The following is a 72,089-nucleotide window of genomic DNA, read 5'->3' as shown; positions in this document are numbered from 1 at the left end:
GCATTCCCACGTTCGTGCTTTAAATTCATCCCGTGGTATAAAAAGGATGCCATCTGAAAAACAAAACAAAACAACAACCATCCCCCCATTATAGTGTTAATAAGTTCCACAATGTCAATGGCCGTAGTCACACAGACAGGAAACAAAGCTGCGAATATGATGGAATTTATGGCAGGTCAAAGTGAGGTGAACGTGAAGCCGGCGTCCCCCTCGGGAGGGCCCATGTTTAGGTGGTACTTAATTGTAATGGAAAACCAAAAAGGCGAGCGGAGCCGAGGAGGCACTCATGGAAAAGCGTCAACAGTGTCGCAGTTTGTACGTTTAATAACCTGGAAAGCGAAGGCAGCGCTACAGCCACTTGTAATGTGTTGTAAAGTTCCCCATTTCACGTGGTGGTTCAACGCTCCGCATTGCATACTTGAATTTGATAAAAAATTAATTTCTCCATGTTTATACTTGACTATTTACTATAATTCTACACTAAAACAAAATAGGTCTTCATTTTCTGATGTGTGCCTGACTGTGACGCTCCCTCTCAAAAAAAAGTTTTATTTTTGCAGTGTTGAAATTGCATTTATTTCTTATTATTCAAAGAAAGAGGTTTATTTAAATTGAATTTGTTTACAATTTTTGTACTGGACCAAGGATAATCTTGAAAGAGATTGTATTGTTTTTTTGGTTGTTGTTGTTTTTTGTTTTTTTTTTAAACCAATGCACTAATAAAACCTAGAGAAAATAGTCACATGAATCTGCAGTTTAAATAAAAAAAAAACAACTTTAAGGACAACTTGGATGTGCTCCTTTTTTCTTCTTTTGTCTAATGATGTGCCAAAGTATCATGTCGGCACTCAGTATGGGCAGGTACTCAAAATCAAATGACTTGGTCTCGTGCTCGTGCCATCCCTAGTTTTAACAGCGGACTCGTGCATACACTGCAAACTGGCAGTTATCTTAATGGACCTTTCTTATCTGGAGATCACTTGGTTTTAGATTAACATCATTTAAAATACTGTCAAATCTTAAGCAAACCACGTCATGCTTCACCGTTTTATTGAAATGTTATACCGGTGGAAAACATATCCCCCCTCATAAGCGCCTTATCTATCCGTCATCCCCATCACGCAAACGCTTGCAGCAGCAACTCTTAAATGGACTGGCTTCATATTTTAATTTAGTGCATTTGAAAGTGGGATGGCGGGTTGAAGTGGTGGTGGTGGTGGTAGTGGGGGGGGTGGCGGGTACGAGGCAGAAGAAAAGAAAAAAAAAGAAACGGATGATTTGCAGAGGAAAGTTCAAGTGGATATCTGTCCGGGGTTAAAAGTGAAAGTAATTCATTACGTGCAGATAGTGCCTGGCAATATTCCTCATCCTGACGCTCTGCCGCGTGGCAGCTGAGAGGGGGGCGAGGTGAACGAGGGGTGAAATGGCCGGTGGCCGGTGGCCGGTGGCTGGCGGCGGCGAAAAAGGGGGGCTCATTGGCGGGGGGGGAGGGGGTTTGTGAAACATACCGGCCCAATTGAAGGAGGAGGGATGGCGATGAAGGGATAAGGGCCAAATTGATGGCCATATTTTACAGTGGGTCAGCGAGGAGCTCGCTGTCCAACACTGTAATTACAAGTTTGGTTAGAGCGGAGGGGAGGGAAGGAAAGAGCGAGGAGGGGGGGGGGCGGGGGAGGGGGAGGGGGGGAGGTTGGCGAGGCGAGGCGAGGGGAGGGAGAGGACAGACAGTATTCTTTGTCACTGCCCTAAATGAATCGCTGGGCTTAATTGAGTGGTAACCTCTGAAGCTGTTGTGCTAACACTGCAGAGAGATGAGATGGAGGAAGAAGGGTAAAAAAAAAAAAAAAAAAAAAGTGCTGATAAGGCCTTTTGTGCTCGTCATTTTACCGCCGTTTCCTTCCCTTAACCCCCCCTCCTCCCCCCGCCCCCAACCTGCCGCCCCCCCCCCGAACCACCGAGAGAGGGCGTCCCACATGCAGGCACTCCGCACAAAAATGACACTTTTTCCTCTCAAGTGTTATATAAGAAAGAGCTCCGTATTGTGTTATTGAGCTCGAGGCCGTTTGGCAAATTATTTTAGAAATGTAAGCTATTAGCTCAGGGTGGCAATTATGTTTAGTTAAGTGTATTGAGCGGCAACGAAGGGAGCTGCGGTGCAGCGCCTCGGCGAAAAAAGAGAAAAGATGCAGGTGAACAGGCAACAGTATCAACAAGAAAAAAAATAATAAAAGAGGTTGATTGCTGGGAATGTGAGCAAGAGGAACAAGAGAACACAGGAATTTACATACAGTACATAAGTGCATGACCTTATTGATGCAATCTTGTTGATTCACTTCGGAACATTCCGTCTGGATGCACCAATGTGCCACAATCCTAATTCACTTTGCAGCAGCGCAACGTGGAATTGCTCATTTGGCCATTTCAGTCCGGCCCTGATGCCAATTTTGAGATTTTGTCTTTTTTCAAGGCACATTTTGACCCACCAGCCCTCTCTGCCCTGACTGCACATCCCCCTCAGCTGCCGCGGCGGAAATTAAAATGAGGTGCAAATGGGAATGTTTTTGTTTTGAGGTGGAAGCTGCCAATCATACAGAGCCGGGCATAGACGGGCTGTTGTTAGGCAGTGAACGTACATCATGAGGACACGCAAGTACGACACTCAGAACAAAAACTGTCTGAAGTCGCACGTTTTGATAAACATCAGAAGATTTTCTAGTAGAATTGTGGATTTTTATATTAGAATGTGTAAAACGTGACTACGTGATCCTTTTTTTTTTTTTTTTAGAGGAAAGACATCACAATGACGCGTGTTAACAAGTTGCTCTTCAAATGAATCTAAAATTCGATGGGTTTTTCTTCTCAAACACAATGAGTGAAAGTGAAAAGAATACAGCATACGCTACTACAGGAAAATATGGATATTGTTTTATTGTGGAATGTTAAAAAGGTCACGCAGCATGGGTTACGATGAATGGCTTTTATGCAGAAGCAGGCAATGGTCATTTCTTAATGTCAAAGAAGAACTGGTTGAGCAACAGTGAGACAAACTGAAGCACAACATCGAGTGGCCGTCGTTCATGGATGTGACACTGGCGATGTGTGATTTCTGCGGTTAATCGCCTTGTTATGCATAATGAACCAAAACACTGAGCAGTTGGACATGGCCAAAGGGTCAAAGGTCAAATTAAGTTCACCTGTAAAAGCTTCTTTGCATTTTAGCCGCATTTCTGACAACTGACGCCACGTCACAAAATGATTATTGGCCAAATGAAAATCAGTCTATGATTTGAACCTTTCAAGGACATCCAAATTATGAAAAAAACAAACAAAAACAAAATAAAACACCAATACAATGGGGCAGGAATGCAAAGTACAGCATGGAGGTCTCCTCATAGGCAACATGCTTCAATATTTTGCAGGAGCAGAAATATATCAAATACAAAATATGCAGTAATCTGATGTATCAGCCCTCTCACATAGTGCATGTCAATGTCATTTGTTCATCCGCTATAAAACAACAAGCAAAGCTGCACTATTATCAATGAGGTTTAACTTTTGATGTAGCTGATCGCCTTCACGTTTAAAGACAGAAGAAATTATCCAATAGCACTCAGTCTGATATTATTGGATTTTTGGCCAACACTCACTGGAAAAAGTTTCATTCGGCGCCCCCCCCCCCCCCCCCCCCCCCAAAAAAGAGCTAAAACATCTCTTGATGCCTAAAAGAGCGTCTTTTGGTTCCACCACTAACCCTGAAAAGTTACACCCAGAAACTTTCAATACGTCACATTTTCCACTTTCCCTCCACCCGATTTCGCTCCCTTCCGTTCTCTGTAGCCCTCTTTTTCCTCTAATTTCCCCTCTCGTCATCCCAGGCTTGTGTGATTGTGGCGTCTCACTTCAATCTTGGCAGATAGTTCTTTTTTTTTCATCTTCCCTCCTCATCTCCTGTCTTATTTTTGGCCTTGCACATCTAAAACCCCTGCAACTTCCGTGCTGCACCCCCCCCCCCCCTCCACACACACCTCCTCCTCCCCCTTCCCCCCTTTCCTCCATCGCGTCGAGTCTTTTCCTGCAATCTTTCGGCTTGCCATTTAGGATTGGCTTGTTTTTTTTCAATGTTCCGAGAGGTAATGGCGGAATATCGCCGACCGGCCGCCACAGAGACACAGAAGGGAACAATTTGTTCCCCCTTTTTTTTTTTTGCGATAAACACGGGGGAGTTAAGGGGGGGGCGGCAGTCGTGATCAAGACTGGGATCTTGCAAACGCACACTCACATACACAAAGTGATGATGATGAGGCCATTTCCTCCCCCAATCTCCCGATGCTCATCTAACCGCTAATGAAAAACACAACAATTACCCACAACTCTTTTCACCTCGGTGGCGGCGGTGGCGGTGGTGGCGGTGGCTGTAATCTCGGGCCAGATATGAAGTCTGCTTGTTGTTTTGCCGTCCCGTCCCCTCTTTCCAATCCTGTTGTCTGCTGTCCAACGTGTGATGTGCCGGGCACAGTGATGGCTGCTGCTGCTGAAGGATACGTTACGGATGTAACGAGAAAAAAAAAAAAAGAAATCGTAGGAACGTACCACGGCTGACCTTAGGGAAGAGCATCAGGGCAGTAGCTAAAGGAAGGAGACTGGTTTCCAGTCCAAATTTTATTCATAAAGATGAAATTTCAACATTACAGTCGACTCTTTGAGATTAATGTCAAAATTTTGCGATTAATGACAAAAGGCTGCGTGCGCAAGTCTCGCGACGCACTTCCCCCCCAGCGACCACCTCAGCGACCACCTCAGCGACCAACACGATCATCCAGAGTCGACTGATGACTGGGGAACACTGGCGGCGCACTGAGTGCACAGTCTTTGGTCTTTGATCAGGAAATTTCAACTTTATTCCCAACATTTTGACTTCAATCTCAAAATATTGACTTTATTTTCATCATTTCGGCTGTAATCTTAAACATTTGACATTTCTACTTTAATCTCAAATTTCAACATTATTCTCCACATTTCAACTTTAATCTCAGTTTCAACTTCATTCTTGACCTTTCAACATCATTCTCGAAAATGGGGAAAAAAAAAAAAAAAAAATCACCTTCCACTAATTATTTTTTTCTCTTCTTGTGGCCCTAATCCTCTTCCGCACTGACCTGCAGGGTGAGCAGCATTGGCTAAATTGAGAGTAATGAACAATGGTTCAAAGGTAAATTAAGCAGCACAGAGGATTATCACACGGTTGCATTGGAGCATCAGTGCATTTTGCGAGTCAAGGCAGGTGTGTGTGTGTGTGTGTGTGTGTGTGTGTGTGTGTGTGTGTGTGTGTGCATGTGTGTTTAATCTGCGCAACTCTGTCATACAGCCCAGATTTAATTATAGTCATTTCTGCAGGACTATCCCTTTAAAACATAAAGCAGTTTAAGTGAAAATCAAGAGCCTCCTGACCTCTCCGGCTGTCAGTACACAACCAAACAGCACCAAAGATTCAGAAGCTAATGAATCGTGCAGGGTTTTTTTTTCCCCCCTCGTCTCTGCACCGCGCTCACGATTCCGTGCACGCATATTTGATGAGGCAGTTCGCCGGGCCCGTCGTCTCCTGACACTTTTCTACCTCCGCGCACCAGGTGACAGCGTGGTGTGAGTTATGATGGCACTTTAATTAATTTTGTTTGTCCTGTTCACTGATAGTCATGGACCGCCGGGTATCTGTGTTTTTGCTGCTGGGAACTGATGCGGAGCGCGGAGATAGTGGATAGCGTGTCGCGGCCTCGGATGTTCTGAGCGCAGACGTATTCATTTCAGAGAGTTTCTTGTATTTGCTCTTAAAGATGCATTGCAAATGCATATTTCCTTTAAAACAACAAGGTTGTTTTTTTTGTTTTTTTTTTGCACTGTGGAAAATCTATAGGGAAGTATTTTATTCCTGGGTGCAAGAATCTGTTCTTTACAGTGTGTTCTTCTAGTGACCCAAGATTAAACAGCATTGCAGGAAAGAGACTGGCTTTGTGTTTCTGCAAATGTACAGCATAGAAAGGTTCAATACCAAAGTCCAAGATTTCACAGTTTAACGTCAACGTGATGCGAACTCCGAGTTTGAAATGAATCCCCAAAGTCTATTTGTTCAAAGGATATTCAAATCATGCAATGAATCTGCCCAGTAACATTAGTTGATGTTCCAATGAGCGGACAAAAGCAACACCCTTTGAGATAATAGTGACGAGTTTGAGTTTCATTTTTAGAGTTGTAAAAAGGGGAAATTCTGTACTTTTATGGCTGCAAGAGTGTCTTTTTTCACAAATGAGCGTGCAATTCATTGTTTTGGTGAAAACAACAATGAAAAAAACATACACATAAAGTTCATTTTTTTGTCAGCTTAAAGAAAACTTAATTGCCAAGTCATTATCATATAATCTAAAACATAGGTTGGGTTGGTTATTTTTTTGCTCGACGTGACCAAAAGTAGTGTTTTATAAAGAAATGTTTCTAAAAAAGTGAAAGAACGAAAGAAAGAAAGAAAGACAGACAGACAGGAAGTAAGGAACAAAGAAAGGAAGAGAGAGACGGGCTTGTGCACACATGCAGCCATCACAGCCAATTCAGCCGCTGCTTTCCGCTGTGGACTGGAAGCGCTCTTACCCTTTGCACTCCCAACGTTGCAATTTTTTTCCATTTCACCTCGCGCTACATTTTCACCTGGCAGTGGCAAACGGGACGGAACAGACAGTCTTTCATCTTCATACGGCAATAAAAAAAAAAAAGAGAGAAAAATCACAGCTTAATGGGTAAACTGGCAGAAGTGCTGCCATTTTAGCTGTCATGGTTATTACCGAGGCTGCCGACGCGACTGTCAGGGAGCCCTCGTACCACTGAACCGGCGGTTGCTGTTGTGGTGTGATCCCCCCCCCCCCCCCCACCACCCTCCCCGAGGCAGTTTAGGTTCATATTCAAAAATGTGTTATGTCAAAACACAAAAAAAATAAACTTGTAGGGTGTGTGTGTGTGTGTGTGTGTGTGTGTGTGTTCTGTTAATAGCAGATGATTGCAGACTACTTTTCTGCCTCCGCCTTTAAATCATCGTGCAGAAGCTTCATAATAAGGCGTTAGCAAGAAGGTCTCCGTTCACCTCACTGCCGAGTCTCGTCCTTCACAGTGCGGTCGGAACCGCTCCGGAGAAACAGACGCAAGGAAGCGGATCCCCCACCACCACCACCACCACCACTCCCTCCCCCCCCAACACACACACGCTTTAGTGCCACTCTGATTATTCATAGAAAAATGCAGACTAGGGAGTGTGCGAGTGAAACGTGGGTGGTTAAAGGAACGGGGGAGGTGGGAGGGTGGTGGTGGTGGTGGTGGTTGGGGGGGGGCGTGTTGGGGGAGAAAGGAAGTGGGGGACGGGGGGGGTCGGTGTAAATAAATAAACAAATAAATAATAAACAATCACGGCACCCCTCGCTGCACACAGCGCCAGGCGGCGACCAATCGGCACCCTCGCCCGACGCCCTGGAAATTGTGTGTAATGAGTGGGAAAAGATTAGAGTGAGCTCTTGCAAGGCCGCAAATTGACATTAGCGAAAGAAAAACTCTTTGGCTAGGCGGGCCCAGCAGTCTCATGTAGACAATGGGGGTGCTGGTGGGAGGCTCGTGGGTGTGTGTGTGTGTGTGTGTGTGTGTGTGTGTGTGTGTGTGTGTGTGTGTGTGTGTGTGTGTGTTAGTGTGTGAGGGAGGGGGGGGGGCTCACCACTTTGGTCTCAAGCGCAACAATATGGCAAATATGGTCGCAACTCACCGCTCTACTTGTGTCTATACAACAAGTTTATTTTTTTACCTTGATGCAATTTCCATAAAATGCGGTCAGACTGACCGTTTATCGAGTCTTGTTCAGGCTCTCCTGTATTCAGGATGAGTGTGGAACTGCAACCGGCGCTCCTCTCCCTCGAGGCGACGTGAAAAGCGGCGATGGGTTTTGTCAGAGCAGAGAGTCAGGGAGCGAGACACCAGCTTCCGAATGTGTTCATCTTCTGTGAAAAAAAAAACAAATTTGCCGAATAACGCAAACACGCGTGATAAAATCAGCAGCATCTGGAAGCTAGAACAGCACAGAACCGGTGGCATCCATTCCAGCTTGGTGTTGGGTGCACGCAGCGGACACGTTAGCATCTTCCTGCTAATTTAGCCCCTTTGGCTTTTCCTCGTGGGGGAGAGAAAATGCTGCCTGGCAAAAAGCAGGAAGTTGCTTTCTTTGGTAAAAAAAAACAAAACAAAACAGCCGTAACAGGAAGCTCTGCATTTGCACTGAAAGTCATATTTGGCGCCTGGATACTAATTCATTGACTGAATATCACCGACTGTCCAGCGCTTATCTCTGAAACCTTGGCTCTAAGGAGTGCGTTTCGCTCCTCTCTTTTGGATAGCGGTGTGTTTGTTGTGCGCCCCCGCCGCCGCCCCCAAACAGGGCGATTCCCCGTAGCCGCGCAGTCGGAATAATAACAGCGGCGTGCGGGCAGGAGGGCGGCTAATGACGGTAAATGGGCGCGAGGCGATTAGCGCAGCTCAAGTGAGCAACGGCGCGGTGGGCTCGCGCGGGACTGCCGAGATACACGGCAGATGCGGCCCAGATGACAAAAAATGCATCGTTTCTTCTATCTTCTTTTCTATCTTCCTTTCTTTCTTCCTTTCTACCTTCCTTTCTTTCTTCCTTTCTTTCGTCCACTCTGTCCCTCCACTGCCACCTCCGCTCCAGCCCTCGTGCATCACCTCCTCCGTCTCCCTTCGACCCTGTCGCCCCGCAGCCTCGACACCTCCCCCCACCCCCTCCCCTCCAACCCCGGTCTCTCTTTCTGGCTAATTTAAAATTTGTCAGACGCTTGCGTCTTCTGGATGGCTGGCCTTTGATATTTTGCGAGCTCCATTTGGCACAAACAAGCCGGCGGCCCCCGTGCATCCTGCTGACTGCTGCACTAGTGGCGGGCCCCCGCCATTTATCTCAGCCCCGGCCACCCAACGCTTCCTCATTACAGGAGCCTCGGCACCAGCTTAACCCTCCGCCCCCCCGCCGACTGCGCGCATGCAAACACACTTAAAATACGGCCCGCTGCTGCCACGCGCGCGCGCGCGCGCGTGCGTGTGTGCGTGCGCACGCTCGCATAAACGGACGCAAATGAGCAGCGGCAGGACAGGACGCTGCCTCGTGGACTTGTGGGTAGCTGCAGAATCAAGCGCACACCCGCGCGCGCGCACACACACACACACACACACTGGGATCATCGCTCATATTCTCAGTGGTCCCCCACTCGCCCCCCCCCCCCGACCCCCCCGCTGAGGTAAATGCCTACATTTCCCCATACGGCGCGGGACCATCTCTGTATGTTTTATAGCCGAGGTTAAATGCTCCATCTTCTCACCTCCCTGCTGGCTCTCGGGTTGCCTCCCCCCCGCCCCCCCGCCCCGCCCCGACCTCCTCGTCCCCCATCGCTCCCTCCCCCCACCCCCAACACGCACGTTAAAGAGACTTCCGGCGCGCCACCGTTCAGGCTCTCGCTGTGCGTTTTGCCGGTCCAACCAAACCATTTGCGTATTTATGCTGATTATCTCCGCAGCCACCCCCCCGGACCTCTTTACACACTGTGCCCTGAGTGTGTGTGTGTGTGTTTGTGAGATTGGATTCCAGCCAGCAACTACATAGCATCATCAACATACAGCCTTAAATTCACAACCCCCAAAGCCCCCGCAAAAAAAAAAAATAAATAAATAAATAAATCATAGAGGAAGGACTGTGATCCAGTTTGCCAAAATGACTTTCAAAGGTGGTCAAGTTCATCTACATACTGCAAATTGTAAGTTCAAAAATTTGAAGTTCACCTTTGATTTTCAGTTCAGTGCGTTTCCATAAAGATTAATATCCAATTGTCATAGACGGCTGGCCATTCATTTCAATGGAATTTCTCGCCAAAAGTGCCATCTTGAATTTGCTGCTGTGATACTATGGGGCTTATGGCGCATGCGCAGTAGTGTTACTTCCCATCATGACACTGTAACTCACGTGATGCATCAGAATGTATCAACCAATCGGAACAACTCGAAAACAGCACTTCTGCGCAGTGACATCACACACAGAATACATTTTCTTTTTTGGGGGGGGGCAGGGGGGGGGGGGCGCAGATTCTGGCCTTTAGAAATATTTCAGAAAAATCAATATCTTAAAAACACACAATAAGAAAGATTTATTATGAACCATGTTTCAGGTTGGATGTCAACCCTTTTATAGCCGTTTATTTTTGCTGTCAGTGGGAAAATACTTTTCGGTCACAAGAATTCTTGCAATACCACAGGTGGCCACTGGAAAAATGTGCGTACCACTACCACTTCCTATGGTACATCCCTGTTAATGTTGCGTTAAAATGTGTATGGAAACAACATACATTCAAACAACTTCTTCTAATTCACAGGAAGCTTTGCAAACAGTATTAGTATATTAACTAAACTTTAAGTAGTGCTGGTAATTCCCCTAAAATTACTTGGGGGAAAAAAAAGGAAGATCCATAGGTCGCATTAAATCATTAACATGCAAGACTTCCCCGCGCTGCAGCAACAAAAGCAACAAACAACAAAAATGTTCAAGCTGTTGTCCGCAATCACGCTGTCCCAAAACATCCCATCACCATGTCTTCACTCTCTGGAGAAACATGGCAAAGCTTCTGCAAGCGTGATTTCCAATCACTTGACAGTTGCTTATTATTCAGATACTTTTCATCGCACCCAGACCAGTCAAAGATGTTTTGCAAGTGAAAAGACCTCGCTGCCTTGTGAAAATTTGAAAAGTCAGCCCCCTGAAAATGCCTGTCACCAACCGTCTCAAATAAGACAGACTTCACGTTTGCAAGGCATTTTATTTATTTATTTTTATTTTGTTTTTTGGATGTATTCCTTTCACAATATGCTATGTGCTACAGAGATCTATCTTTTATCATCAATAAGTGTGGTACGGCAATTCAGTGAAAATATATATTTTTTTTTATAAACATACGTTTGTGTTTATTTTTCAGTTTAAACTTGAAAAGTACAGTGAGAAGAATAAAAAATCTTTACAACTCTGATAAACCCAGCGTGGTTTTCAGAGATTTTTGTTCTGTGGCAACCATGTGAACACACTCGTGTGTTTTCCAGCAGTCTGTCCGTCCAACCCAACCATCGCACATCACAGCCCTCGGTCCAAATCACATCCATTGTTGGCAAATATTGATTTGCCTTGACTTGTTTCTCCCACATGTAGATGTCACCCACAGTGACACACACATACACACATGCACACCTGTCATCGTTTGTATTGTGCTTCCTTTCGGTAAGAGGCTGCATTTTTTTTTTTTTTTTTACAGCGCTGAGGCTTTAAGTGAAGCAGAAAATAGACATTGACCTATCTGTTAATATCAGCTTAATCGCAGGCCTCTCTGTCAGGAGCCAACACGTGTGAGGACAGCCAGAAGATCTCACTTCTGTACGGTTGGCTGCATGTGAATAAAAGAAAGAAAGAAGGAAAAAAAGAAAAAAAAGGTCTGGGAACACTGGGCTTAAAATGAGTTTGCTCACGAGGAGTCTTTAGTAACTTTTCTTTGTGTTTGGCTCAAATCTTTTCGTTTGCCTGCGTGATTTCAAGATCAGTTTGGGCTCATCTGTCAGTTGACACGTCGAACTTCGGTGACATTGACGTACAAGGAAGAAAATGGTTCTCTTTCTTTTTTTCTGATTTCACAAGTTTCAGATGTGTTACTGAAAGCGTGCTCCCGGGGATAAGACTGCCGACTGTGCGGCACGTTGAGCAGAAACGGCACAGAGATCCTGTCCGTCGCGATGGGGACCCTGGGACGTCCATCAAGACCTCAATAGCTCCACTTCAAACAACAACAAGGAATTACCTGTAACATCATTTTTTATCTTTTTCTTATCAGAAAAAGAAATACTTAAGTGAAGTACAGATAGCTGAAAATGCTGAGGGATCTTTCTACAAACAGGACACGCTGCTAAAGTCATAACAACACGGCACAATTACACGTGATTAATATATATATATCGACAGAACCATTTATTTACATATTATCAAATTATTGCAAGTGGTTTCTGCATACTTGCAAGATTAAAGAAAAATTACAGAAAAAATGACACAGGTTAATATTCCCTGATTAAGTATGATCACATAAATAAAATGTAAAATCACTGTATTGGTCACAGATGGGAACACCAGTGAAGTCAAACCACATACATACAAGACCCATGTAAAAAAAAAAAAAAATCAAAGATATCCCCTACACATTTTATATTAATCTATTTCATCATACTCTTCCCTGTACGAGTCTTAGTACTTCAAGTTTTATTTGCTCCCACAATGCCTTAACACAGGGATTTCAAATAAAGTAAATATCACTTCAGGGTGCCTGGAAGATTGAGTTAAAGCAACTGGACTGTTTTTTGGTAACTGGAAGACGTTCCAACTGTCACCAGAAAAGGCTTCTTTGCTTCTGAAAAAGCGGAAGCTACCAAACAGCAGTCCAGCTGGTCAAAACTGTGGGTCACCAGTTAAGGTCGCAAAATAATATGCATGAACTATGTCATATAAAAATACACAAGAAGTTTGCAGTGTGGGTTAATGAGGGTGTAAAATCAACAGTGGATTCTTATGTCCCCTCATTATGCTGTTGCTCTGAGAGGTGCAGCAGACGCCTGAGCTTAAGGCTGTGTTTACAACACGCGGCGCAGCTGAACGTGACCTGGACTTCCCCTTCAATATCAATTCAGAGATACCTTCTCAGAGTGGATCCACGGCCTATAAAAGTGATGTATGTCCCGCCATATCACAAAATGACCGCGATCCTCCTGCCCCCCTGACATTCAGAGAGGATTGCGTAGACACACGCGCACGCGGATAGAAAAAAAAGTTTAAAAACGCAAGCACGCACACACCTACAAATACACACACACACACACACAGACACGCACGCACCCTGCGACTCCCTCGGCCCCTCCCTTCGGAGAAGTGAAGCCTTTTAATTATCTGCTGATTACCTGTTAGATCACCTTAGCTAATGGAGAGCAGCTCCCCGGGGAGCCATCCAATCTAACTCTCATCACACACAATGGGCTCCTCTTCACTGGAGAGAGTATACTGTGTGTGTGTGTGTGTGTGTGTGTGTGTGTGTGTGTGTGTGTGTGTGGGATAAATGTGCGCGTGCGCCAGGGAAGAGGAGAAGAGATTCTTCCTTTGAGGCAGATGCTGAGATTAGGACTGAAAATAGACATCTATTTATTCTTTTATACAGTAAATTACCATCAGACTCACACCGTTGCACATACAAACAAACGCACACACACGTTGAAAAGAAACAAAACATACAGGGTTTACAATTTTTTTTCAAAATAAAATGCACTGAGTAGGCACAGCACCAGTGCAAAATTCTGATCTATGACGCTCCCTAAAATAATTGAACTAATATTTCATCCTATTACTGATTTCAGCATCTACGAAATTAAAGTTTGGATGTCACCAGTGACATTCCCATAGTATGCTGTGCATTGCTTTGTCCTGTATTGTTTTTCTGTTGTTTAATTATAGTCAGTTGTTGATCTCATACGTACGTTCTCTCACCCTCTGACTATCTAAGTGCTATCCAAGTGTGAATGTTCCTCCCACGTTCACACGAACTTCCACAGGTGGGTAAAAATGTTCATATTCCCTTCAGTCAAATGGTTCAGCATGAATGACAATTATAAAATTGCACATTCTCTACTAAATCTTAATAATAACTAAATAAATAACTGAAAATGGCAAATAAAGATTCTACCATGTTTTGGGACAAAAAAAAAAATAAAATAAAATAAACAAATGGATAAATAAGAAACACAAAACAAGAGTGACAGTATGGGTCAACCGACTGTGACAAACATGAGACATGGTGCACTGCGAGCAAAGAAACATATTTATCACCAAAAGCTGAAGAGTGCACCAAGAGATGCTTTGGCCAGTCGAGTCAGTGAGCGAAACGCACTGTAGTGTGATTGTTGAAAAGACTTCATTTGAAAGGATCACTGAGTTTTTTTTTCTTGTTTGTTTGTTTTTTACCCTGTGGTTCGCAGGGCTCTATCCTTGCATCGGAGAAAAGAGAAGAAAATAAATGCAGTCGCAACCACAGAGTACATTGCAAAGCAAATGTCTATTAAGACAAATAAAATAGCTTGAGGCAAACTCAAAAAGCATTGAAGTAACACATTTGCACACTGCATGCGCTGCAAGTAGGCAGCGGCTGTGTCACCGCATTACTGTTTGTACGGTTTTAAGTGTTTCTACAATGTGCTATGCCACTATTTTTAGCTGAAGAGGCCTAGGCTGAAGAAGAGGTGGCGATTCAAACCCTTTCTATCATCTCCCATCACAGGAGACGTAAATTCACTGCCGAACAAGAGCAATGAGCTAGAACAGGAGTGGGCAAACTACGGCCCGCGGGCCACATCCGGCCCATCTGTCTTTTTAATCCGGCCCGCCAAAGATTGACAGAATTGCCCAAATCATGTCATGATTATTCATTGGCTCTTCATTGGTCCTGTAATGCCTGGCATCCCACTAGGTGGCTCATTTGCCTTATTTCCACGCACCATGGTCACCAGAGCTGATCGCTGCCATTCTTATGTCACGTCCCAGTAGTGTCTCTCCGCGCTGCAGCACGATGAATCCATAACAACGCGTTTCCGAGCGGGGCGTTTCCGAGCGGGGAGTCTCGCACAGCGGCTCGATCGGTTCACACGAGGATTACAAGATTGCGCAACAACCCAGGTAGTTTCGTGTGTATTTAAAAAATACAACAGTGAAACAAAACTCTTTCGCCCATCCCAAAAGCAAAGTATCGCTGTGTGTAAAAAAGAAAAATGATAACAAACCGAACTGCTTGCATCATACAAAATGCAGGTTTTTAAAGCATACATGCATTTGGAAGCATGAAACCGCGCCGCTCTGGCAAAGAGCGCGGCCGTTTATTTTTTCACGCTTCAAGCGTCACCACCGCGTCAAGCGCAGCAGGTAGAATCGTTCAGGCAGGACGTCAATTATTGGAAAACACGGTGGATCCGGCTGATTTTCATCATAATATATACAATGTGCTGGATTTAGTTTTCTCTCTGTGCTTTATTTTACTGTGAAACATCTCTCACTCTCATGGTCTGCTTTGACTGCACTCTGTGGGAGGTCCTGGACAACTGAGAGGGCTGAGAGGGATGCACTGCTGTGGACGGGAGGCAGGACTGCTGCATATCCTATGTGTCTTGATTCCGGGGACATGATTGTCCCGGCTTGGACAGTGTGCTGTTTTCCGAACAACAAGCCCTGGATCACCAGTAACATCAAGAGAGTCCTGAGTTAAAAAAAAGAAAAAAAAAAAAAGAAGGCTGCCTTCGGAGATGGGGACCAGGATAAGAGCAGGCTGGTGCAGCAGGAGCTAAAGAGGAGAATGAGACCAGCAAAGATGGACTACAAGAGGAAGGTTAAGAGGAAGGTTAAGAGGAAGCTGCAGGCTAACAACATCAGAGAAGTATGGAGCGGTATGAAAACCATCACTGGCGCAAGTCTGAGAACTGCTGGACTACAGTGCTTGATGAGGCTAAGGCTAATGAACTTAACCATTTCTTCAACAGGTTTGGCTCTGTGACCAGTGCCATCTCTGCCCCTGGCGCCAAGGATTCGCCGGCCCCTCCCCCGACTTCTCCAGCAGCTTCCTCCTCGCCTTCCAATGGCTGTAGCATCTCCATGAACAGGCTTCTGCAGTCCCTCCTCTCCCTCCACTCACCCTGCCCCAGCCCGTCCCTCACAGTTGAAGAGGTCAGGCCTGGATGGTATGTGTCCTCGGCTGCTGAAGGACTGTGCAGACCAACTCGCAGAGCCCCTCCAAAGGCTATTCAACCTGAGCCTGCAGACGGAGAAGGTGCCGGTTCTATGGAAAACATCATATCTTGTGCCGGTACCCAAGACTGGATGCCCGGCCGAGCTCAATAACTACAGACCGGTGGCCCTCAACTTACACGTCATGAAGACGCTAATGTCTGTTTTTGAGGCTTCTGAAACCTGTGGCTGGACATGCTCAAGACTTCCCTCTCCGACACAGTTGTCTGCAGCACCGGGGCACCTCAAGGCACTGTGTTGGCTCCCTACCTGTTCACCCTCTACACATCAGACTTGTCGTAGATCTTGGAGTCCTGGACTATAGACTGGACTAGTCTGCTCAGATGCTCAAATAAGGGGGCGTCCCCATAGCCTCGCCTCGCCTCACCACGGTATGGTTGTAGAGCGTCCTCACTGGCCGCTACACGGTTGTAGGAGGTGCTGTTTTGGTACCTCAAGCGCTCAGGGTCCAAGCGAGACGAGGCGAGTTTAGTGGTGACGTAGCGACGAGCAGGGCACTGGATTGGCTCAGTGTTTTCGTCGATTTTCCCTTTCGGAGCGGACACCGACGCCAACTCTTTCGACACGGAACTTCCGTGTTCGCAAGTGAGTTCAACCATATTCGCGAAAAACGACGAGCGGCAAACGGCGAAGAGCTCGGAACAAACCGAGTTGGTTCTGCGTGAGGCGCGCTAAACTAGGGAATCCCAGGAGTCTCGAGACCAGAGGAAATACGGATTCGTCGAGAGGACGTGGCTCTTCACCGCGAGGAAGCCTCGAACACCGCGGCATAAAGTGGTCCTTGGCTCGCTAGGGCAGCTGTTTCAAATAAGTAGGCGTGTTTACTGTCTGTTTTTCTGTTTGTTTGTTTTTGAATAAATGCTATTTTCCTGTTGTATCTGTCTCGTGTTTACTTTTGGTGAAAATATAAAGGTTGAACTACACCTTTACTCTCCCAGAAAACCAAACCAGAAATTATAAATGTTGCCTGCATAAATGATCAACTGTGACTTCAGTGAGGAAAACTGTCCTTTCTTTAACAGAAAAGCAACCACAGACCGAGCGGCAGGTATGAAACAACCTCTACTTTGTCCATCGCTGCGCTGTCGTGTATCGCACAGAAATGATGCCGTCGAAAACATTGTCCCGCTTTACCGCGTCGACTCCGCCCACGGTCTCGTGGACCCGGGGCGGTGGGGACACAATCAAACCGTGGCGAGGCGAGGTGAGGCGAGGCGAGGCTATGGGGACGCCCCCTTAGAAGGGACAGTCCAGGCTTTTCTTCCTGAGGAGACTCAGATCTTTTGATGTGTGTTGGGAGATGCTGCTCATGTTTTTTCAAGCCGTCATGGCCGGCATTCTCTTCTATGCTGTGGTCTGTTGTGGATACAACATCGCCAAGAAGGTGAACTGAGCAGGGGAAACACCAACCACACCCTCCACCAGGCCTTTGAGAGGAGGACCAACCACTGCCGTGGCGGACGGTACCTCTCTGTCCACTCCAGGACAGAGCGACACGGAAAATCCTTTATCCCAGCTTCCATTAGACTGATTAATGTAATAATTTGTGCAATACATTTTGAAACTCTGTTACCTTACTCATGTTGTTGCCTCTCACACGTGCACTTTATATGGCTTCCTTACCTTTTTTTTAATGTGTGTCTGCTGTTATCATTTATGATGTCTGCGTATTTCATTGTGTATTGTGAAACAATCTTTTTTTTATGTGTGGTGACACCTGAATTTCCCCCATAAATAAAGTATCCATCTATCTATCTATCTATCTATCTATCTATCTATCTATGCCAGTGATTAAAAAAGGACGAACAGAGTCACAATTTGTAATAAAAAAAAAAACAACACTTTTTAAAGATGCCTCAATAAAAAAAAAATGCAAAGAGCAAAAAGCATAACAAGCTCATAAGGAGCAAAATGCAGGATGTTATGCTATGTTGTAAAGTGTTGTGATTTTCTATGGTTTTATACAAGTTATTAAATTAAAAAAAAAATGAATCAAATGCCGAATTTGTAGACTCCTGCAGCCCTGACAGTCATGGGGAGTGTTGAGATTATTCATGTGGACAGAAATTAAATATAACATTTTATAGAATCACAAACAAACAAAAAAACAGACAGAATACAGCAGTCTGCTATATAGCGGCAGTGGTTGGAATGAAGTGCATGAGTATGACACAGTCTGTCTGGAATTGGTCACTCTATAAGAAGAGGTGAAGGAAAAAAAGTCAATGCGAACATTTGCTTTGCCTGCACTCTTAATGTGCTTCTTTCTTCATTGCCGTGAGATCCATGAGGTCGAGCGAGCGAAAGTGATCGCTTGCTGGCCCCTCCGCCCCCCCCCCAAAAAAAACGTCGCCGACTTAAAGTCCCCATTCAGCGGCTGTAATGGAATGACTAGCAGCATGTAAAGCTCACAGACCATGTAAACCTCTCACACAGCATGTAATCAGAGCCGAGTGCCCCCCGCCCCCCTCCCGCTGTTCATTCACATCCGAACAGCTTGGCCTCGTCCTCCACCGATTGTTGGGGAAGGCAGTGGCGGAGCCAGAAATGTTTCCTTGGGGCGGCCACAGGGTCGAGTGTGAGAAGGTGAGCGAACATCCCCTCCCCTTCTCATCGTCTCACCGGGGGAGAACGCTACAAGTTGGCGTCACCCACAGGGAAGAGAGAGAGACTCTTGTTTTACACACGCGCGCACACACGCACACAGCTGTACACACAGGGGTTGTGGAATTAAGATTTTAGTGGATTTATATTTTTGTCTTTGATTTGTCCTGCCGTGCTTGGTGAAACGTGAAACGTAAGCCGTGTGCAGGGACCGAGTCTGTCCAGGGTCTTACGGCAACTTTATTTGGACAAACTACATCACAGTCGATCAGATATATATGTATATTTCTATGTATATATATGTGTATATTTATATGTACATGTACATTAAAGATAGATATAATCATATATGTATATAATACAACTAACAAACAATATCTATCTATCGATCTATCTATCTATCTTATCTATCTATCTTTGTTCGTTCCTCTGTTTGTTCGTTCGATCGCGATGTAGTTTGTCATAATAGAGTTGCCGTATGTGACGTCGTTGGCAGATCTCGTAGCCTTGCGGACACCACTTACCCAATGACCGTTTGCCACGTCAGTGAAATCCCCGGAAATCACGGACCCATATAGATCCCGCAGTCTGGAGCGCGGTGCGCCGCGACTCATTTTCACATCCACAACTACCCTGTCGCAGTTTCCACACCATTTCATCATCCCGATGGGTTAGTGAGAACCCCAATTCTCGTCCCAGTGGTCATCTATTCCGTGGTTCCGTCTCCGGTCTCACCTTTGCTCACATACACGCTCACCAGCACTCACCGTCGGTCCCCGTTCGGCTCCACTGCTCCTGTGCAGAAGCGAGCGCCGCTTGCAGGGGCGGTCTTAACCAGCACGGGGCAAGGGGGGGCGCAGTCCATTGCGGTCAGGGGTGTTTGTTTTCTTTATAATGTAACTTTGTAATCTATTGAAAACAGGTGAAAGGTTTATTTGGGGGTAATATTCTGGGTTTTTAGAGGGCGTTATGTTTTGTTTATTTAATGGTGTATTTCTGTTGTAACGGCACTGGTTAACTATTAAGGGTTTTTGAGGTTCCCCTCCTTCATGGTTTGCCCCAATTGTCTTTAGTGGGCTGCTGTATATAAAGCAGCCAATTCAGCTCCCAAGGGGGGCAGAGAAGAGTGGAGGTGTGCTAGCTTGATGCAAGGCTAAACTACTTACAACGCTATTTTTTCCTTGTATGTTTGCTTTCATTGGTGTATAATAAAAAGCCTATTTTTTCTGCCACTCAACGCTTCCCTGCTTCATGGTTCAACCTCTGCTACCTAAGTCTGGTCTGCCCTGATCCCCATTTATGTGGGGAGGCTGTGTCGGTCCTCCACAGTGAGATCATGACTGACATAGGTCAATAAGTAGATACCTGAAATGATTTTTTTTTTTTTATCATTATTATTATTATTCTAGTTGTTACTGTAATAATACAAATGGTAATAACACATTTCTAGTTTCTTGTTTCTACCAACAGCAAAACCAAAGCCAATCATCAAGTCAGAAATACATATATAAATACATATTATAAAACATACATCAATCCTCCCACCCTTCCCACCTCTACCCCACCATGGTGGCCAAGGCCCCCGCTGGCTCCACCCCTGGGGGGTGGGGACAACAGGGGAGGATGGCGCCAACACCCCCTTCACTGCCTCCGCGTCACTTTTAGCTTTGCCTTCATCTCAATCTTAGCGCCGTCGCCGTTGTGCTAGTCCTAAAAAACTGGCTTCTCGTTTTTTTTTTTTTTTATTTAAAAAAAAAAAACAACAACAACAACAAAAAAAAAAAACACACTCAAATGAGGATGTAACCACAAAACGGTATTCCTTGACATGCTAATCCAGACCCGGGGCCGAGTGAGTCAAATTAAAGGAGTCTGGAAAAGAGTCTGCGCCCAGGCACCCGGGGGCTATAGGTTACAGTGTATCGCCGGCGGCCAGGGGATGGAATGAAAGGCTTCGCTCCGCTGCCGCCTCTGCTGCCGCCGCTCCCTCACCGGGGATCGCCTGGCTTGCCATCAGAGTTAATAGCGCTACAAACACAGCGGTGCGCCGAGATGAGAGGGAAGGTTTCCCAAAGACGCCCCGGCCGCGGCATCAAACAGGCGGGAGGCACACGGGACGGGAGATAGAGTGGGGAAGAGTGAGAGGGAGGAGGGCGAGGGGGGGGGGTAGTGAGCGCAGCCCTGGAGTGGTGCCAAGTTCCCAAGGTAGTGTACAAGTATCTTTAGAAGCCGGGCGTCTTGTTAGCTAATACATTACACCAATCGCGGCCGGCTATCTTAAGCTACAATTAATCTGCGCGCTGGCACAGGCTGATAGGACAGCAACATGCTGTTTCTTAATTAAAAGCAAACGGATTAAAAATGATTAATAACGGCATTAAATATTCTCATGGACTACAAGCGCGGGGAAATCGGAGGGCTTTCTTATGCGGGCTTAAAACGAAGAAGTCATTAACGGCGGGCCCAATCTCCCTAAGCCAGGGCTTTACTTTGTTTGGGATCACACGTTGCTTACTTCATGAATATGCATTTTGCCCCTATCAAGTCGAGACCAAAAGGCAATATCGTGGCGTGGCTGTGGTGTGGCATTTTTTTCCCCTCTCTCCCCACAGTGGCTGTGAAACTTTGAGTGTTTTTTTTTTTTTCTTTTTTTTTTTTTTTGATTTGTGACATTTCGTGCTCTGCCTTTGTAGATGAGGTCCCCGCGTCTGCCGACAAACACACCGCCGCTCTCTTTCTCTCCCTCCCTCTGAGGAGACGCAGCCGTAGATATGACATATTTGCAGCGATGTCTTGTGGTTTTTGCATGGCTGTGTAGAAAGAAGTAAAAAAAAAAAGCTATCCGTCCAAAACATTTTTCTTCTCACTGGCGAGGATTGAGCGCAAACAAATTTCTGCAGAGAAGAAACAAACAGCGTCGTGGAGGAGAAAACGTCTCAACACTTGGAATCTATGCCTCAGTGTTCTACCACTTCTATCCTGTCATCCTTTCCTACATCCCGAATGCAGCGCTGTGATGACACGATCGTGTGGCCATCCTGGAAAAGACCCTGAGAGGTTGTCAGAATCCCATCCAAAATATTAAAAAGAACGTGAGGAGTGAGGAAACATTTTCCCTCTGGCCATTTGTACAGAATTAGTTGCACCTCATGGTAATAAGATATATCACAAACAACATTAATGTCAATCCCTGATTTTACATTTTATACAAGCCGTGATGTGGAGTCATAGAAAGCCATGAGTGGAACTACAACACACAGAACTTGGCACAACACAGCTGCCCTCAAATCAAACCGTCTTAATGAAAATAGACATGCTTATTCCTAGTGGTGTATGAAAACTCATTAGCTGTTAGTTTGCTGGGACTTTATTTCAGCAGAAACATGGAACTGTGCTCCATTTATCAGTTTACCTGGCAGGGGAAATCTGTGTTTCACATTAGGCCTCTAAATGAATTTGATCTAGAAGACCGTTAAGAAAAACTGTACTGGTGGAATCCCCACAAATTGCTCTGTCTAACACAGTAGGTTGGGGTGGAGAAAGACTTCCTGGGAACACTCACGTCTCAAACTGTGTTAAGCATTTTTGTTCTAGCCAAACTCCGAGACAGTGGTTTCGGAGTTTGGCCAGTGTTGAGACAAAGTGACAAACTGTCAAAAAAAATATCTAAATGCACAACCAAATGATATAAAATGGACTTCATACACACTTTAATACAGCGATCGATGGTTGCAAAATTTACAAACACATTGCACTGCTGGCACATGACGAGTAAGCAGGAGACATCGCAAGCTGGCGCGTTCCGCTTTTTGCGTGAAACCAAATTTGAATTTGAAAGAGACGGTCAAGTTTCCATGGATTTAATGCGCAGAGCCTCGTTCATCATCAAGTCACTCAAATAAACGGCATTAACGTCAGTTTCAGATGTATCGGGGACAGACATTGTATCAGCCTCCTACGAAAATGGCAGATTTTTTTTTTTGGAGCGGACGTTGACGGCGCAGTAGATTTTCGATGAAGGAATCAAAATGACACGCGAGGCGTCGCTTCCAAACAGAAAATCTCCACCAAACCTTCCCAGTTCTGTCGCACGAGAGGCTGTGTAGCATCATTATGAGCCTGCGACAACAATTACTGCTTCTAAATTCAGCATAGCTGTAATCAGGCCCTCTGGTTCTGTGTAATTTAAATACTCATGGCTTGTGTCCAATGGCTCCTGTGCCAAGTCCAAGTGTTAGTTGTAATTGACCATACAAGCCTTTTCTCCCCTTTTCTCCGCTAATTTCATAAGTGCTATTTTTAAAGCGTCAATTATAAGGCAGATTATGGTATCTTAACAAAGATTAGATGCATTTTGGCAGGAATGACGGGGCAATGGCGTTGGACTGATTGCATTTCTGGCCCCATTATTGAGCATAAAAAGGTTTCCCTGCTGCGGCGGCGGCAGAAAACAGGTAAGAACATACCATCGGATCCTGAGCGGTATTCAAACCAAACATTCTGCAATTCCTCGACCCGCCTTCTGTTTGATTGTTGCGGCAGCCCTTTGAACAAGTTTTTTTTTTTTTTTTTTCACCTTTGAGCGCTGGCGCATGCCTTTGCAACGACGCTGAATGAGAAACAAGGTGTTGATGTTGTCATTTCAGGGACCGGGAGGGGGACGGAGGGGGGGGGGGGGGTTATTTCGCGGCCGAGGCCCAAATAAAAAGGGGGGTATTGGGCATCCAGGACACTACTCTGTTTAGAAACCAATTACTCGTGCGCCTTTCTAAAATTGATTTCATTTGCCTCCGCAGCCAGACTCGGCCTCCTTTCTCTCCTCCCCTGTCTCTTTGACATTTCAAACTCTCACAGCTCTCCTCATTGTCCTCTTTTGCTCTCCTCCGCCCTTCTCATCCTGCCCCTTTTAACATTTGTTTCATCTGCCTCTCTCCTTTTTCCCTTTCAAAGGCGCAGAGGAAAAGCAGGACTATTTTTTAACCTTTATGTGCGTCCGTGGAGAAAGGAAGAAGAATAGGGAAGGAAAAATAACACGCAACATTGTCAGTTTGCAAACACACAAGAAACCTAACGTGAGATAGGATAAGACTGTCCATGCGTCGGGAGTGGCTGTTAGTCTAATACCTGGAAATGTGAGCGTGTGTATATATATGTATGGCATAAAGATTTGTTGTGATGTGAATTGATCTTGGGTTTGCATAGGCTTTGTGCTTCCTCCTTGCTGAGTTTTAAAACATGAATAAATAAATACCTTTAAATGATAAGGAGAAATGATTGGGCACACGGCGTGTTAACTCGTTTCTTATTGTCGTGTGACTTTGGACGACCAGATGAGCCAGAGGGTCTCTCGCAGAGCGAGCCATCGTGGCTCCAGGATCTGCTGTTTGAGATGCTCAGTGTCACAGCAATTGCGTCTTCACACCCAAAGACAATGACATTTAAAATGTTGTGCCCGACGTGACATCATGCAGGGCCTTATGACGAGAGGGAACCTGTCAGTGATGATTTCCTTCTTTTTTGGCTTTGGTTTGTGTATCTACTGACAAATCAAAGTTTTACCAAATTTCTATGAAACCACTGGTGTCAAAACTGCCCCACAAGTGTCAACATACTTTCTTATCTCAGAGAACACTTTAACCTTACCCGTTTCACTAATAGGTTTATTAAAGTGTAAACAAGGGCACACGTGTGTGTCTGTCTGTAGAATGTTTTTAAATTGTAAATTCCCACCCACGGTAACAACAATTTTTTTTTTGGCCAAGGGCGACCGCGTTCTCTTCAGTGATGTCGCTCCTCCACCGTCTCTCGAAGACGCGCAGATAAAAAGACTCAATTTTTCATGTTTTTTTTTAATGCAAAAAACAAAAAACAAAAGAGGAAAATGTGTGCTAAATGGTGTAAATCATTTTCGAGACTCGCCACATCTTTTAATTAAAATTATTTATTATTCTCACACTCAGCACGATTAGTTTTGATTATGTTTCCATTACGGGTGACTCGTGAGCGCTGCGAACAAACGTCATTTGTGGGAGAGATGAGATGACTGCTGCAGATGATGATGATGATGATGACTGAAATGTATTTTTTTTTTTTTTTTGTTAATGGACACTTTTTAAATTTCTGTGAACATTAAATAAATGACTGCTTATTTTCCCAAAAAATTAAAAAAAAAAAAAAAAAAGCAGAGGAGGAGTTGCATTCATAAATCCATGATGTTTACATAGATTGGGCATTTCTTTTAAGCAGGAGTGATGAGTCTGTATCCAGAGCGGTCTGAAGGGTTGCGCGCACGTGAGGCGTGAACGAGTGGCGGGTCCGGCTGCCGGATGTGGACGTGGACTGATCGAGTGCTCGGCCGAGCACCTCAGAAGAGACAAAGAGGGAGACGGCGAGAGACGGAGCTTAATTGATGATCAAACACCCACCAGGTGTGAGAGGGGAGGGGGGGGGGTGCGTGTGTGTGAGAGAGTGTGCGAGTAAGTGAGTGTGCTCCGTTTGGGCGTGTGCAACCACAGCGTGTCTCAAAGTGTGTGTCTGCATGCATTGGATGTGTGCGCGCGCGCGTGTGTGTGTGTGTGTGTGTGTGTGTGTGTATTTCCATATTTCCATAGAGGCCGGACAAGATATTTCAAAGACCCAGAAAGGTCCCATTCAACCCCGAGTCTTTCATTTTGACCTCGGGGTGACGGTGTAGGACAGAAAAAAACACACGGTCCGCACCGTAAAGATGAAAGCAGGGACATCGCGCGCGCACACACGCACCCAGGCACACACACACACTCACAGACGCACGTATCCGAACACAGCCCACAAGCAATCACCCGCCACAATGAGCTCTCAAAACTGTTGTGAAATTCAAATCCACCCTCAGAAAACAGGTTGCGTTGGAGCACAGACGCACGCGCCTCTCTTTCATTCGACGGCGAGGCCTGCGGATCATTTTCTGCGCATCAGTTTAATAGCAGAGGGGGGGAAGAAAAAAATAAAAAAATCAAAGCTCTTAAGAGCATTTAAGAGAAAAGGTGAATCTGAATCAAGCTCGGCGCACAAGAAAAGCCGAGTGGCAGCATGATTTACATCCCAGCCAGGGTGGCCCGGCTCTCAATGTTCCCCGCAGCCTGGACTGCTGCTGTTTGCAGGTAGGTGTGGGCTTGTCCATCAGTATCCCAGGCGACAGCAACGACATCAGCGGGAAGTCAGCACGCTGCGAGTCATCACGCCCCGCACATTTCAAGTTTAAGTGGAGCAGCTTGTCAATCTCGAAAAAAAAAACCCTGTGTTCGGTCTGGATCACGTTTTGCCAAATGTTGATCAACCGGCTGATATCCTCACTGCCAGTGAATTCTATGATTCATTACTTTTTATTCATTACGCCCACGCCCCCCCCTTTCAGGGATAGTTCACTTAAAATTGAAAATTTGCCCGCTTTTGTTTTTTTGCTTACCAATGTGTTTGATGGGGGCTCTCGTATCATTTTTTTTAATCCAATTAATCCGGCCGGCTTCACACAAACCCAATAAGAATGAAAGGCTGTGGTGACCATGCACGCAACAGTACAAAACAAAAAACAAAACAACATTTAATAATGACAATATTCACAATACATTTTATTTAAAGGCACCTTTCAGGACACTCGGGGTAAAATAAAACAACAGGACAAGAGAGACACAAACACCATGAGACCAAGTTAAAATCAAGAACAATCACAACAAATACAGTTAAAGCAAGTAGGCCTGTTTAATAAAGGTGGGTTTGAAGACGTGATATGAAAATGGTCAAACAATTTGGCTGAAAACAGAAACGATAACACTATGTTATGGGACGCAATGAATGATGGAGCCGGTTCCGCATCCTGTCCGTCACAGTAAAACTCTTACGGCAAAGAGCACGCGCTCAAGTGTTGACGGCGTCAGCTGTGGAGCACACCGGAGTTTCAGCCAATTGCATTAGGTGCAGGTGGCTGATCACTGGAACCAGAAAGAAAAAGTGCAATGCAGTCGCATACAGTGTTTTTGGATACCTCGAGCATTTGTGATGTACTGTATTGGAGAGAGTCAGTTTTGAGTCTGCGAGGGCAGTTTATTTTAGTGCAGCCACCAACAACGACGCACATGCTGCACATGCACCGTTCCATCCGGCTCACAACTGGACGTTTCAGCAAGGCGACGTCCCTTTTGCAACACCAGCAGACGACAAGAGTACAAGACACACGAGCAAAAAAAATAAAACGTGAAAAAAATGTCTGGTAAATATTTAATTACAAAGAAAAATAAGAATCTAGGGAAAGATTAGAAACTATTAGTTTCTCATTTTGAAGTTCAGACGTTGGCCTCAACTGTAAATTGGAAAAACTAAGAGAAAGTTCAAGGCATTTCTCATATTTCTTCTGTTTGTGTCGGGCACGAAGGCAGTCGCTGTCACACTCGCTGAGCAATAACATTTCTTAACTACAAAATACAGAAGAGAGAAATTCACGCGGCAAAGACCAACCACTGGGTGACACAGCCGGACTCATGACGTTAAATCACTTCCAACAGGAGAATCCAGTGATGCTCTGGAGGAGTGTGACAGCAACAATATGGGGCAGGATGGGGCGGGTGGAGATTTCACAGCTTCCTACCCAATATTGGCCAGAAGCTGCTGAGCCTGTGGGTGTTTCAGCACTAAAACAAAAATAAATAAATAAATAAAACAGTAAAACAGGGTGTCCTGCTGTCTGACGCCGTGCACCTTGCAACCCGAGGATGATCAAAGTGCTGTGTTTCTAAATGCCGGCTTTTTAACTTCAACAGTCTTAGAAGGGATGAGGCAGATCATACTAAGATGATGAGAGAGTAGGGAGAGTGAGATTGAGTGTGTGTGTGTGTGTGTGTGTGCGCGCGTGTGCGTGTGTGAGAGAGAGAGACAGAGAGAGCGAGAGTGATAGAGAGAGGAGGGAATATAACGTCTTTGTAGTCTCTCCCTTTTTTGTTATTTTTTTTTTCCCTCCTCCTCCGACTCTCACACTGGGCCTGCAGATAGGTCAGCTCCATTACCAATCTGCCGGCCCACAAATATTTAAAACAAATTGAATCGCACACCCAATACCCATCACAATTACGCCAGGCACAATAACTAAATTAGCAATTCAACACAATAATTGGAAATGCGGCTCGCCTGGACCCGCGGGCCTCCCTGGAGGGCCGGCTGATCTGTGGAGGCACGTCGGGCCCCGCTAATTCCACAGCTAATTACTGATGCACGGCGGAATGAAGTTGTTTGTCTGCTAAATACCATTTTCAGTTCACGGCAAGGAACACAGGACCGTGCTGAGACAGACAAAAAAGCAAAACAAAGGAATGAGACACAACAGTGTGGTCACGCTTCTCTCTCTCTTTTTTTTTTTTTTTCTTTTACGTTGTTGTTGTTTTTCTTGTTGTGTTGTTCATTTGTCGGCATGTGCATGCGTGCCTGTTTTACTTTATTTGTTCATGATGAAGTTCTGGGCGTGCAGCGGGAGGAGAAAAAAAAAAACAAAAAAACAGCCTAACGATGCTGTATTGCAGGTGAGGCTGTTGGGAACCAAGTTCATTGGTGCTACTTAAGAATTGGTCAAGTGAAACTGAAAGTCACAGTCGGCTGTTTTGTGTTTGCATGAGCGGCGCCCCCGGGGCATTAAATCGATATAATACTGTATATTTTGCGCTATTCCCTTACTTCTAAGTTCCACCGGACCTTAAAGCCTTGTTTTTTTTTTCCCCCCTTCATTTTTCAATTATTTTATACACAGACCTGTAATGCTGCAAAGTCCTTCCAGGAATACGTTAACCTTCCTAAAAGTCACTGATGTAAACCTCATTACACCTTTCCCTCCGTCCAGGTTGCATGAGAGGACTTTGCGAGCTTAGCTTGGCAGGCGGCCAGACTTGTGAGATTTCATGTCATAGATCTTAGCTAATCCAAATTGAAAAGCTCCCATTAGGTTTATTTTTAGATGGTCAGAATATGACTGTCTCAATCAGCTCCTTCTGAGGAGAAAGAGGGCCGCGACTGTGCGCTTGGCTGTAAGGACAGCAAGGAGCTGCCGATAGCAAGTTCTGCACCGTTATCCACAGGATTTACTGGCGGTGAGGAACATTTTTTCTCAGAAAGTGTAGTTGATTTGTTTTTACTTGATGACATATTCTTTTAAAAACGTGCTTCTTTTGTCTGGTGGATTTTGGGAAACAATTTGTGTCTTATATCTTTTTTTTTAAATAAAGTTCTACTATAGAAGTCTACACTACAGACGGTTTTCAAATTGCTTTCTCCATTCCCCGTGAGTTCAACTCAAGTAGGCTCCCTTTCAAAACACGCATGTCCATCGCTTGATGGATAGATTCCTTCGAATACCTGAGGGATCCAACATTTCCCAAAAGTGATCTAATTGTCAGTTCATTTATATTTCAAAGAAAGAACTGCTTCTTATTGTGGAAGTCAACAGAATCCTATGGTTTTTGAGTTTCGCCAATGTTAAAGTCAAAGCTAAAAACACATTAAAAGTAGTTTGAAAGTGATTTAAAAAAGCAGGGTCACAGGAATTAAGGATGAACTAATAGTGCTGGGCAGCGGCATCGTTCCATGTTTCCGCGAGTTGGTTTTAATATAATGATCAGCACACAATCCACATAATGAATGTTCACTCCAGTCTCATGCAAGCTGTGAGCTTCATCAGCCAAACCGTTAATCCCAACCGTCAATCAGTTACGGCATTTAGCTTTTGTACAACTGAGAAAGCAGATTTTTTTTTTTTAAACTTGCATGAAAACAAGCAACTGCATTGTATTCTGTTATTACTTTATGACTTTTTTTTTTCCTGTTAATATCTTATTTTCAGTCAGATCATTGGTGCATGGCTATCATGCCTTAGTTTCAATTGATGGGAAAACAACAACCGTTGGGCACAGATTTCAATCATGCAGCTACACAAAGTGTCACACTGACTGTGGGTCCACTTCATGTCAACCACTTACTACGGCGACTCCACCCCACCCCTCTCACCCACCCAAAAAGCATCATCAAATTATTCGACGGGGAATCCGGACGAAATACAAATCTGCATGTTTACATTGAACCGCGCGCCGAGCTGCATCGGCACAAGTAGATAAAATGATTACTCTAAATGTAAATCAGGGGTTCGGATGAGGGCCGAGCTGTAATCTGACAGTGGTGTACCGGGTTGGGGGGGGGGCGCGGTGGCGCGAGGCAGCAGGGGTGGAGGGGGCTGTCACTGAGGTTTCTGGGGTGTTGGGCCCCGAATTAGCAGCCAAATTGACCATGTCGCCGCATCAGAATGTCATTGCCAATCAGCCTTGAACATAAACGACAGTGCAAGAAAGCGAACGCGTGGCAAGCGAGGACCCCCGGCACTAATTTGAATCCTGTCCTCGTCGCCCCGCGAAATAATCCTCCCATCTCTATTTATCCTCTCCGAATCTCATCGGGGGAAGCGGGCGTATATTAACAGCTGGAGCCATCTCAAGGGCTCCCGTTCGAGACGCCGCCCGGCTTGTGTGCCAAGAGCTTAGCCGCGGCTAAGACTGGCCGGTGACACTTCCAATTGAACGTATAGATTTGTGGCAGAGTGCGAGGGGTCTCAAGGATGGCATGATAGCCTAATCTGATTGCCTTAGGGCTGAAGGGGTTCGGACCATGTCGCAGACTTAGAGGCGGGCGGAGACAAACACGTTGACCCTAAACTGTCATTGTCGGCCCGGATGAGCTGTCATGAGACTCAATGAGTAACATGATCAGGGCCCTGAGCCGCATTCAGTGGGCTGCACTGAGCCTGACGGCTCGGAAAGTTTGCGAAAGGGATGAACCGACGCCGAGCGATGGTGCTGGCCAATTACAGAAGGTCTGTTAAAAAGTTTCTGACTTTAAAACTGAGATTAGGCAACTGATCTGAAGGGTTAATGTGATGAGAGGTTGGGCAAAGGTGACAACTCCATTAATTGGATAGTTCAACATTTTTGGCGAACTGGTCAATTGCCGTAATCTCTACACTCACATGAGTAGGTGCACTCCCCTTAACCGTCAGTGCCTGCAGTTTGAAGCTTTAGAGACACAACCTGCTCAATGAACAAACAGGAAGTCAACGGTTTAGGTCCCCCAAAACTAATCTAACGGGTCAAACGGCCCGCCAAGCGACCCGGGTCAAAATCGGCTCCGATCGGCTCCGCACCGATCGGCTTGCGATGGAATCAGGAAACCCCGGGGTACAACGCCACCTTTTTTACCTGCCGCACGGGCTGACGTTGACTCTTGAATTCTGTAGCACTTCATCTACGCGATCTCAGCGCGATGACGTCAGCAGACACGCAGCGGTGAAAGCGGGGGAGGGGGGGTGCAGCTTGCCGGCGGGGGGGACACCCCGCTGGGTTTGGAACTCAATGCCGACTGCGTCCGCGTCCAAAAACACGGTGACATCCCGCTAATTCTAGTGGAACAGAGGCTAAACACACAATCCAACAACTCCAAAAGGCTCTTGTGGACAAGTTGTGACAGTGAATTTATTGGAGGAGTTTTGAGGGAGTTTGACTATTCACTTCCAAAATGTTCACAGAGCAGCTCAGATCTCCCCCTCACAGCTCTCTGAATAAAGTGAATGCACCCACTCTTCATTATGACAACAGAGTAATTTGCCAAAATGTTGAACTATCGCTTTCACCTCTTCCACCGAGGGGTCTCATGGCACGTTTTGCCATTCAGAATAGTGACTATTACCAAATCTTACTGGTCATCTCCTGATTGTTGGCTGCCATTGGGATCCCTCATCCCATCCACTGAATGCTTCCAGATGGCGAATGGCTCAAGTTAAATGCTGAAGTTGCACATTAAACAAACATCAACCAATAAATATGACTAACAATAGTACTAATAAATGACTTTTATATTACTATGATGCCAAACTTTAAATTTCAGTTCAGATGTTTCACAAAATCTTTAACAACGCACTTAAACAACACTCTCCCAAACAAACAAATAAACAAACAAACGATAAAAAGAAAAACCAACTCAACAATGTGTTGGCCATCTATGCCATTCCTGTCCGTCAGCTTCACCGCTGTACTCTCTACACAGACTAACTACTGCAGACCAACCCCACAACCAGGTCATGCTGGCAGACTGCCTCTCATTTTGAGGAGCATCCCAGCAAAGAGTCATTTACCTTCCCCAAATCAGACACACCTACACATGCAGCAGCACTGTGGCTACACACACACACACGCACACGCACACACACACACACACACACACAGGGGCAACCTATCTTCCGTATTCCCTCTCCACTGATTAAAATAACCTCTCCCGTTGGGGAGGAGTCAAGCTATTTTAGAAATAAATATTCCCTTAGCAGAGAGATGGGACAGACTCCGATTGTGTGTGTGTCTGTGTGTGTGTGTGTGTGTGTGTGCGTAACCTCAGCGCTGCTGCTCAGCTGTGTCCCCCTTATCGCTCCACGACGAGCCCCCCCCCCGTCTCCTTTCTTGCAAACGTACACATAGAGACACATACACATGCGTGAGTCTTTATCACGAGCTGACACTTGGGCTCGGGCTGGTAATCAGAGAAGCGAGCAACCCAGCTGCCCCCTCCCCCTCCCCTCCGTGCCCCGCCCTCACTCACTCTCTCCACAGCCTCCCTCACCCTCCCCTCACCCAAGCCGCCACTGTGGGAAGAGGCGCATTCTAATCTCAACTGTTGCATATCTAATACTAATTGGAATCCTGCAACTGGGTCACTCTCATTGTTTTTCAAGTATTGTCGAGTGGGGGGGGGGGGGGGGGGGGGGGGGGGTTGGTGGTGGTAGCGGCGGCAGCAGCATTGACGGGGAGTGTGCGCATGAAACAGAAATTACACCCTGTACACCCCTCACTCACCCTGCACCACCATCTCCTCTTTAGCTGGAGCGCCCTTGATTGGATCTTCTCTCTCTCTCTCTCTCTCTCTCTCTCTCTCTCTCTCTCTCTCTCTCTCGCTTACTACTCGGTGTGTGTGTGTGTGTGTATAGAGAACGAAAATGCACCCCGACACTACTCTGCCTGGATTGATGGCCGGCGACATAAGCCCCTCCCCCTCTGCTCCCTGCAGCCAATCACAGCTCGGCCTTGACGTTTCGTCATTCCTTCAACTTCAACTCAAACTGGTTTCGTTTCTGAGACTGGTGGAATTTTGGTCCGTCGTGCTCTGGGGTGAAATGGCTCAGTCAGGAGCTCGGCTGGACACAGAAACCTTCTCTTGTTGCCTCTTTCTGGATCTTCTCAAGGATCCGGTGACCACTTCCTGTGTTCACAGCTCCAACACCGCTGGGTGAAGAGGAGGAGAGGAGAGTCCACAGATGCCCTCAGTGTAGGAAGACCTTCACACTGGGGCCAGTACCGGAGAAGAAGACCATGCTCGCAGCTTTAGTGGAGACACTGGTGAAGACTGGACTCCATGCTGATCACTGCTACGCTGGGGCTGAAGCTGCGGCCTTTGATTTCTGCACTGGGAGGAAACTGGAGGAACCTCCAGTATCGTCTTGACGCTGCTCCCCTACAGAAACACAAGCTGGTGTAACTCACCCAGGAGCTCCAGAGGAACATCTGCCCTCGTCACAATGAGGCGATGAAGATGTTCTGCCGCACTGACCAGCAGAGCATATGTTGTCTCTGCTCTCTGGACACATCACGTGTCATTTCATTTCATGTGTTACTTGGGTGACAATATGACTTCACTTAGCGTTGCCTGGACCATTGGACATATATGTCATCAGACTGGGCAACTGGTTCCAATCCATCACAGGTAGGAGGTTGGAGGGAAAAAAAAAACAAAACTCAATCACGGGTTGCCTGGCACGCATCATTATTTTCACCAAAACTAAGCTCCGCCTATAGCCACTGATTTTTTATTTTTTTTTTAGTGGAATGCGGATTTCTTCCAGTGGAACACATGAGGTTCCAGTGAGATACGCGAGAAACCAGATTTGGGCTCCGTTTCATTTGTCTTCTCCACCAACCCGCAGTGAATCAGGGAGCTCTAAACCAGAAGTAGGAGGAGCCAGGGCTGAAATGAATAGAGTTTCAAAGTCTCAGGTTACAGTTTAACCTTTCAGTGATAAGTTTCGTTGCTATCTGAACACCAGAATGAATGACACACATAGCGACACCTGCTGGTCTGCAGAGTGCTGCCTGGACTGGACCCAGTCCAGCAGGCTTAGGTTGAAATATCAGCATCTGCTGAAGTCTCTTGCAGTGTGTTTGGGTCAAAGTCCTGTCATTAGTCTTTAATTAGAAAAGAAACTGTTCCATTTGTTGGGTGACTTCATTAATTTATTATTTGTTTGTAGTGATTTACTGTGTGTGTGTGTGTGTGTGTGTGTGTGTGTGTGTGTGTGTGTGTGTGTGCGCACGGGTCTCAGAGGAGTGGCAGCTGGTGACACCCTCAGGTGCAGGGCAGGCATGAGTGGGCGGAGACAGGTGACACAGGGCGAAGCTGTCAGCCGGTAAGGAGCGAACTAGCTGTGGGCCAGCAGCAAGCTGGACAGCGAGCCTTTCGCAAAATACGCCCTCGCCCGCTGTGTCATATTCTGATTAAGACGTCACACGTCGGGGCTGAAACTTTGGCCTCTCCGCCTCATTTTAGCGCTTCTTCACCAACGTTGCGTTTCCTCAGAAGAAGAAGGAAATTAAGGACATTAAGAAGTTTTTCCCCAACATCTACAAATAAAAACACCAAAAATGAGATTGCTTCCTTGCAAAAAACTAAAAAAACTAAAAAAAAAAAAAATTCCCTATCCCTTTTTCCATTCTAGAGAGCCTGTACAACCCCTGAGCCAAAATGAAAACCAATTTATGCAAAGTTGCAAAGTTTTATAATCCAAATGTCGGACAGCCAAGATTCAATTTCAGGCAGTGGAAATATGGGATGTACTGAAACCTTTCTCCCGTTGTCACGGATTCCCTGACCATCGTCCGCATCTGCACCTACCTTCGTTCACAATCTCTTTAAGGCTTGACTTTTACCATTGGAAGAGGAGAACAAGAGCTCAGTGATGCACGGCCGCATTAAAAAACACCTCTTGGTCACCGTCTGCTATATTTGAGGCTGACGGACGGAGATGTTTTGCGACTGTGTGATAGAGATCCTCGGTTATGTTCAGACACTATTAATACACCGTGACTCATTACGAGGTCTGATCCTTGTATCAAGTGGTGTTTATCAGTCGAGTGAAAGATCAAAACCAACTGAGTGGAGACGGTGACCCTGCCAGTGTCAGCAGAGTCTCCCTTTGGCCAGTCTTCCGTGTGGCTGCTGCCTTCTCTCTCTCTCTCTCTCTCTCTCTCTCTCTCTCTCTCTTTTTTTTTTTTTTTCTTAAATACGGAGGCTGACTGAGGAGCTGCCGCCCGCTCTGTTTTGAATCCATTAACGCGCTGCTTGTCAACAGAGGGGTCAGAACACCTGGAGGCGGAAAAAGCATTTAAGCAAATGGAGAAAAATGCTGATTTCTTTCACGCCCAGACATTCTCACGTTCATAACGTTTATTGCACAGCCCTGTTTTTATTAATTATAGACGCTCACAGCCTGCTGGATTTTTTTTTTTGTCTTTTTTTTTTTTTGTCTTTTTTCAACCAGGATGATTAATCGAGTGAAAAAGTCACACGTGGCTGTTCGGTGGCCGCACCGTACGCGGCGGATCCCCTCGGTTTGGAGGGCGCCGGGGCAACATGTTTGCTGTAAAACAGATAATCCACATCCACGACAAGTCCTCATTCTCCCTGACAGAGGGGATAACGCTTTGCACCTGCTGTTATATCTACTGCCATCTCTTCCTGCTCAGATGTGATCGATGCTCCGGCTCACACTTGCCATTTAACAGATATACGCCATTAACTGTAGCGCGGCATCCAAATCTAACCGCCGGTGCTGTTTTTCCAAAGGCCAGTAAGTAAATTGAAATGTCTCTCTAAAGCTTGACTTTAGTGGCCTTTAAATAGAGGGGAAATATCAAGGCGGGGTGGCGGGGGGTGCGAATGGGGGGGGGGTGAAGCGGGGGCCGAGGGGTGGGGGGAGTCAGGAGGTGATGTGGGAGGGGCTCGGCATGGCATGAGGAAGTGGGAAGACACTAACAGGAAGTGGCGCTGGAAGTTTTAATGTGACACTGAAACATAAAGGGTGGCAACTGAATCGCAGATGAGATACATTTAAAGCATCAAATGATCAAGATGAGGAGGAGAGGCAGACACAGTAATACCTTTGTTATCTATCTGACAAAATTGATTGATTGATTGATTGATTTTATTTAATGATTTTTTTTTATATATATATATTTTTTTTAACACAGAGTCAAATTAATAGTTTTGGTTTTATGAAACTACAGAGCCCCTTTTTGGCCACACAATGAAACTGCATATTTTTGGAAAGGGGCGAGAGACAGAGCAGCCTGAGAGATGATCAGCGAGGAAACCCTAGGGATGCTGGGGTTGTTCCCTGTGTTTAGGAAGGCACTCGTAGCACAACGATTCTTAAACTACGGCAGGAGTGGGAAAATGTTTTCCCACACCCTTATCGTTTTCTCAAAGAGTCTTGAATAAATAACACAGTCATGAATTTCAAAAAAAAAACTTTTAAAAAAACATTCATTTATCGGACAGAATTCTTTTCTTTTTTTTTTTATAAAATCTGCTGAGTCTAATTTCGTGGACTTGCCCTGGCAATAAGGTAGATGTGGACTAAAACAAATTGCACTTGAGGACATAAGAGGGTTTTTTTCACGCCAGAAATGACCAAAGCATGAGTGTGCAAAAAACCTTCTCACCACTGAGCAGTCACCGCTTTAATTGTTTTGTTTTGTTTCTTTTTCTTACACACACGCTTGCCATGACTCCGTCAGCGGACAAGTCAAACGTTCAAAGACCTTCAGGGGGTCGTACAAAACACAACACCACCCCACCAGTAGGCTGCGGCTGCTGGAGGAATATTGATTCCACCACCACTCCATCCCTCGTTTGGCTTTAAATTACAATTAAAGAAATCCTTGTCCTCATTTGTTCCTTCAGTATAAACTCAACTCTGTTTAGCGAGGGAGTGTTGGGCGATCAACAGTAAGAAAACATACAACATAGAAGAGATTTCAGAAATAGCTGACCTTTCCCAGTCAACAAACACAGAATGACAGAGAAAGGAGGCAAATTGCAATACGGGTGCCCAAATGTTAACAGCCTAAATTGAAAGGTAAAGCAAAGTATGTCTCTTGCAGCTCATTCATTCATGGAGTTTCCTGTCAGGACAATCTGAAGCTTTGCTGCTGTTGTAGTTTGTACCGATGTCTCTGGTGACCAAGCCAATGACACACAGATTTGAGTTCAGTCTCTCTCTCTCTCTCTCTCTCTCTCTCTCTCTCTCCCTCTCTCTCTGAGAGAGGAGAACCAATGGGCCCTATCGGCCCCTGAAGACCAGCACCGGCCCCCCCATTGTTCACCCGACCTCATTAACTCAAGCCCCTACACACTTCCTGTTAGTCACAACTCAGAAAGCGTACAGTCAAAAAAAAAAAAAAAAAAACACCGAAACGCACACACTCAGAAACACGTGCACACGCGCACACACACTCACACAGACGGATTAAAAATGCAGAGCAGTTTGCCTGATGTTAGCGCTCTACAGTACAGTAATATTGACACTCTTAATGTGATGCCATAAACAGCCGCTGTCATTCGGGCCTTTCTAAAACATGGCGTGACAGATGTGGTGTCACGAAAACGGCCGCGGCAAGATCAATAATAAATAATAACAATGAAATTAGCATCTTTAAAGCGTCACTTCGTATCATTTCTTATTGTCCAGCGGCGCCGCACAAAAGAATGGGACCACCTGGGCCTCAGAGAAAGAGGCCATTGAAGAGGAGAAAAAGCCCGACCGAGAAATTCACGTCATCCATCCGCTCCTTAAATAAATAACACAATCATGAAATTACCTATTTTGTCACTTTAAAGCGGACCTAATGGAATCCTCCCCAAAGGCTCCTTAATGTCTCCAGGCCCACTTTAAGAACCATTGTCCTAACATTAACAGGCCGTGTGGCTTCCGCTGACAAAAGCCCCTTGAAACGGACGGTCATACCGGTTGCGAGTGTGTGCGCGTGCGCGCGCGTCCGTCTGCGTCTCCGATCTTTCCGTACCAGCGTCCTCTCATCACACCAGGTGGTCCACTAGATGGCAGTGTTGTGCGTTTAGAAGTTTAAAACGTGAGCGTGATGGAATCTAACGGAGGCAGTGTGAAAGTTCAAGGCGGCTGGTGCCGAATAATCTGCGGTCGAGTGAGAGGAGGACCCCCCCCACACACACACACACACACAAACGGTCAACAAAAACAAGTTTTCCAATTCACAGAAACATACATGGCCCGGGAAGTTTGGGTGTACAGGGCTGCAAAGAGAAACCTAGCGAACAAGTCCAATGTGGCGGGTCCAAACTTTTTTTTTATTTTTTTTTTTATTATCTCAATATAGTGTTATAATTTATTTTATGATGAAACAAAACACGAAGTAGAAACAACACAGCATTAATAGTTTTATGGTACTTGTTGCTATGAAAGTCTAAGATGTTGTTTCAGCTGCAGCTTTGCAGTGTAAAATAAATGAAAAATGATGGATTGAAAGCAAATAGCCATAGCCTTGTTGGGTTGATGATTGTGTAATTGTGTAAATGTGTACATATGAAAGGAAATAGTTTGACAAGAAGACTGCTTGTATGGAACACACAAACTAATGGGCAGGTTTTTTTTGTTTTGTTTTTTACAATAGCAAAACACACACACACACACACACACACACACACACACACACACACACACACACACACACAATTTCTAGTCTCTGCTGACTTACCAGAAGGACTGACGTCATAGAGATATTTAGCTTAGACTCAAACTGCAGTCGTTTTGGATAATGAAACCTGAACTAATTTTTGTATAAGTTACCCAAGAAATTGAAGAGCCTCACATGCTCAACATATTTCTGACCTGAAACCTATGTGGATCTGGAAGAAGAAATGTGGATTTTAATTAGGCTAAATGTTTGAAGTAGATACACGCAGACTTTATTGAATAGTGCAGTGCAAAATGTGCAGATTTAGGCCACATGGACGATAAGAAAAGCTCAAACAAGTTATTTGCACTTACATTCTGTATCAGGATGAATTGTAGATCCGCCTTTTTTTTCATGAGGCACTTGAAACGTCACTGTGTCTTGTAATCCCATGTTGTATCGCATGACAGAGACATAAACAAAGTGAAAGAGTGAGTGAATGTTGAATTCAGTCTCTTTGCAATTAGACAATCTGACAAAGACAAAGAAATGAAGGGGGAGGGTGGGGGGCATCGCTCTTGTCATATGTACATTAGGCTGAGTCTATGCAAAAAGCTTTACAAATCATCACCGAATTATACTCTAATCAGTTTAATTGACAGACTATTAACAAAAAACTGGAGGCAGCCTTCTGGTTAAAGCCCAGTTCCATATTGCATCACTGTAAAATATTCCCTTCTTTTCAGTTTATACAATTAAATGTGTATTGATATTTTTAAGATGATACTGAAATAAAAGCATCTAAAAAAAATAATAAAAAAAAATCCACCAACTATTTTGTAAATTTTCTTGAAAGTATATGTAAAGCACACTATGCTATGCCATGGCCGTCATGTTACGCTTATTAAGAAACATGCAGGTGAGTAACACTTCAAAGGTTGTGGCATCTACAGTATATTTGAGAACACCCAATCATTCAAAATCTGATGTTAATTTTAAAATGATCCGGCTGGTAAAACATATGAAGCTACACACACCCCTTATTACTGCTGCAAACAACTCCAAAAGTATGGATTCATTTTTTTTTTTTTTTTTTTTTCAAAACTGGTTCAAGCATGGTCCCTATGCGCTATAACAGACAGCCGGCACAACAAAATCAGAGCGGGAAGTTAGTATGCAAATGACGTCCGAGTGGAGTTCACTTTATTACCACCTTTGATTGTGAGGGAGGGAGTGATGAGAGGCAGGGGGCACGCAGCAAAGAGAAAAGAAGAGTTGCCTCCAGAGGATTCTGTTCTCATTAGGCTCTTACTCCATTTATTAATAGCCAGTCATTGAGGTTGCGGGGAAATTTCCGTTGCCTGCCACCATGCATGTAGGAGTGATTTTTCTTTCACTCTATTGGCTTACCGGTGCACTATTCGGACCGAAATGATCCGATGTGTGTGTGTGTGTGTGTGTGTGTGTGTGTGTGTGTGTGTCGGTATAAGGTGACTTCCTCATCCTTTTGTTTCTTTGTGCCTTACTCCGTCATGCACACTCCAATGGAAAGCTGTCAGAGTTATTGGGAGAGAAAGAGTGGCGTACAAGCTGATAAAAATGTCCCGCTATTGGTTGTCAGATGTGCCAATAGTAAGTGAGTGTTTAGGTGTTTGCGTGTGTGTGTGTGTGTGTGTGTGTGTGTGCGTGGTCACGGGTGTGAAGCAGCTTCATATGTAAGCCTGTTTACTGTGTTTTATAGGGACGTGCTCTGCAGTTAATTATTCCCAAATTTCTTTATCACACCTGTCAGCGGTGTGTAATCCCTCTCATTTAAGAAAAATATAGTCTCTTGCACATTGTCTGTAAGTCTCATAATATCATGAAAGCAACAGTGGATAATGAGTGAGACACCAGCGTTTAAATCTATTGTTTGGGATTTAGGCAAATCTATTAGTAGATGCATGAGTTAATGATTAGAAATAACTAAAATGATGTTGGCAGGAACCCGTGTAAAGCCAGTATTTAGCCTAAAAGGTGGATTTTTTTTGTCGTTGATTGCTTTTTTTAAGTGCGTACTTTAACAGGGTTTGTGAAGGTGGTCTGAATGCACAGTTCTCTTTTGAAATACACATCCTTGATCCTACACCTCCTGACATCTGAGGCCTGCTGTGAAGCACGACTCGGAGAGCTGTAACACAAGGCTATTTATGAAACGTTCAATTCAAGACAGTGTTGTCTTACAAACCAAGGCTGCACCGGACCGGCCTTATTTAAAATCTCACCGTAAGCATCAGAATTGTGAAGACATCGGGGAAGTGTCCGTAAATCAGGTGAAAAAGGACAAAAACGCCATTGTCTTGGTCGAGGAAATTGAAATGTTTGGGTTCATGATTAACTTCATCTTAATTCAAACTTAATTGTAAGATGATCGCATTCTAGAAGCAAAAGTCAATAAATGATTAAGTAAAGGATGGACACAGAATAGGTCATAATCCCAAAATTTGAAACAACGGTGGAATAAAAGCAAAATAAAAATAACAATTAAACGAAGCAGGACAGAGGAAGAGATGAGCACAGATTTCAGGGGTTTTGCTCCCTCAGCAAATAATTTTGTAATTCATTCGGGTCAGTATAGATGCCTAGGAGGTATGATTTGGGGGAATACAAGTTGCTTATTTTCTCCTTTCCATTTTCTCATTTCTCTGACTCAAGAAAGAAAAATGCGCAATAAAAATCAATCACACACACACACACATACGTCACATATGATCGGAGGCGCACCGGTGCACATGGCAACACTTTACACACAGACACACACACACACACACAGACACACACACACACACACACGCTCGCACACGAGCGGAGGGGCCATCTAAGCGGCCTAATCCACAATCTGTGTTTGAAATTCAGGGCCAGGGTCAAGGATTACAATAAACTCTGATGATCAAATAATGCAGGAATTCTTATTCCAGTGGAGCGCCTGATCGTCTCCACTTCGGAATACTCAACGAGAAGGAGGACGAGAGGGAGGGCCGTGAAAGGGAAGAAGGGAAGGGAGATAGCGGGTACAAAAAAGGAGGAAAAAAAAAAATCGGAGGAGTGAAGTGCGAAGAGGAGGAATGAGGGAAGGAGATGATGAGGATGGAAAGACTAAGCAGGAGAGGAGGGGGAGGAGGGGAGGAGAGGGGGGATGGTGAAAGAAAGAGGAGGGGTCGAGCAGAAGTGGATAAAGGAGAGAGCCTCCATCGGGGGTGAAGCGGGGGGGGCGGGGGGGGGATGACAGGAAATGAGTGGGGATGAAGTGACGGAGGAGAAGCGAGAGGCCCGGGCGGCGCGGACGGGAGGAACCTGCGGGTGGGAGCCAATCAGCAGGCGGCGGCAGAGATCAATCGGGAACGTGTGGCGGACGCTCGTGAAAGTCGGTGCATGTCGATACATTGATGCGGCTGACGACGTATTGACGCGCTGGGTGGATTTATGAGGAGCGTGGAGGAGGAAAAAAAAAAGCCAGCAGCGACTCCTTGACCCGACCCCTCTGCAGCCAGCCAGTGCACTGCAGACAGGATTCTCACACGCATTCTTTCTCCAATCTAATGCTGTGCCTCCATCATGCCAAAAAAAACTATACTATATGTATCAAATCTTATATTTAAAGAACTTTTGTTCTGTTTCTGTCCATCTGTGATTTTCATCAGAGATTCGTTTTCTGCGTCAGCTGCATCCCTGAGAGTCACGGTCTGAGAGTTCGCAGAAATGGCTGGAAAACCTTGAACCAACCTTGAAGGTTTGGAATAAGTATCGAGGCGGCCAGAGCATCACATGGAGAATCAGCATGCTTTAAGGAGGGGGAGGCAGGTGGAGTGTAGTTGCGATATAACAGGGAGACGAGTCAACAATGTTGAATGCAAAGCGTGAACAATGTGGCAAGTTTTATTTGAACCAGACAAGATTTATTTAGCAAAAGAAGAGCAGAGAAAGGTGTCAACGGCTCGCCATGGAGGTCAGAAAAAGTGTGACTGCCCATTGGTGCCACTGGTATGAGTGTCGCCCATGGCACCAATTGGAAGCTTCAGATGGTTCCAACTGGCTCAACTGAAAGGAAAAAATCCACTCAAACATGTAAAATAAATGACCAATGAAAGCCACATCATATTTAGCGGGAGCTTTTGATTCCATAAAATCATCAATATCATACAAAACAATGTTGTTCGTCCATAATTTATCCGTCTCCTGACTGCTTTTGAAAGCAAAGCAGAAGAAAATGTCCTATCTTGATTTTTTTATTTTATTTAAATGATCTTATGTCGTTGGCAGAGTTCCACCGGAAAAAAAAATCTGCTGGTGTGGCTTTAGTTACCAAGCAACATCCACAACTTTGAGGGCATCCTAACAAATGACCTTCGTGGTATGTCTGTGCATTTTTGTGCAGGGAAATCTTTGTTTTGTGTTTTTTGTTTTTGAAAGTGTAAAATAAAGGGTACTGGTCTAAAGCATTATACATGAGATTTAGAGAAGAAATGAGGAGGACAAAACCCACTAAAAACAACAAAAAACAACCTTAGCAAATCTGTTTTTGGTGGGCTGCAATTGGCTGTGTGTTAGAAAAAAAAAAAAAACCCATTGCCCACAAGTGGTGAGGAAGGACGGGTGAGGGGACATCCTGAGATGCCAGGAAGATGAGGAGCGAGGAAGAGGCGAGAGGCGATGAGGAGTGAGCTGATGAGGACAGAGGGCAGCACCTCCCTCTTCATCCCCGCCGCTCACCGTGTTCCCTCTTCCAAAGAGGGTCTTCGCCGAGCTCGAGGCTGCCTGCAGGACACAGAAAGGCTATCTGGCATCTTGATCTCTGGGCTGATAGCGGCACTGTGTATCTACCCACATGTGTGACTTCAGTGTCCCTCTGGAGCTGCAGTGTAGTTACACCAAGGGCCAGAGCCACAAAGAGCGGAGCGCGGCGGTAAATTGCGGCGTGTTTTGCGGCGACTTTGGCGGCCGTAACCTCCGCCACCTCTGAGTTCGTATCCAGAGAGGATTTTTGCGCTAATGATATGCAGGCGCAAAAACTGCATGTAGGCTTTCTCCTGAACCCACACCGGGAAACAGACAGTCACATACGTCTCTCCAGGCATCCCTACAGCCCTGCGCACGGCACACACGCCTTTCCAGGGTCTCTGTCATTCTCTTAAAGGGCTGACTGTCCACACTGTTTGTAGCAAGTGTCCAAATGGGATCTGGCTCTGTTCAGACTGGGCCACATTATTGACCCATCTGACAGGTCGCTGTAGCAATGACGTCAGAGCGGAGGCGTCGGTCAGCATGGCGTGTGCAGTGTGTGACGTCATATAATCGCGACGGCGGTCATTGTTTTTGCGATACATGGCCCGGAGCTTGGCTTGAGTGGAGCTGTCTCCCCACACGCTGATGAGCCAACAAGCTTCCTCCTCTGTCCAGGGACTGCTGCTTTCTACTTCTTCTGTCTGCTCCATTACGTCAAAGCCCTGCGCCTGAAATGTCGCTCTCTGGTCTGGCTCATTGGCTCTTGCGTCGCGCAGAGTGACGTGACGGACAGTCAAAACCCATCTCGGTGTGTTCGGAGCTGTTCACACTGAGACGCTTCTGTCCAAATGTGATTGTGAAACTACCTCCAGAAGGTGGTTTTCAATCCCGATTTCATGTGATTTTAGGCTGTTCAGACCACAAAAGAGCCATCCGGTTTCAGTCTGGATGGGCTAAGAATTGGATTTTGGCTGGCAGTCTGAACGCGGCTTAACATCAACACTAACATTGATAAACATTAGAACATATAGAAAACTGAACACATGTCAGGAATGCTACAATATGAATACGAGTGCGGTTGATTGTACGGCAAGAACGAACCCAAACCTTTGGATAATTTTAGTTCGTCTGATTTCACAAAAAGAAACTCTGCCATTCCTGTCAGTGTACATATATATATTTCACTGGGTTGTATATTTTACAGTAGCCGCCACCTTTAAGTGTAAGTGAACTTCAATGTTTTGTGTTCTTAATAAATAAATAAATAAATAAAAATATTGATTTTGAAAAGGTGTGTGTGTATGATATTTTTCCATATATACACACCTCATCATCAGGGTCGCTCCGACGCCAGAAACACTTTGACGGACAAAACTGCGCCTGGTTTGGCTGGCGGTGTTTACGTCTGTTAATTACGTGCGGATGTGGGCGCAAACTCTTTGTGGATCCGGCGCTGTTTTGAATGGGGCATATTTGCATAGAAGGGGGTGTCATTTTGCGCGCGAGGACTCATTTCAATGCATTCAAATGAGTCTGACGCACTGTTTTTGGTGTTATGTACACAGATTTTCTGGCTCAGAATTCTGGCGCCGGGCAATCGCTTTGTGGATCTGGCCCCAAGTGTCTTTGTGTGTGTGTGAGAGAGAGAGACGCAGAGTGTTTGTGATTGGTCCCACCAATGTTTGAACAACGGAGATTTTTTTTTTTTCAATCATTAAAAATTTTCTCCGAAAAGAAGGCGTTGATTTATTGTTGACGTACGATGAGTAATTTGTCATCTGATTAAAATAAAAGCATCAAAACCAATTGAAGGAAGCGTCCTCTGTAATAATAGACCCTCTGCTAAGGGCCGCCCGGAGAAGGCCCGGAGAGCTTGTCGTTTCCAGCGTCATCGTTTTTCGCAGGGTAGCGGGGTAGCAGGGTAGCATTACTGCTAAAAACAATGGCTCAACAAAGTTTGGTTTTAGTTTTTGTGACGTTTCTTCTGTGGAAAGACGACCAGTATATATCAGCCCGCTCAAAAATACAACTTCTGGTTTGTCCGCTCCCTTCTCCCGAGCTTCTGAGAGCACTACATAAAAAAAATAGGAACGTGTGTATGTAATTGCATGAGTCTCTCTCTCTCTCTCTCTCTCTCTCTCTCTCTCTCTCTCTCTCTCTCTCTCTGTGTGTGTGTGTTTGTCCCACTGGTTCCCCCCACTGGGCATTAACATTCATGGAGCCAGCAGGGCATGTCAGAGCTCATAATGACCCCAGAGAGAGAGGGGGACCCTCAGGTGGGGGAGGGCTGAGGAGGTGCCTGGGGGTTTGGGTGTTGATGGAGGCATGGCTGCGAAGAATCACCTCACTGGCTCTGTGATTTTTTTTTTTTTTGTTTTTTCATGTAAAAAAAGGCTAGGAAAAAAAAAATATATGTAACTAATTGGAAAATTTAAAAATGCCCCCTTGATAAATCCATACCAGCTAATTACTTTGTTTTTGGAGTAGCCTTCGAGCAGAGTGAAGATGAGGCTGATGCACCCCATGAGGGAAGATGAGGGAAAATAAAGAAATCCGTTGAATTATCAAACTGTTCAGCACACAACTTGCACCCCATACTAGTGAGACTACAACTCATCTGGAGTGATTTGATCATTTTGATAATAATTATCAATGCAGAGACCAAAATAGCTTTTGTCGGAGAATTAAAAGTAGCCATCCTGGCGGAAAGTGATCACAACCAATCAACACAATGTCTGCAACTCCTTCGGGCACAACGGACACATTTCAGAGGAACCTCATAGTAGTGGGACTGTCCTACCGGTTTTTCAAACTCACTGTCCCAACAACCATATATTAAAACATGAAGAAGTGATGATTTTTCAATAGGAACTGGTACTCTACTATTAGTGAATCAAAATACTAAAACATTGCAGCTGATTATTTTTGCATTGCAGCATTAACGCTAATCAAAACACGTTCAGGCTTAGCGGCCGTGGTTGCAGGTGTTTTTAGCCACCTGACAAATATTACCTGACAAATATTACCTGATAGATAGATAGCACTCAACCAAAAAAAAAAAAAAGGTATAATAATAATAAGGCTGTTTGACAAAAATTTCATATTCAACAAATGTTGCTGGAAGTGGCCACAAAGTGGAAAAACTGCTTACATGTTCCTTATTTCATGTGTGAATAAAAAAACCAGACTGCTGCGACGTCCATGTGCATGCTGAGTGCTTCATATTCAGCTGGGCCTCTGACTGCATGCACGCCAGTGAATCTTGCACAGCCATGAGCTTTGTTTTCTGACAAAACATTTATTCTGGACACACATGCATGCACACACCTACACACACACACACGGGCGCGCACGACCACGCTGACGCTTACGGGGCTTCTTGGTCATCCCTCCGACCCTGCACGCCCCGCACCGCACGCCCCCCCCCAACCCAGAAAGGTCAGCGGCTTCTTTGATGTTGGCCCCATAGATCACCATTATTACTGTAGTCTATTGATTCCTATGGAGATGAGGCCTGCAGCCGTGGTTCTGGGTGACTGAGGCTGAGGTCAGGGTCTGGCTTCCCTTTCTGAATATAAAATCCAGCTAACTGCTGCCCCATTGCTCAGCATGCCGAGTGAGGTCTGAAGGACACTGGCTGGAAAACATACAAGAGGCATGGATTCACAGCAAACAGATTGCGTATGTACTGGACAGTCACTATGGCAAGATTGGGATTATGTATGGTTGATGTTGGTACAACGGGAACAAGGGGGTGTGGCCCGACATTATGGACTGTGTGCAGGCAATTAATCAACGCTAGTTCTTTGCACTCAAAATGTTGAGCTTCTCTTTGGGAATGAAAAGGATGGATGGCGTCTGGGACGATTGTTGGACACGTAGAGAGGAGGGACGGTGAATATATCAGTGGCTGCTGAGGTAGGAGGTAGCTGGCTAAAGGCCTGGAGGAAGAGCAAAGAGGAGATTTATGGATTGGAGTGACACGATGTAGATGTGGGAGAGGAGGATGCAGAGGAGAGGGTTAGATGGAGGCAGATGATTGGCTGAGGGGAACAGCAGAAGAAGAAGAAGAAGAAGAAGACTGGCTATGTTTACATGCAGAGCTTAATTGAGCCATGCTCAAAATTCGGGTTTCTTGTCTAATCTGACTTCTCTCCTTGTCCCAGTAGATCGACGGGAACGTGTCCTTCTCCCCAACTCCAGGGGGCAGCGATTTGAGTCTTTTCAGCATGGTAATTTAACCTCTTTCGTCGCACAATAACAAAGCAACTGGAGCGCGATACAACACCAGTGTAATGTCCGTACTGGTCTTCAATTTAACGAGTTTCCTCACCGAACAGCTGCAGATGTGCTGCGCCACCGTCAGCGTATTGGTCAGAAATTTACAAACGTACACAACATATTACCGCCGATTTTACTGTTGAAGTCCACACCTGGCGCTTTGGAGAGGCAGACAACAACGCTATGTGCTGTTGGAAGGCTACAGCAAAACCATGTATTCGATTCTGCACTTTGTGCCGTCACCGTTGGCGAGAGGTTCCGGACCCTTCGTTCTTGGTGCAAACGGGTTCGGAAAACAGACTGGTGGGAGAGGATCTGTGCGGTGGTCGACAAGGGCCAAACTCCATACAACTGCGTTGTGCGCCTTAGTAGGCAAACACAGCTGCAGGTTTGGAAACGATGCAAATTCTAAACAAGGTATAAAGAAAAGAGACAGAAGAAAATATACTTAATCGTCAAATGCGCTGCAAAGAGAGAGGCGATGCAAAACACAACCGATGCAAACCAAAAATGACAGTGAAAAAAAAAAATTCCCCGAAGCCACTTCAGGCTCTGTGTTGTCATCCATTAAGGTCAAGAAGTTTCAAATGCTGAATTTTAGACTCACAGTCGGGGTACTGTCACACTGATAACCGCAACAACAACAACAACAACACTTCAAGTATTAACAAAGAATCAACCCTAGCAAATGTCCAGTGAACACTTTAAAAGATCCGTTGTCAAATATGGAACACGCTTCCTTAAAACCGCTCGCGAACGCGTCTCTGCTCCCTAAATCCAAATAATACCGGGCAGCAGCGTGCGATCCTTCTGTTCGTGCATGTGACCCTGACCTGAACTCAGAGAGCTCTGCCACCGTTGTTAAGCATTTTGTCACTATGACCCCCAGGGTCAATACACTTCCTTTCCCTGCCTGTCGCTGCAGAGCCAGTCGGCGAGGGCTCGGCATGAGCTCGGCTTCACGCACGCTGGGCTCACATCAATCACGCTCACTGTAAGATGGCAACCTTTCCCACCTTACTAATGCTCCTTCCTCATTTGTAGCCAGAGCCAAGCTGCTCTGAATAACCCTCAGTTGCCCTTCAGCAAAATAACCTTGCCGCGCAGGTGAGCGATACTGAAATATTCAGCCGGCCGCCGCACTTTTATTCAAAGTGCCTTCGTCGTCGGCATTGTGGCCCGCAGAAAAGGGGACGACTGGATGAAGGTCAATGAGAAGGCGCTCTAATCAGCCACATTTTAGCCATTTCCAAATCTTTTTTTTTTTATTATCATTTTCTGATGTATTTGGGCTGCCTTGCATGTTTAATTTGCCAAAACTTCTACTGATCTTCTAAAACAGTGAATTAAAACCTCTATATAACCTATATGCTCTATATATTTGGCTAATAACAACACCAGCCTGTAAGAAGCATCAGTGCCCTATTACACACCTTTTGAAAAGTAGAGCAAGAAATAATAATAATAACAATAATAATAATAATAATAATAATTTCTGGAGGATGTTAATTCAATTGCTTTGGCGCAAGTTTGTTTAGTTATTTGTAGAGATTAAAATGCATAGTCATTGACCAATGGCATTTCTTTTCCAGGGACAAGTGTGCAAGTAGCAGCTATATGACAGAGAGCAGAAGAGAGATGTAGGCAAACTAGTCAGACTTTACAATCCTTATGCACATACGTACCACAGCTTTGAAAACAACATTGCTTGTGAAACGTAATTGCTAAGTAATGTGTTTCAAAAGCCAGTACAGATGCACACAGTGCATTAGTTTTATGTTGATAAATCGTTCACTGATGTAAATTCTAGAGAATCTGTAGGGGATATAGGAAGATCATTTTCCATCACTGACCTTCTTAAAGTTGTTCAGTTTTGGGCTAAATCAGAGTCAAAGAAGTCCCCATACAGAGTCCCTTGCCCATTTAAGAAATAAGAAGAAAAAAAATAAGACCGCAATCGTAAATTATAAGAACACTCATTTCCTTTTGGACATCAAGACATTCGTGATGAGGAACTTCTCATTAGTCAAACATTCCCTGATACAGTGCAAAAATGACTTCAGCAAGTCCGTGCGTGACACCAAGAAACAAAACGACTTCAACCTCATCATGTAATCAGCAGCAAGGAAACAGTCCATGCTGTGTTTAACGTTATATTACTGTGTGTAATAATATACCTCTTGCAACCAGATATGATTCTTGCTGCCAAGGGATAACACTGCATTTCTATTTGAGGAGATTCACCGAACATGAGTTTTGAGTGGAGCATTAAATTGCTTTTTCAGCTGAACCACAAAGTGAGTGCGGCCAAGTTTATCTTCCCCTCCTACAACTTATAGCCAAGCGTCATTTACCTTTCTTATAGTCACAAAGACTTAATATTTGTGAGGCGACTGTTTTCCTTTCGTGCTGATGCTCATGCTGTCCAGCTCGCACTTAAGCTTGATACTTTAAAATACATATATTCCTATAAGCTAACGGCTATGACAAGGTGGCTATCGATAACAGGTGGCAAGCAATTTAACCAAGGCCTTTAAACTGGTCATGAAAAGACTGAACAGTGCGAGGTCGGGACATAATATGTAAATTAGTGTCTTCACAAGCATACTATGTGTGGAGAAGGCAAAACTATCATTTTTGATGCTGTCATAATTCCACCCTATTAAACTTAATGAGATTCTATTAGAAGTTGTAAAACTGTAGCAGTGACTGTATAATGTTGTTTTTTAGTTATGTTACTGCATAAAATTTCACTACCTGTCTGCTGTACATATATACCTTCTTCCACTCCTAGTGCCAACATAAAAAGAAGGTGAACGGCAGAGACATAACGGGGACACGGCTTTCTATATTGTTCGTCATAGCTTGAAAGAACTACACAGCATTTTTATTCATTATTTTTTATCACCAGGGGAATGCATCTATGGTTTTATTTGATTTATTTTTTTGCAATTTTATTTTTGTCAACACCAACTTACAGAGCAGCAATTGTATAAAAGGATAAACACAAAATATTCACTCATGGCTGAGAGTCATGAGTGTCAGAGACAGTACTCGGGAAATGTGTAGTTGTAGATTTGGGGAAAATATTGAAAGCAAAGATAGATTTTTTTTATTTTTTCCGCTGACGTCACCAAGAGGCATCGCGACATACAAATGATGATCAATGCAAACACAACCTTAAGCTAAAAAAAAAAAAACTAAAAAAAAAAAAAAACATTTGCAACCAGCAAATAACCTCCCAGCTCAATTCTATGCCAACATGGCACAACTTCACTGTACAAATGAGCAGTGAGAGTTGACATGTTTATGGGGCCTTCAGGTGGCCCAGCAACATTCCCGGGAGGCTCGACGCTGATCTCTGGTGTGCCAGAAACACTCCCACAATGCCAGTCATCACTGTCCCTCACACCAGTACAGCTACTTCCTTTACCGATCTTAGCCCATGGCTATTGGCTATTGCAGCCCAAACAGCACTGCCACTTTTAACAGTCTCCAGCTATGTTTATGCAAGCAGCCACAATGCTGACACTGCCTTCCCTAACGCATGGCCTCTACAGGACTACAACTACCAAGTTAACCGAGGATGTCCTATAAAAAAAACAACTAAAACAAACTGTAAATTCCTATTTCTTTAAACATTGTCAAATAAATAAATCTAACCAAATAGCGCACAAAAACGTTCTTGTGAGACCTTGATATCTGCATGATATCACATGCAAATAACAAAAAATGCTGTTCAATATCAATATACAAGTCTTGCCAAAATACAGTAAAGTCAGTGGTCTCCATTTCCCCCCCGCTTTGTATTGACCATTTCCCTTCTATTTTAGAAAAAGCCAAATCAATTTGCCAATCTCAAATGAAAAAAAAAAAAAAAAAAGTTTTCCAAAAAAAGAACCAAGCACTACCAGCTAGCACCAGTCCTTCTCATTGAAATCCACTGACCACACCTGACTGATACGTTTGACATTTACTTACTGTGGTGACACATCTGGAGGAAGACCTACTTCCTCCAGATGTGTCTGGAGCCTATACTCATCCAAGTCCAAATAAGTATTTCATTCCATTTCATTTCATTTTTGTTTTATTCACATGTCTGACAAAAAAAAGAATACAACATAAATATATAAACATTTTATTTTTATGTGAAATGGGACATCCTATGAAGCTAAAAAAGCTAACAAACAAACAAACAGAAAAGACATGAAGATGACACCGACCATAACAAGGTCCAGGTGGTCCAGTCAAAACCAGACAACAGTCACATGATCAAGCAGCACACTGGCTAAGAAACTGTTCACAGCGCCAGTTCATTTCTGAGCATATTCCAACAACAGTTGGAAGTCTTTATCAAGATCATTCCATACCACTGAAATATCACTTAAATATTCCCCTGCTTGCTTGCATGGGTTGGGGTTGAAAGCTTAGATCACGCTGGGCACGTGTGCACATGTGCGTGTTTTAACATACTGTATGTCTGCTCCTCTTCTGCTTGTGTATGTTTGTACCCCAAACATATGCATCCTCCTATATGCTCCACATGCAGTCGTGTTGGAGGGTGCCAAATGGGGGTTTCTGCATTAGTAGTTTCACTGCACAAATGCATGAGCGTATGCACGGCCGAGTGTGCATGCTCTCGCTTGCGTGCGTGCACGCGCGCACACACACACACACACTCCAGTGTATGGATATCAAGCTGAGCCCCTGATTTTCTTCCACTCTGACACATGATTTCCCTGGGAAGCCTGCGATACCACCCGAGAACAAAAGGGGACCTGAACGCAGCCGAGCGCCTATCTTCAGCACACGCCACTGTTAATCAAAGACAATTAAAAAGGGCCCTGCCAGCAAAGGCAGCCACGATGATTTATGAATAAATTACAGAGCTCATTTGTATGCCATAGATCATATTTGTTGGGCATGCTTCCCCCCCGCCGATACGGTTTTCTCTGAATTACTGTGAAAAGATAACTGCAACAGTGTCTCCACTGGTTTTGGAGGGTGATAGGGCCCACAATCAGAGTTCAGTCTGTCTACATTATCGAAGAGAAAGGGATGTGAGTTGTCTTTTTCACGGACGTCATGGTGTCTCTGCATTTAATGAAGTTCATTGACGTCATAAGATGGCAAACAAAGTTGTCGCTCTAAATCTAATAGGTGCTTTTGGAGTTTTAATATAAATTCAGCCAATGTAAAGGTCATCTCAGTTCCCTGAAAAGCTTGCTGCATTTCTGTAGGGTGCACTGAGTCTTCAAAAGTTGCCCTATGGATGGTTACTAATGTGACCCGTGGTATAATTCTCTAATTGCAGCCTAGTATTTATTATTATTTACAAAATGTCCTCCACAACAGTTTAGTGTAAGGCAACCTGCAACTAGATACTGTACCAGTGTAATGTAGCTCAAATAGACAAGAGTCAATTACAAATGGGAGTTACATCTCGTTGACCCTTGTCTTGGAGTGCCTCAGGGCTTTGTGTTCTGCTACCTCTTCATGTTACATACCTGTTACTGCAACGTCAACAAGTCAAAAAGGCTCTGGGGAAATTTGTTCATGTTGCCACAACCATATAATTATTAGACAGAGGAGTTGAACAGCAGTTTTAATGCCCAGTGGATTTCAGATTTTATTTTACGGGAGTGTTTCTATCATACTGTATGTAAGTCGAGCGATGGGACCTCAAGAGTATTAAAGAAAGTATACAGCTGTATTTCTTAAGAAATATAGTCAAATGTTAACAATTCTATGCTAACTTAAGGCAGTGACTATTATGTGTACAGAGTTATGCCAAAGGATCTGTTTTCTCACATTAGCAGTAAACGAAACAATGAATCGAGTAAACTTTTGGTATTCTGACACTACCTTCTGAATGGTTGTAGAAATACAGGACTAGATGGAATTACCCCTCATATGCCAATGCATACAAAGAGTATCAACAATCGACAATATTTCATTGGTACCCACAATGCCTCCAGGTGGCGCTCAAAAACACTTCAGGCATCCCTGCCTTCCCCCACTCCACCCAGGTCATCCCTTTCTGTTGCTTGGGGCGAGAGCAACCAGAGCATTGCTCCTCTCAGCAGCTTTGAGAGTTTGGCGCAGGCTCTGTCCTTTGACTCATACGTCCAAAAGCAATCTGGTGGTAGGTGCCACCATGAAGCCTCTACACAATACTTGCACAGGGCGGACTTCGCCCTTCCAGTTATGTTGTGTTTCAGCTATTGGTCAGCATAACCTGTGTGTTTCCTTCAGTATGCTTCATAAGTCCAACAGTGGAGAAGACATTCGTACGAGATGAACACCAAAATACCAGGTCAGGACTAAAGGTGGTGGTAGCAATTTCTGGATTCAGCATCCGGCAGCATCTTCCAGTCACAGGCTGCCCAAAACTGGCTATGCTCCGGTATTGCAGATCTACTCCTGGTTACATTAGTCTACTCACGAATAAAGGTAGTTGTTTGCAGGGGATTGGACACTGAAGATTTCCTTGAGCTGGTTGCAAGCTTGTCTGGCCTCTAGGGTGGTGACAAGGCTTTTCAGGACCTGACTGTGACACCAGTGCTGTGTCTCAATTCAGGGTCTGCACCCTTCGAACGGAGTGTCCTCCGTCTGAAGGAAGCATTCTTCGAGGACCCAGCCTAGAAGGACGGACCAAACCCCGCCTCCGCAATTTCAGCTGACTTCCCAGGATCCCACGCACACAAAGCATCATGGTATACACAAGTACGCGAAGGATAGTAGCGGTGCAGCCTTGGAAATCGGCTAAAATGAGGGCACATTCCGAGTACGCATTTGGAGCGTCCTAAGGACTTTTGGGAATTGGGACGAGCCTTCGCGCAGTGCTATGACGCAACTTCCTTTCAAAATGCGTACTTCAAGGATGCAGACCCTGAATTGAGACACAGCACAGGAGTTGTGTCCCTGGGTGTGGCTCACCTTACACCCAGTGAGAATGGGTTTGAGGGATGCTGTCTTTGAACAGGGGGCACAGCTTGGATCTTCACATTGCCACTCCTGAAGATTTGCTGGTGTGGGAAGGTCGTCATATGTCACTCTGATAACAAAGCTGAGCTGCTTGTATTTGATGCGCCATAGATTCTTCCAGCTCAGCTTGCTCCTCTCAGCACTGTCCTTGTGAATTGTTCTTTCTTGCCATGTGAAACTGCCTTTGCCTATCTCACAGCTTTTTTTCTGGTGTCTCACCTCATCCATCGCCGTCCTCCTCCATTCTGGATCTGAAGCTTTGCTCCACACTGGATGGCAAGCAGTTAGTTCAGTTTTAACTCTGTCGATAGTGGAAGTAGTTTAAATTAGGACAAAATACATTTGAAATGATACATGTTACAAAGTATGTATATACAGAATGATGACTGTTTATATTATATTGGAAGTTTTCACTTATGTTACTGATGTTATGTTTGTTTACTACAACAAGCAAAAAATAAATAAATAAATAAATATATAAATAAATAGTTTGAATGGTTCACAAGATAACATGAGGCTGAAACTAATTCCATAATTGAAGGGGCAATAACCGATCTTCATTGTCAGATACAAGGTAATAAAAATTGGTATGTGGAGCTCTAGTGGTGTTATTTCATCTGGTCTAGAATGTCTGTTGATTTTAAGTCCATTCTATCATCTTGTTTACAAAGCTGGATCGGTCGCATGTGCATGTTAGTGCATGTGAATCTCTGAAAAAACATGCTGCAACTTCATAAAACACATGCAAATAGTATGAAACACACTGAAAATAAATACTAACATTAGCTAAAGTTACGCAGGATATAACCCTAAATCCAGAGAGTTGGCTTCTGCTACCAGAACTCTTTTACCATGTGTGTTTCTAAGGGGACCACTATCGGTGAGGGACCTGTATCCGACAAGACGCATTTTTTCACACTTTAGCAGAATTCTTTGTGGGTGGGTCTGTCACTGATAGCGTTCCCCTTGGGAACATGACATGTATTGTTATATCCAGCATAATTTTAGCTAATGTTAATATGTTCAGCTTATTCAATCGACACTGAACATACATTTGACATTTTCCCTGCTTGTTCAGTGGGTGTTCCCTGCTCTTGAGGGGTCTCAGGTGCGATCTCTTGTGGTGAAAAATTGCCTATTGCTTCTTTTAAAGATGGAATTAAAGAAACATAATTTTAATGTGGGGCGACATGGTGGCGCAGCGCCTCACAGCAAGAAGGTTGTGGGTTTTATTCCGGGCCTGGGACCTTTCTGTGTGAGGTTTGCATGTTCTCCCTGTGTCTGCGTGGGTTCTCTCCAGGTTCTCCGGCTTCCTCCCACACTCCAAAAACATGCATGTGAGGTCAATTGAACACTCTAAATTGTCAGTACTTGTGCATGTGAGTGTGAATGGTTGTTTGTTTCTATGTGGCCCTGCGATGAACTGGAGACTTGTCCAAGGTGTCACCCTGCCTTCGCCCTAAGACAGCTGGGATAGGCTCCAGCAGACCCCCGTGACCCTGATCTCAGGAAGAAGCGGGTATAGAAAATGAATGAATGAATGAATTTTAATGTGCAAGCCCTCTAAATTGGGCCCTCTAGTTCTAACTAAGTAAAAGAGACAGTGCACCTCAGTGATTGGCTGGGATGAAACCTGACCCAGGGATGTGGCTGGTGTGAACTGCAGCAGTTGGAGTAACACTTGAACAAATCCTAATCTGATAAGCAGAGATAGAGGACTTGGCAGAGGTGAAGTCTCGCAATGTTGGGAGAGAGGCTGATGAACATCATTAATCTGCTCTCTGGCATGAGTCATCACTCATAGATTGCTTTGGTCAATAGGTGTCTAACCCACCAAGAAGCGACTAGAATCCAAAGGGCATCCCAGCACATACAATTGAAGTAAGGTGTGAAAACGAGAAAAAAAAACATTTTAAACGGGCGTGCTCTTGCTATTTGGAACTCGAATCAGTAGCATTTGCCTCAAAACAGCCTGGCAGAACCAATCAACAAAATACGCTAAATAATACAGTCATCAAAACAACAATTTTAAATGTTTCTTTGACACAAACAAATCCACCAGGCAAATGTGTGCATTTTCCCAACAGACAATACAGGTCCGTGGTTAATCACTCTTTCCCCAACTAAAAAGAAAAAAAGTCAACGAGAAACTCCAATAAATGTTGACATTTGCCGCAGCCAAAAGCTTAGCTTGCCTCCATTGTGTTCATTTGAAAACAAGCTCACCTAGTCTATATGAGAAAATAGGCAATTTTCCTGTTTCCCATTTGTAAATTGTTGTGTTCTTGTTTTGGTATTCCAGGGGAGTGCACATCAAGGCGTCTAGCTCCAGGAACATACATTTACACGGAGCCAATATAATTAGAAAAGATGGAGGAACCATTTTAGGGCCTTTAACTGTGACTAAAGGTAGGCAAACACCGCTCTAGTTTTCCTCCTCGATTCCCTTTGCCCGAGACAGGCTGCATTTAAAGAATCAATTAAGGTGGAGATGGAGAACATTGCGAGTGACCTTTCGGAGAGGGAAATTAAAAGAGCACCTCTTGCTTGTGGGGAAAAAATGAGCGGCGGATAAGAGGGTTCTTTCTGGCTGCTTTCGCCTTTTAAATACACTTAACAGTCCGTCTTTTGTGGGAATTTGTTTTGTGGGAAATGAATGAGCGAGCCATATGGATGACATTTACAGAGCTGGTAGTGCAAAAGCAGGTCATGGTTCACTGGCTCTACTGTACCGGTTGGAAAATTAAGCGAGGCCTTCTGTATTAATATGGGTCACTCCTAAAGTGTGCTTCACCAGGCATGGCTGGACTAATGCCTTTCGGGTAAGCCATCAATATTAAGTACAGTTTGTCTGACAGTTATCTCAGAGGCACAGGCGAACACGGCGTGTCACCGAAAGAAAGAAAATACAGCCAGCTGATAATGCAATTTATCTGGATCAACGCTTCATTTCTTCGCTTCTGTTTTAAATTCCAATCAAAAATGATGGGTCTTTTATGATCTACTCAGAATAAAATAGACAGCAGCCAAGAAGTCAAACCTTCACTCATGTATTTAGTGCAATCTTGCAGATCTACTGTGGAGATTATCAAACATGGGTTGTGTTTCACCACTGACAAATTGGTAACAGGGTGTCCAATGCAAAAAGTTCTGTAAGTCACAAAATGTCTACATGTGAGTTAAGTTAAGTGCAATCAACCAGCAAATACAAACACAATTTCCTGAATTTCCGAATCAAATTAAAAAGACTCAACTTAATTAGGATAACGGGAAATAAAGGTACTAATTAAATTGAAATTGCTAATTGTCTGAATCCACAGTGAAATAATCAACAATCATTTGCTACAAACACTTTTTAGTAAAAACGTAAAAAAGTAAAAAAAAAAAAAAAAAAAAAGATGACATATACTCCTAACATAGTCGCTAAATTTGTCTGCTTGCAAACATTAACAATTGCAGTGATAAGGTTTCAGCTACAAAATAAAGTTCTCACATGATGGAGTTTTAATGGTTTCATCCATTGTGGTATTTGTCAGTGAGTTTGTTTCTGTCAGTGTTTTTTAAGTGTCATATTAATGGAAAAATAAAACTACAAACAGCTTCACTAAAGCATAATTGTGAGATAAACCTCTTATTTGTTTTTGTGCAACGCTAACAGACGTTAGGGTGGGCAAAAACCAACGGAAACCAAGTCTCCCATTGGAATTTCTCCGCACCCGAGTTTCACAGAAGTAAAGTTACTTAAGGACATTCAGCGTCAGTGAAACTTTTCATGCAACATGTTAAACTGTCAGGCCCGGCTGTTCTCTGATAGCATCCTGCCACCAGTGGTCTGTGGGGGTCCCTGTGCCCTGCCTGAAGCCCTCCTACATGAGGGCCACAGTGGCAGATGGCCAGGACAGGCTGCACTGAGCAAGAGGCGGCGAGTAGAGAGGAGAGAAGCCACGGGACGCCTAGCTAAACACACACACACACACACACACACACACACACACACACACACACACACGGCCCCGGGGACCGAGCGTGTGACACAAATTCTCCTAAACTGCAGTTGACAAGCAGAATACACCAATAGATTCAATTTTCAGTGATATTACATTATAGTGTAAAAGAGCTTTCTGAAAAAAACTTTAAAAAAATGATATAGAAAAAAAGGCCTCTGGCTCTTTGCATCCATAGCCAACTAACTACAAGCTGTTTGGCACAAGCGACAGGCAGATTTTATATTCTTTTTTTGGTCACAGGCTAATGTGACCAGATCATCATATATGAACGCTAAGGATCTAGCTCCAGCTCTGCACCCTATCTTTAAGGTTTCTATCACTGTCACTCCTTCTCCCCCATCATTTTTGCTCTATGTGCCACTTTCACTGAATTACCACTGTAGATCTATAGAAGTAAATAGAGTGCAAGGGATGATGAAGCAAGCAGCAAAACTGCTTATTGTAAACATTATATGTCCCCAATGACTGTCAATCTGCGCACTTTTGCATCTGCCTATATGGTGACATCATATTACTCAAGCATCCCGACGGTAAATGTCAGTGTAATGTCTGCCTACGTGATGAACAGCTCACCAGACTACGCATACGAAGCATAGTGTATGAATGAAGCAAATTCAAATAAGTAAAGAAGGCCAAGACATGCAAAAATAACGGAATACTGTCGAAACAATGGAAACTACTGATACAAAGACAGGCTGCACGTCCTGCAAATCATACAGTATGTTAAGTTTGGATCTTTGATTACTGCAGCCTTATAGATTGTAATAATCATAATCACTGGTGAGCAAGTGTAACAATCGTTGATAAGACTTTTATTGTATTCCCTTCAAAGTTTTTTTTATTTTTTATTTCATTTTATAATTGGCTGTGAGCGTAGCAGGCAGGGGTTGGCATAGTTAGTTGAATAATAATGCATAAGGAATGGGAATTGATAAGAATTTAGCGATTCCAGTTCCATTATTGATACTGCTTATCAAGCCCAGTCCTTCCTGATTGTCAGTGTGAGGGAAGTAAAGAAAACAAATGGGACTGCATTAAATCTACTCTGTATAAAGAAATTCTTTAAAAAAAAAAAAAACAACAACAGTTATTTCCTACCAAAATAAGATGTTTCAGTCTTAATATACATAGGTTTTTTTCACAGAATGAGTAGCCTAATATAATATCCCTCAAGTTCCTGTGTCATCTTCTAACATTTTCAAGTATCCACAGAACTTCACAAAAAAATAAAGAATTCCTCTCAGAAGAGAATGCTTTAAAAAAAAAAAAAAAAATGCACAAAGTAAAACTGCAACTATCAATTTGCCGCTAACAAGGCGGAGGAGACGAGCATTACTTTCACTATCAGAAAAAAACATTGTCGTTAGCGCCTCTGCCACTATTGCTAACCTCTTCAATATGAAGGCTATAAAACACATAGCCTCGCTGCCAAGTTATAACGTGCTGGCTCAGTAAATGTTTTTGCCTGTTGGAGCTATTTCCACCTTTTGAGGCTGTTTGAGCGTTGCTATTTCTGCACGTTGCAGAGGTGTCACACTTACAGCACACTTTGGAGCGCTTCTGTCTCACAGATATTATGGCTCCTCTTTCCAATCAAGGAATCAAGGAATAGGGCCACTCCAAAAAGAGAGAACGTTTTTGGAGTGGCCCTATTCACATTCTTGTGCTGTAATTTGTATGTGACATTGGAAAAGCAACATAACTAATGGAGACAAAAAGCAAGAAGTCGGTTTATACAAAAGCAACAGCTTTCCAGAACATTTCCAATCCAATCACAGTAGATACATTCAGCAGAAATGCAACCACGTGCAGGACAGGGTTTGGTGCGACGTTATCATCTTTTCCTCAAACTTGACACTGACACACGCGCGTGCGCTCGCGTAGCATGCTCACTCAGGTACACACAACCGCACACATCGCTGAACTCAAATAGAAGGAGGCCGGGGCGTCGACACACACTGAGTGCCACCTGTGCCCAGGCATGAAGAGATCGAAGGGCAAAGTCCCGCCTCTCCACGGGGGAGGACGGAGGCCCTCCGCCCCCACGTCTACCAGCGAGCAGGTAGGCATGAAGAGAGCCAAGCCCACCCTGGCTGACCAGATTAACACTTGGATGGTCAGAGAGGCTTGTTAACACATGCTCCCTTCCTCCAGCCCCACCTACCCACCACACCAGCTCTGGATTTAGGGAAAGCCCCCCACCACACAAAGCAGATTTCAGGCTCATCATCTCCGTTATGTTTCGGCTGAGGACATAAAGTGGGAATAGGTGTAATGGAACGATCCCAAACTGGATTTGTGAAGGAGATTTTGTGGACCACGGAGCAGTGTGATGAAATATGATATCTAATAGAAATATGGCAGATGCAAGTGATGGAGTTTTATGGCTGCCGTATTAAAAATAGTGACAGAAATTTGCATTATAATGTAACACATTCAAAGCATCATTTAGCCCCTTAAGCACTAAGGGTTTCCAAACTGTTTTTTTTTTTTTTTGGGGGGGGGGGGGGATACAGAAGGGCCACTGTCAACACATGCGACAGCACGTGCACAACAATTGCAAAATAACTCTGCAAATGGTCATGAGAACAATTAAGTCAGAGTAAAAGCATTGACCACACAAAGAGGAGTTTCCACTCACCGCTGTAAAGACTCCAATGCACCTTCACCACAACTGTCTCGTGTCAGGGAATTTCCAATTTCCAGGTTGAAAAATCTTATTTTTTCTTTTCTTTTGCATTTCTGCTGACAACCAAAATAACTAATCATACAATTATGTAGAACTGATGCATTTCTATGATTCTTGTTCTTCAGTTTTATTTCCTGAATCATTGCTGCCGGCGCGTCATTGAACAAGAATCAATCACAAGCCTTAATCAATTACAAGCCTTTCCATTTTCACGACAACACAATTGGTAGGAATAACTAACGGTTATTTCACGTCAGTTGTGTAATTCTCAAACACATCTCACAAGTTTTGGATGAACATGTCACTGATAGAAAAAAGCACCCCAAAAAAAACCCAGAGCCGTGACACATTTTGTTCAAACAGCATCTGCCCATAGCAAACCTCTTAACTCTCTCGGCATTAGAACAGCAAAGCGTATGCGGTGAGTGACGGTGATAAATAGCCGTGTGTGTCTGACTGAGGGGTCCTTCCCGGTGAGAACACGCTTGCCTTCAGCGCCGCCTCAGTACAGTACATCATGCTGACATCAGGGGAGCACTTCGTCTCTCCGTCTCCCTCTGCCGCTGCATGTTTGGGCTCAGACGTTTTCCAGTGGTGAAATATTTCCAGTAAAATATTTAATCAAATCAATAAATGCCACGATAATTACACAGGTTTGCTGTTACCCACATTTAACAATCTAAGCAAATTAGACTGATTGTCAATAGTAACAGATGTATTTTATAAATTGAATGTCATTTTTTTATCCATTTTATCCAGTATATATTTTCAAACTTCACCGTGGCCGTTTTAGCACAATCGCTGTCTGTGTAACCCATTTTGAATGATCAAATCTTTCGATTTATTTTGTAACTTATTTCATCACCATATTTATTAATTTGAACAACTCCAACAGCAACAGTCATTGGCACATTTTCTCCCTCTGTACTTAGTTCCTGCCAGCCTACCAGGGGACCCTACCACAGACACCCGTCTTGCCCGAGCAGCAGCATGTGAGACTGTGCTCAGTGTGCCACAGCTCTTACGCATTACACAACTCACCGAGGCGCAAGAAAAAGTACGTAGTAGTAGTAGTAGTAGACGACAAGATCCTGATAGTCTTATTACTTCCCACTGTGTTCCTATTAATGGTATGCATTCCCACAAATATACTGACGTATCAAAAGCATCAATATTTTGATTTGAGAGTGAATTTTGGAGCCTAAAGACCGGGTGTCGGAAGTATCGATATTTTAGCATCGGTCTGCACATCACTACCAATCGCTCTCGCCCTGTTCCCAAATTGTTGCCGTCAGCTGAGCCTCGGCTTCACGACGGCTGATTCATCACATTCACCTTTGATCTCAAAAATGCTGCACACATTAAAATGTGTTGGCAAAATGTTTGGCATGGCGTGACCAGGAATGAGAGTGGGCTGGGAAGTACAAGCGGAGGTCCCTGGAGAGGATGTGTTGTTCAGTGACCAACCCAACATGAAGGACACGTGGGAGAATGTCGTGGCAGCGATGAGCTTGAACATGTATCTGCCTATTTCCAAAGATAAAGGGGTGCATAGAAAAAAAGCCTTTGCTGCTTCACCAAGCATTTCAACATGGCCGACATTCAAATATGGGTGGCCCAATGCTAACCCGCCCGCATTGGAATAAAAGGAGCGTGCCCGACCAGGAGATTATCTCATACGCTCAACACATCAGAAAATGCACTCGCACATCTGCATACAATAGATCACTTTCCCCAATTAATTCAGGATACAGCTTGAATGTAGAACCTTGAAGTCTCTCGGGACGTGGGCTAGCTTGGCGAAGCGCGGGCCCGGTGTCATTTGAACATGAAAGGGTGCCGCGAGCTGCCTATTGTACGGAGACAATGCGGATGAGATCAACAGTGTGCATGAGTTGGGTAAAATTATTTCAGCGCAGGTGGAAGGCTCACAGTATCAGCTAAGATAATGAATTTCTCCAGTAAATGCTATGGCCATCTTTGTGTTGGACTACACGTCAAGACCCTCGTTTGAAAAAGAAAGAAAAATTAAAGGATCGTTGAAAACTTTACGTCCATCTAGTGTGAAATATGCAAGCCAAAAATCTCTACAGTGGCCAATTATTAAAAGTAACCACAAAGAAACTTGGAGGATATAGAGTCCTTAGGAAGAGATAAAAATGGAATTGAGAAGAGTAATTAAACTTAAAAGGAAAGACGGAAAGAATGGACAATCGAGATGTGGAGGTAGAGCCCAGTGTTTGACGAAAGTTGAGGAAACTTTGAAAATTGCTCTTGACACAAAAAGGACCTGTTTTTGGTTCTGAAAGTGACTTGGACCGTGGATGTAAACTCATTAGGAAAAAAAAAGTCAAGATGTGAGGAAGGAATGAGTGAAGAGGAAAGAAGCAGGAAATTTGTAAAACTCACCCAAATTAAACAGATCAGATAAAATCAATTGTAATGCAGCTAGAATTGAGTGAGAAGGGTCAGACAGTGTTGAACATCAAACTGTTGCCAGATAATGATGACTGTGTGATTTCACTTATGAGCATCTCTGTCGGGACTTTTCAAGGACAGTTTTTTTTTTTTTTTAACTGCTTGACCATGACAAAAAAGCCACAAAGTGAAGCTGGCAATTAGTTGATTTAAAGAGTTAAAAGTTTAATTATGGCTGGCTTCTGGGGGAGGAAGAAAAAAAAAAAAAAACATGTCTTGAAAGTCAGTTAACATTCCCTGCCATAATATGACACTCACAAAGCTGAAGACAGAGAGGAGCAAATGAGTTACACATACCGAAAATATCAAATGTGAAACAAATGGAAGAGGTGGAGCAGGAGGTGGAGGACACTGGAGAGCATACGGAGGACGGCATATGGAGGACAGATGACGGCACCATGGAAGTTAAATGAACTGCAGACGCAGGATGTTACTGACCACTTGATGGTCCAGTCTATTTATTGTTGATAGATGAAGATTTTCTCTCCCTATGCTTTTCAATCACTGTACTTAATTAATTCAGGCAAAAGAATGGTTGAATAAAAACCAACAATCATAATGTAAAAATACACCAACCAGCACAGAATACCAGTGATGGGCTTGTGTACTAGATGTGTACTAGTAGAGGTTATCATTATGTGCTCCTCTTCTGTACAAATGCACTGATGATAAAGAAATTTGTGAATATATAAACACACATCTACACTGATTCTTTTTAAACGCGATGCAATATATACCACGACACGCCAGACCAGCTATACTGCCACGGAGGTGCATTTATTATGACTTGAGTATTGCAAAGTAATAAAACTACAATTGGAAATCATTGCTGTCTGCACTAAGTAAATAAGGTAAAGGTATAAACGTATAAAATAAAATAAAAAATAATAAGCAGGGTGCAAAATCTTGTGAGATCACAAAGGGCAGTACTTGAACCAGAGAGATTAAAATGCATGCCATTTCTGTCACATGTTTTTTTTTTCTGTGCCAAACAAATAACCAGAACCAGCTCCTCTGTCCAAGTTGCAGATCTTTATGATTTCTGTGATTTTTTTTTTTAGAAGCCACTGAATAAGTGAATAAATAAACTTTAAAACTGTTGTTTGCTAATTTCTCATGTCTACTAATTTATTTAGGTTAAACTGATTGAGAGCATTGTATTTAGTACTGTACTATTTTCATACATGGAAGAAGACTTATGTTAGGCTTTTTTTTTTTTTTGAAAAAAGAAAAGGGCTCTCAGTCGGCTAAAACAAATTCTATACAAAACAAACACTCTATAAACGACTTTTTCCGACGCGGTAGCACAGGCGCGGCGACCGCCGTTAGAAAACAAATGGGGTAAGAGGTTGATGGACCAAGACCGTGTACAGCAGAAAGTTGGTGGGGGGGCGCTAAAAAGTGATGCTCGCCAGCTGCACTGATCGCTAGCAGGGGTGATGTATGAGGGATCTCAGAGAGGGGCTGCTGCGAGCTGCCAGACAGTGGCTAAGTGATTAGGGATGTGTGGCGTAACCCTGCACCATATTTAGCCACGGCGGGACGCCCCGGCCCCTCCCCCGCCATCTCCCCGAGGCTTAGCGCCAGATGTTGGGAGCCGCTGTGGCACGCCTGGCAGAGCAGGGTGGCAGCAGGGTGGCACAGCAGGCCTGAGTACAGCGAGGTGAGCTAGCCCCCCCCCCCCACCCCCGAGCTCTGCAGACACACTCGCCTTTCCATTCCACGCACCGAAATGGAATGTGTGTTTTTAGGAGACGGCTCTCTGTTACTTAAAGCAGTTGGGAGGGTGCGTTTCTCTCCTGTTATAGATGGGGGTGCGCGATGTAAATCAGTGGTTCTCAACCGGTGGAATCTCAGCACCCACATTTTCTTCCTTATCATTAAGTCGCAACACCAAATTTATTCCACTTCACTCTAAGTTAAAACGCAAAAATAAGAACGCTGGCCCATTTTCTATCATGTCTAGTAAATACATGGTTGAAATTATTAAACTGAATTGCAAAACAAATGCTCACCATTTTCTCCATCAATAAAAATATTTTAAATTTCCTTTTAAAAGAAAGAAGGGAAACTTCCCACGAAGCCACGACCCAATCAAAACAGCTCTGTGACCCACTTTTCGCCACGACCCACCAGTTGAGAAACACTGATGTAAATGAACTGGTGATGTCCACATTTTTCACATTTTCACAAGCATAACGGAAAGTAATGTGCAGTTATTGCTAATGCCCTACAGGTTTTTGCTTTTTGATAGTTGTTGCTTTCATCATCCTTTCAAATATGCAATGTGTGCCTTATATTTTCAAGGATTCTTATTCTTATTTATACTTCTTTCTTTGGATGCAGCTATGATCTTTATCCAACCTCAACAAATGGTGGCAGCATTTTTTTGTCCTTCATTTCAAAATACCACATTAACTTAATACACATTCATTACCACATTAACTCAATACAAAAATCCCTTTCTAATGTAAGCTTGCGCCTGATAAGGCAAACTCACTGATGGAAAGGTCCCTTCACACCTCACTGAGCGCTGATCCACCCATTGGTGGAGGGTCCGTCCTGACCTCCTGCTGTGTAACAATGGGGTGGGGGGGTTGGGGGGGTGGGGGGGGGATTGATGTCCAAGCTGAAACATCCATGGAAGTTCTCATGTCAAATTGCAACACTTTTATTGTGGCACAACCTTCTCTTTATACGACAGCGTGTCTGTGTGTGTGTGTGTGATTGATTGCTATTGCTTAAATCAAAATCTCAGCTGCCTGAATTGTACATTGTATGAACCTGTATTGTGATCCATGCTGTCTTATTTCTTTGAAGTGCTGACACTGAATCTTCAGTCTTAGTCGCAGTCATGTGCTGATTGTTTATGTCGGGATGCCTCTGTCAACAATCAGTCTGGCATGCAACACATGACCTTCCGCAGCGCTCCCAGTTTTGAAGACAGTATAATAGCAAGGACGCGAAATGAAGACTTCCTTGTTCACTCATTCTAGATTCCGTTTACCACATTAGAATTAGAATTTTATCTAGCAGAGGAGTAGAAGCAAGGAAAATTGACCGCATTTTGGTCTAGTTTAAAGCTGCATAAATTACGACTGGTAAAAAGGGGGTTTATCAGCAGAGAAACAGGGGGAGAGGATTACAGGTTGTGAAAATCAGGGAGGACATCAGTTGCTTTAATTGCCAAAAGAAAAAAAATACCATGGTAGATATATAAAAAAAAAAAAAAAAAAAAATCATCCCCAATCAGTTGGGCCATAATAAACATCCAGGGGCAGATATCCCCGCCCGGCCCCGCCCTGCCCCGCCCACAGCCTTAACTAACCCATCTACCTGCAGGTGTTGCCGCTCACAAGTGGCCTGCAATTAGTCCGTCTATCTCCCGCCTCAGCCCGAAACGCCCCCCCCCCCTCCCCCTCTTCCTTTTTTTTCCATTTGTCCGTTCCATTCTCACATTCTCTGGGATGCTGCGCCCGGAGGCTGACCGAAGATAAAGTTTTGACTGGCAGCGCCATTTGTTTTAATCAGGTGTTTGCAGGCGTTCGCTTGACCTCCATTAGTTGAAGTTTTAATTGAAATTAACCCCCACTACTACCCCAATTAACCCGCGTCCCCCCTGACTGGCGCCGCCTTCGTCCCGAGCATCTGTTTCGGGGGGCAGCAGGCAGGGGGAATGGAAGTCAGATCGGTGGGGGGGGGGGGGGGGTTGGGGAGGTGTGGGTGGGGTGGGGGAGGGTGTTGCGTCCCGACCGCCCGGGATGCGACGCGGTCACCCGTGGAGAAGAGGCGGCGTCACGTCAAGTGAGCGCTGACTGTGCTGCGGAGGAACCGCCGGGGTTCCTTCTGTCTCCGTGTCTGCGGCAGTCACGGCAGCAAGGCTGCACCACGCGCCAGAGGGGGGGCGAGGGCGCGAGGGGGAGGCAGGTAGAGAGGGATGAGCGAGGAACACGGGCCAACATGTCCCACCGGGGGCGGGAAGGAAAGTTGGGAAGGAGACGAGTAGAGGAGCAGGATGATGGGGAGGTGGTAATTACTGTACAGTGTACCTTTTATCTTAAACACCCGCTTCTGCAGATAAGCGTGTGTGTGTGTGTGTGTGTGTGTGTGTGTGTGTGTGTGTGTGTGTGCATTGGCCTGTTTTCTTGCCCGTGGACAGTCTACAGTAAGGAAGCCGTCAGAGTGGCCCCTCCAGCTAAGGGCTCAGACAGTCGACTGCGCTCCCCTGACAGGAGCATCTTTGTTTAGCCCGAGGAGTCCTCGCGCAATTAGAGCTTTCAAGTGACCGTGGTACGAATCGGCGCCGCGCCGCAGTGGGACGGCGGCAATTTTTAAAGGAGTAGGAGTCCTTCTTTTCTTTTGGGGGGTGGGGGGTGGGGGGGTGCGAGGCGTCAGTTGCCGCAACAGACGACAGCCTGAGGAAGAGAAGCTCCGAGGGAGCGGCCTTTCTTCGCCTAGCAAGACCAGGGGGTGGTGCAGGGAGGGAGGGGTAGCCATCATCTAGCCTTATTGTCCACAGCCACACATATTTTGATATTCTGACGATTCTGATTGGATATCATGTTTACAGGACAGCGACGCTTTTCTTACTGATGGAAACTTGACAGTAGGCTCATGCAAATGACAGAAAAGGTATTAAATGTATTCACTGAAATCAAATGGAATGGACATTCTTACGATACGTTTTATTTATAACTCTAAAACATCTTCTTTTTTTTTTTTTTGGTCCAAAATGTCAAGGCCTTCTTTGAAGGCGTAGATGACCCCAGGGGTACCACTCATTGAGCAATCATTAAAATATTTTTAGTAGGACAGGGCAAGTTAACGCGTTATTATCTCGTTGACTCATTTATTTATAAACGCCAACAATTATTTTTATCGCGCATTAACGCATGTTGCTCACGTGCTGTCGGAGCCGTCAGTGGGGATGGGCGATATATCGGCGTTTGCGTTATATCCTCATAAACTTCCCCGCGGTGATAACGATAAACTCGTGGTGATGACGTAATTACGTGCGCAACGCACTTGCTGCTGGCAGCCGGCAGCTCATGTGTCGCACAATAACAAGCACGGGGCTGATAGCGCACCCACCGTGCTCGAGAATCGATCGTGGATCGTGTGCAAAGTGAAAATAAACACCACGGAAACGATTTGCAAACATCCTGTTTTACTTTTTATTTATTTTCTTTTGGGTCGGTGGACCGGGATGTTGAGGCAGGAAAAGCAAAAATGTTAGCGAACTTTTACTGGCTCAACTCCGCGTCAATTTTAACGAGGACCTTTTCAGGCTTTGTGTTGTAAAGTTACTCGAAGCAGACGTTGAACTCTGTCGTTTATCCACACCGTCTTTTCGAGAGCGATCTCTCTCTCTGATCTCTGTGGCGCTTGTTTTCAGCGAGCTACTGCTATGCAGACACGGCGTGCTTCAGGCGTTCTTCTTCTTCTCCCGCCTTCAAGGAATAAACTTGCGGCGCCACACCAGGACGGGCATAGGTACTACGTCGTTTTCAGTCCTTTCCGTGTAAACGGGATTTATATTCATTTTATTTATTTTTATTTATTTATTTATTTTATTACGGCTTCGTGTAAACACGGTTTTTTTTGGAGTGCGGTTTCGCAAATATATGCAGTTTCAAAAAAAAAAAAAAATGTTGAATTGTTTTATATTTTTTATCGTCACTTTTATCGTTATTGCGATAAATGCCAGAAATTATCGCCCATCCCTAGCCGTGAGTTTCTAATGTTTATATTTGTGAGTGCACTTCTTTAACACCTGGGTAGGGTGTGTGTGTGTCACTGGGGTGTAGCCACAACGCTATTTAATGACATTCACCTGTGCGCCTCGGATGTGGTGGGGTGAGCGTCGGAGGTCATTGTGATAAAGAATAAAGTAAATAAAAACAGAACCTCGAAGCAAGACTGGATTTATTTTTGCATGCGCGCCAACAATTACTCCTTCGTTTAGCCCACCGCGGCTTATTTATTTATCAATCGCCAGTTAGCCGCAATATGTGCTTTTATTTTGTAAAAGTGTGTTGCTGGCTTCTGCGGAACCAGAAAAGAAAAGACTTGGTAGAACATTAAAATAAAGTGCACTATATATTTCTTTTAAATTCATTATTAGATTTTGCGTATACATTGTGATTAATTGTGATTAATCAGGGAAATCATGAGATTAATTGCGATTAAAAATTCGAATCGTTGCCCAGCCCTAATTTTATTCAAATAATTATCTTAAAATCAAATGCAAACCATGGCAACTTGAGTTTCGATTCCACTTGGTTGCAAAGAATATTGATGTATTTAAGAGTTTTAAAGTACAAATGACAAGATGTAGTGACATTTGATTAACTTCACACACTTGAGGGCATCACTCTGCCCAATTCGTTTATGAGCATGCTTCTACATTTGCCATTTAGTTCAATACCTTGGAAATGACAAACACCCACATGGCACTCAGCAAGGCGCCAACACAGTATAGTGAACTCAGAGTGTTCACTGAGGCCACGGAAAGAGGTTGTGCCAGGATGGCACCGTGTGAAGGACAAAAAGGTAAAGGACTCACATCCTGTCCTGCATCACCATCAAGAGTCATCCCTCATGCAAGACTCCCTGTGGTGGTGCTGGTTCCACGTGCGCCCGCAGTCACACACACACACACGCACACACACACACACACACACACACACACACACACACAGCTAATGTAAAAAGATGGCTTCTTTAGAAATTGTATGTCTAATAAAATGAGATGTGTAGAAAACTTGAAGTGTAAACGGGTGTAAAACAAATACAAAGCAAATCAATATTGGTAATTGCAGCAAAAATAGCTGTTAATCGCATTCAAATTATCTACAGCAGTAGCTGACTAAAAGACTATGACACTTTGCTGTGTGTTATGCTAGGCGTTATCGATTATTACTTTGTAACCATAAGCTATACTTTTGTACATACACACACACACACACACACACACATATATATATATATAGTTTTTTTGTTTTTTATTGTGTTGCCCCACCACTGTAACGTATCCTTGCACATTCATTCTGGGTAAATATATTTCTGTTCCCCATCCCAGGGATATTAATTTCAGATATTTATCCTGAAGAAGAAAATGCAGAGTATCATCCACCTATTGAGTCAGTCAGTAAACACTGTTGGAACAATGTTGGTTTGGAATAATTTGTCTGTCTACCATCCAGTCAAATTTTCCTCATTGCCATGATCTTCCAAATACACCTATATTGTTTATTTAAAGTGTGACTCACTAAGGTCAGTTTTGGGATTCACTGCAGCATATCTTGGTCTCTCCTCATCTTCGTCTCATGGCATCAGCGCCAAACTGACCATCTTTGAAGATGGCGGCTTCAGATTCAGATCGGCGGAGCCGTGAAACAAAGACGCTTCCGCGGAAGCCTGACTATTTGGTCAACACTGAAGGAGATCCGTGCACACTTGATGCGAGCACGCGTGCACTATTTAAGAGATGAACTTCACTGCAGATGCATTCCCTGTTTTGGGAGTGGAACCCAATCAGGGGTTCCCATCGCCGCGGCCACATCCATCGAGGAACAAATTACAGTTGGGGATTAGGATTGGAAAGAGGGGGGACAACCCAGTGTTTTATCAGTGGGTCCATGTTCCGTCTACCGAGCCGCTTATATTTCAGGTAAACATAATCCAGATTCGACTCTAGCGGGGGTAGATTCAATTAAGATACAGAGACAACTTTGTTAATGCGGCCGTATCTTAATACCCTGGCCACAGCTTGTAATGAATCAGGGCTCATGGGCAGGAGCTGGGAGTCGGGGACGAGGAGCAAGAGCGAAGTGTGACTGGATGGAATGGTTGCACTGGATGAACTGGGTGTGCTGCTGGACTCGTGGTATTCAGGCCGAGTCTAGTGCGGATCTCGCGTTTGTCAAGTTATGCTCTTTATGGGTGATGCATCACCTAAATATTTTCCAAAGATCCTGTTTTAAAGGCAGCCATTCGGGCTTGTAATGGTGGTTCCACTGATTCAGACAGTGTATCCGTCTTTGAGCCATCAACACACCCATTCCCAGGTTGACTTTACATTATGGGCTGAAGTCGGATTTCCGAATGCGCAGCCAATGGCTTGTACGAGAGGAACACGCACAGTGGCCGTGATCCAATCAGACGCAGAAACCGTTTAGTTGTGAGGTGACAGCAGGAACCACTGCAGCAATGTGCCGTCGCTACATCCTGTGATTCGGCTCTTTGCAGGTTGTGTATCATGAACAAACAAACCATACGCTCGCTGAATCAATGAATTGATCTGTTAATGTGTCTCACCCCAAGATGCCATTGAAAATGTGCCGTTGTGATTGCGGCGAATGTGGCACAATTTCGTTGCATGCTGGTGCATTTTATTGTGAACGGCATGCCTGTGTGGTGCACTTCCTTGGCTATCAGTTTCATTTTGCATTATCACAGTTACAAATGCATTATTAACTACAAACATTCACACTTTATATTGATCCATATTTGACCCTTTCTGAGTTATAGCC

The sequence above is a fragment of the Nelusetta ayraudi genome, unplaced genomic scaffold (assembly GCF_046127955.1).
Source record: "Nelusetta ayraudi isolate G7.1 ecotype Tasmania unplaced genomic scaffold, CSIRO-AGI_Nayr_v1 ptg000048l, whole genome shotgun sequence".
In the NCBI taxonomy this organism is placed as follows: domain Eukaryota; kingdom Metazoa; phylum Chordata; class Actinopteri; order Tetraodontiformes; family Monacanthidae; genus Nelusetta; species Nelusetta ayraudi.
This window is presented reverse-complemented; position numbering follows the sequence as displayed.